The 52,650-nt window shown below is 33.4% G+C and overlaps 1 protein-coding gene across 1 annotated transcript; it reads right to left on the reverse strand.

Moving 5' to 3' along the window:
• Positions 1 to 7,686: 7,686 nt before the first annotated feature.
• On the reverse strand, positions 7,687 to 38,821 carry LOC143252104 (uncharacterized). Its single transcript, XM_076503739.1, has 5 exons — positions 38,336 to 38,821; positions 27,788 to 27,941; positions 27,259 to 27,421; positions 19,932 to 20,133; positions 7,687 to 13,014 (listed from the first exon to the last, which is right to left on the reverse strand). The coding sequence occupies exons 1-5, from the start codon at positions 38,553 to 38,555 to the stop codon at positions 12,602 to 12,604; spliced, it is 1,152 nt and encodes a 383-aa protein (XP_076359854.1). The 5' UTR covers positions 38,556 to 38,821; the 3' UTR covers positions 7,687 to 12,601.
• Between the last annotated feature and the right edge of the window lie 13,829 nt (positions 38,822 to 52,650).

Consider the following 52,650-nt stretch of genomic DNA (forward strand, 5'->3'; position numbering starts at 1 on the left):
CTCGCGAAAAACTACACGAGGGACATCTGCGATACTCGTCCCTCATTTAGCACTGCCAACTATTGAGCTACTCTTTTCCCAACGAATAGTGGGATTGATTGAACCATTATAACGCTCCCACAGCTGAAAGGATGAGCATGTTTGGTGTGACGTGGATTTGACCCTGCGACTCTCAGCTTACGAGTCGAGTGCCTTAACTACTTGGCCATGCCTTCGAATAATATATTTTAGTTGAATTATTTTTGTTTTGGAATTTCGCACAAAGCTACTCGAGGGCTATCTGTGCTAGCCGTCCCTAATTTAGCAGTGCAAGACTAGAGGGAAGGCCGCTAGTCATCACCACCCACCGCCAACTCTTGGGCTACTCTTTTACCAACGAATAGTGGGATTGACCATCAAATTATACGCCCCCACGGATGGGAGGGCGAGCATGTTTAGCGCGACGCGGGCGCGAACCCGCGACCCTCAGATTACGAGTCCCACGCCTTACGCGCTTGGCCATGCCGGGCCCTAGTTGGATTATGACAGTTGTATGACGTTCTATAAACAGAAAACATAACTGGTTAAAAAGCAGAGAAAAATAAAAACAAAAACTAATTTAATTATGGTAGGATAACAACATTTAATGTTAATAAAATTATTAAGTGATACCGAATAACAGTTATAGATAGAGACGGAGACTATGGCAACGCATACTTTAAAAAAGTGAAAATATCAGTTTTATCTTGTGATAACAACATATCAAATGTAATTCATTATAATATGTTACATGAATGCAACTCAACACCAAAAACAATTTTTCTCCAAAGTTTTGTTACATCAATTCTATCACAAAATAGCGATATCATACTAATATAGCCTATAACCGAAAGCAGTAAAGAAAACAGAATAAAAGAATTAAATAATGCAATAGAAGATAAAATTGTAATGGTATATAAGATATAAGGTATATAAGGTATAGGTATATAAGTATATAAGGTATAAGGTATATAAGTATATAAGGTATAAGGTATATAAGTATGTAAGGTATAAGGTATATAAGTATATAAGGTATAAGGTATATAAATATGTAAGGTATAAGGTATATAATATATAAGGTATAAGGTATATAAGTATATAAGGTATAAGGTATATAAGTATATAAGGTATAAGGTATATAAGTATATAAGGTATAAGGTATATAAGTATGTAAGGTATAAGGTATATAAGTATGTAAGGTATAAGGTATATAAGTATATAAGGTATAAGGTATATAAGTATGTAAGGTGTAAGGTATATAAATATGTAAGGTATAAGGTATATAAGTATATGAGGTATAAGGTATATAAGTATGTAAGGTATAAGGTATATAAGTATATGAGGTATAAGGTATATAAGTATGTAAGGTATAAGGTATATAAGTATATAAGATATAAGGTATATAAGTATGTAAGGTATAAAGTATATAAGTATATGAGGTATAAGGTATATAGGTATGTAAGGTATAAGGTATATAAGTATATAAGGTATAAGGTATATAAGTATGTAAGGTGTAAGGTATATAAGTATATAAGGTATAAGGTATATAAGTATATAAGGTATAAGGTATATAAGTATATAAGGTATAAGGTATATAAGTATGTAAGGTATAAGGTATATAAGTATATGAGGTATAAGGTATATAAGTATGTAAGGTATAAGGTATATAAGTATATGAGGTATAAGGTATATAAGTATGTAAGGTATAAGGTATATAAGTATGTAAGGTATAAGGTATATAAGTATGTAAGGTGTAAGGTATATAAGTATGTAAGGTATAAGGTATATAATAAATTTAAGGTATAAGGTATATAAGTATATGAGGTATAAGGTATATAAGTATGTAAGGTATAAGGTATATAAGTATATAAGGTATAAGGTATATAAGTATGTAAGGTATAAGGTATATAAGTATGTAAGGTATAAGGTATATAAGTATGTAAGGTATAAGGTATATAAGTATGTAAGGTATAACGTGTATAAGTATATAAGGTATAAGGTATATAAGTATGTAAGGTATAAGGTGTATAAGTATGTAAGGTATAAGGTATATAAGTATGTAAGGTATAAGGTATATAAGTATGTAAGGTATAAGGTATATAAGTATATGAGGTATAAGGTATATAAGTATGTAAGGTATAAGGTATATAAGTATATAAGGTATAAGGTATATAAGTATGTAAGGTGTAAGGTATATAAGTATATAAGGTATAAGGTATATAAGTATATAAGGTATAAGGTATATAAGTATGTAAGGTATAAGGTATATAAGTATATAAGGTATAAGGTATATAAGTATGTAAGGTATAAGGTATATAAGTATATAAGGTATAAGGTATATAAGTATGTAAGGTATAAGGTATATAAGTATGTAAGGTATAAGGTATATAAGTATGTAAGGTGTAAGGTATATAAGTATATAAGGTATATAAGTATCTAAGGTATAAGGTATATAAGTATGTAAGGTGTAAGGTATATAAGTATGTAAGGTATAAGGTATATAAGTATATAAATCAATATAACTAGTTTTACGTACGATATTTTAAAAAATAATAACATAAGATAAAAAGTAGAAAATGTCGTTTTTAGAACAAAAACGTAAATTATAAGTGTTTCAAATTTATAACTAATGTTTGGAGAGAGGCCTCAAAATTGGCACAAACCTTTTTCATAGTTCTTGTTGAATATAAAAATAATCCAACTCGAGAAGAAATTCCTAATATAACGCTTGATAGATGCGTGGATGTGTTCACAGGGCAGAACTTTTGGCCAAATCTGAGATATTGCTATAAAACCTGAACCCTCCTTTCACATTGCAGCAAGAACTAGTAGCTGGTTTACGTGATGAGATAAACTGTTTTTTTTTATTTATGGCTCCACGTGGTCAGGTGAATAGGGCGCTCGGCTCCCAATATGAGTGTCACGGGTTCGAATTTCCGCCATCACACCATAGGGATGTTAGATGTGACGGTCGTCAATCTCACTGTAAAGAATAGCCCAAGGGTTGCCAGTGGGTGGTGGACACTAGCTACCTTTTCTCTAGTTTTACACTGCTGAATTAGGAATGGCTAGCGCAGAAAACCCTTGTGTAGCTTTGCCCGAAATTCAAAACAAACATTTTTTTTTCTTTCTAGCCGGCAACACTAAGTTAGGGTTAGTTATGAATAAATATTTGGGTCTCATATCGTTCATATATAAAGATACAAACAATTAAGCAAGAAGTCATGTTAGCTAAGAAATCACATAAAAGAGAAACGACAGATAAAGAGGCATTCAAACAATCAGCTATTTAAACTAATAAGGAGAATAAGACACGTCAGTATTAACAAAAAGGAAGACAAAAACAAGTAAGTCAAAAATAAGATTTAAAACTAAGAGACAACCAAATAGTAAGGTATTTTACTTCACTCATGACTTGAAGGGTTAACAGACAGGCAGCTACGTTCCTACATAGTCAGTTTTCTGTATAACCTCCCCAACAAGTTATGTTCAAAACTTATTTAAACTGACTTTCTTTTTTTTAAAAAAAAGAAGATATTTACATATTTTGACAGCAAGTTTAAGAACAACTTTAAATTTTCTTGTAAAAATTGTGTAGGCGTGAAGATGGAGATTTATTTAAGGGCTGGTCAGTTTTGTTTTCGATCCGCTCAACGTGAAATCTTTTCTAAGAGGTCCATTTTTTTTGTTTAACGATTTACAACACATCAAGAAGTGAGTTATAATCAGTTACTAATTTTTCGTTTATTGTATTTTAAAATAGGTTACAATCTCTTTATTAGTTTTTCGTTAATGTAAATTCTCTTTACCATTAATCAGTTTCCTTTTTTCATGAAATAAATAACTTATTCACTATAGTGCAAACATGAAATAAATAACTTATTCATTATAGTGCAAACAGCTCTTTGTTGTTATTATTTAAGATTCATTTTAGTGGTTTATGATATTTTTTTCAAAAGTGAAAGCTTAATAGAAACGTGCTATACATTATCATGCTATTGATAGTGAAATACACTTATCTAATAAAATTTAAGGTTTCATTGTACACCGAATCATACAATTCATATAATTTACATTATCTATGTAAATACATCACACTTTTGGTATTAAAACTTTGTTTCTTGAATTTATAGCAAATATTTAAAGAAGGATATAAGATACTGTATTAGTTTACTATTGTCGCTTTAAATATATCATCACATAAGTTTATCGTTGGCTTAGTGTATTTGTTTGGTTTGAATTTCGCACAAAGCTACACGAGAGCTATCAGCACTAACCGTCCCTCATTTAACAGTGTGAGACAAGAGTGAAGGCAGCTGGTCATAACCACCCACTACCAACTGTTGGACTACTCTTTCACCAACCAACAGTTGGATTGATCGTTACTTTATAACGCCCCCACGGCTGAAAGGGCGAGCATGTTTGTTACGACCGAGATTCGAACCCGCGTATGAAGAGTCGAGTGCCTTAACCGTTTGGCCGTACCCGGCCTGCGTAGTGTATCAAAGCTTAGGCGTATTTACATGTTATATTCATCCAACTACTTCCGTATCCCCTACACCTATATTTCTTGTAACTGTTGACATGCTATCCACCTTGCTAATAAACTATTCTTGGGTACTAGGTCCCATACTATGATAAGCTGATTAACCTTAAGTTCCTGTTTTGTATTATTCTTATCATAGTAAATATTTTTTCCATCTTTACTCTTCTGAGTAGATTTAACTGCTAACTTCTGTCTAACCTTCACTTCAGGTTGGCTACATATGTTAACACATTTCGTGATTTGGTTTTGACTCTCGACCAATTTACTGTTAAATGTTCAATGAACCTTTTACATCTTTACCATATAATAACTCAGATAGTTAAGATCCGTGTTGTAGTGCGGACGCTTTGATGAGAAAGTAACATAGAAGACAACATCAGGATCATTCCTTCTGAATTATTACTTATAACATGACCTTAATTATCCGATTTAATTTCACACGTATTTCATTTCTTTGTGGTCTATAAGGGCTTATATGTTTCTTCTTTAATCTATTGATTTCCAAAATGTTTATAGTAATTTTGATTTAGATGCTGCTACCTAAACCTAATAAGAATTATTAGAAAACCCAATATGGTGAGAGTATCACTATTAGCTGTATTGGCATTTTCTTTCCTTTCCATAATCTAGTCCAACTGCATCCGTCTATCTAGTTGGCGGTAGTTTCATGTCGAATTGATTTGTTCTTTTTTTAACATTGTTAAAATACCATACTGTCTAAACAATATTCATATCAGGTCTGTGTACAGACAAAGATATGGTTATGCGTGTTCCATCAGTCCCCTTGTGCCTTCAGGTAAACGTTTCATCACATTTGCTGCATGTTTGGGATCACTGTCTCATCAGCATAACATGTTTTCTTCCAAAGAATCTGCTCGTGCCTGTCAGCATTCAGGGTGACATAAACTTTGTTTATATCTCTAACACTATTGGCTGAGACTCAGCCTGCTTACAGCTACATTTATATTAAGCTCACTGCAGAAATCTCTACTAAATAGTTATATATCACGTAAATAGTTATTTTGCGTCACTTTGAACTTGTTTGGGCCTTCTATTTTGACCTCTACTGTCATCGAGATAACTAGTTTCAAAAATTTACTGAAAACTCCTACTGCAATATGAAATTTTTCCTCAACCTTTGCATCGAGTAATCCTCATCAACTAAAACTTTGATTTCTGCGTGTCTTGGGAGTCATGAATATGTTACGATTGCGCTATACCTGCACTGTATTTGACCTTCTTATATGCACCAACTTTAATTATGTTGTAACTATATTCCAATTAGGACCAGACGCACACCGGGGTAAGCTTGTTTGTAGGTTTCTGGTTAAGCACAAAGCTACACAAAGGGTTATCTGCGCTCTGTCCACCAAGGGTACCATAACGCGACCTCTAGCGTTGTTAGTCTGTAGATGTACCAACGTGCCACTGGAGGAGGCCAAGATAAGCATAACGAATCATTCTTTAACATTAGTAATCAGTAATATATAGGTTTAAAAATGAGGTTTTAGTTTCTTACTGATAACACTTTTTCCTACGTCTCTCTCAGTTTATCACTTTGTCTATAACATTTGACCGTGTTTTTGTTATCTCTCCTTTCTCGTATCTCTCTTCCCTTGTTTGAATTATTGACATTATATCGTTTTCCCGAACACCCGCTAAACTGTTGCCTTGTTACACCTTATTATCATTTATCTCGTTGTGCTCTTTGGTAACTACGAGAGGCCTTGTAGTAATCTTACTGGCTGAAATTAAAAAAAGCAACTGCTGTACTTGCTCATTCCAGTCTTTCCTAACAACTTAAGATATTGTATGCCAGAGACCAGCCACCATACCCTCTCATTCCCTTGACTTTCTGATGACTTAGCATTTCGTAATCGTCTTTGAATTACTTAATTTCTTAGAGACTGAATCACCTCTTTCATACACTCGCTCAACATCTCATGTTCTGCGTTCAAATTATGTCAGCTCACACCCAGCTCACACCCCGTTTCGTGCCAAACTACAATGATAACGCAACAGCTTGAATTTCTACAGGCACTACATAGTTGGTGTGGCTTGGGTAGAAGATGGCCAACCACAGTGAATATTATCAACATGTGACAGTACTGAACTTTTACACAGTTAATTTTTGTAGAATTCATGTGGATAAATCTCATAACATTTGTATTTTATATTAGTGTTACTCATCTTCTATAATTACATCCAATACTTTATGCCAAGAAACTTTTAAAAACGTACCTTAACGAAATCACCAGATTAGATACTCCGTCGTGTTGTGGAAACAAAGCGCAGTTGAAAAGCAATAAGAGTGGAACTTATGCTTCTGGTTTCATTTAGATTAAAATAATTAAAATACATAGAAAAATGTGTATTTTGACTTTGAGTCTTTAAAAGGAAGGCGATACATTGTTTTGATAGTTTTGGAGATCAATATTGCCAGGAATACAGTTCTAAAACTGCAAACTGTTTTTGAAAACCCATGATCATTGAAATCATAGATTTGGCCATAAAGAAAGTCTTAACTTTGCAAACTTCCTGTAGTTCCTCTTTGAATATTATCTCTGTCTAAGACTCAACCACGCATTCGAGATCTTGTGTTATATAAAGAACTGGACTATGATGTTGCTCATAGCCTTGATCCGAAGTATACAGTGGAAATGGAAAAACACTCGTTGCTAATTATCCATTGTTGTTAAACGTTAATATTTCAGAAAGTTGATTCACTTAATCATTTGCCTTCAACTACTTTAAACTTGAGTATGTTCATGTTCCCTATGTTGTAGTCTCACCTAGGACAGCGATAAGTCTTCGAATTTACAACGCTAAAATCGGGGATCCGATTTGGACACAGCAGATAGCCTGATGTGGCTTTGCTATAAGAATATACACACCTGTGTTGTAACTTGCAACGAAATAACTATGACAGTATTTCATTAACGATACTCTGAGAATAAATATAAAACCTAAAAATTATCATTAATCTTTCGCTTTATTATCATTTCCTTGACGAAAAATTGAACTATAAGACATTGTCCAGTTTGTACATTTCAAGCAGAATGTCGCCAACAGATAAACATTAAGGAAATTTAATAAATAAATCTTATAAATCTGAAAAAGAATTCAAACTTTTATAGTTTAATATCTCTGTGTCTTTAAAATTTACAGATCTCTACAAGGTTCAGTCCAATAAATTTTGGACACTGATTTACAATATGACATTTCCCAAAAACATTTATATGATGCATATTTGCATGGCTTAAAGTTTTGAAATCACAAATACTTTATACGTTTGTTTTGCATATTTAAAGGAATGCGGAAAAACCATAAACCGGAATTTAAAAGAACCCTTTCTTGGCGCCTCTCCCCCAGAAACACAACGGTATGTTTTGGGGCTTATACCGCTAGAAACCGGATTTCGATACCAGTAGTGGATAGAGCACAGATAGCCAGTTGTGTAGCTTTAAGCTAAATAACGAACAAACAATCCTTTCTTGGCAAATTTGTTTAAGTCTGTATCATCGCCGTTAAGAATAAACTTTATATATATGTAAGTTATGTAAAATATTGTGTTACATTATTATTCTACTGTTACTGACATATTTCCCTTCGTAATAATAATATCTTTTACTCTTCTTTTCAGCAAATATCACGAGATTAAAAAACGGCCAATGAATTTTTACGGTGTAACTAAATTTTCGTTTCTTTATTATAGTGATAATTCAAAAAATGTTTGTATTTGAGTTCTCAGCTGAAAAATGTAAAACAAAACCGTTATAGATATCCTTTAACATATCTATATTTTTATAACTTGCTCCTCATTGTTCGATCATATTATATTCAAAAGTATAATGTCATATACGTTTTAGGCATACGTAATTCTAATAACATAAAATATACCGTAATAGAACACAATTTAACGGGCCCGGCACGGCCAAGCGTGTTAAGGCGTGCGACTCGTAATCTGAGGGTCGCGGGTTCGCATCCCTGTCGCGCCAAACATACTCGCCCTCCGAGGTGTGAGGGCGTTATAACGTAATGGTCAATCCCATTATTCGTTGATAAAAGAGTAGCTCAAGAGTTGGCGGTGGGTGGTGATGACTAGCTGCCTTCCCTCTAGTCTTACACTGCTAAATTAGGGACGGCTAGTACAGATAGCCCTCGAGTAGCTTTTTGCGAAATTCAAACAAACAAACACTACTCAATGGTATTATGAATCTACAACTCAGTTCTATATGTTTGGTTATTTCTACCTTACACTTTTCTCATGACATGAGGTTCACAAACTTGCTTTCAATTCAATAAAAGAAGGCAACTACCCCATATAATTAAAATTAACTTACACGTTGTCCTTTGTTTGTTTGTAGTTAAGTGCATAGTTGTACAATTGGGTTATCTGTGCTCTACCTACCACGGGTGGCAAAACCTGGTTTCTAGCGTTGTAAATCACCAGACGAACTCTACAGCTGGGGAATACGTTTTCAGGACATGATTTTCATAAATGTGCTTTTAGTTGAGTAAGAGGCTAAAGACATAGAGCGTTGATAAAAACCAATCCATGCAATTCAACTTCCATTACTTACTTCGAAAAACTAATTTCATTTCTTATTTTAAGGTTATCCGTCCCTGCTTGATACGTGAAAAATATTTTCCACAAAATGTTTAATTGTACAAATATAATGTTTATGAAATGCTGTTTTTTATTTTTAGTTTTTTTTTTATAAAACAGGGACAGACGCTTTATTTTATAAAACGTTTAGATCGTAAAAACAAAATGGCATCCTAGAATGATCAACCAATAAATATATACAGCAGTACTCCTCACCTACAACTAATAAACATTGTACAGATTTCTCGTAAATGGTATTTTCAAGTATATATATATATATATTTGTTCATTTAAACAAAAAAGTGTTTGCATTTCTTTTAAATCATTATACTACGTAACGCGAATCTATCTTCTCCTGCTACTCCAAGTGACCCGACATGGCCAGGCGGTTAAGGCACTCGACCCGTAATCCGAGGTTCACGGGTTCGAATCTTCGTCGCACCAAACATGTTTGCCCTTCCAGCCGTGGGGGCGTTATAATGTTACGGTCAATCCCACTATTAGTTGGTAAAAAAAGTATCCCTAGAGTTGGCGGTGGGTGGTAATGACTAGCTGCCTTCCCTCTTCTCTTATGCTGCTAAATTAGGGACGGCTAGCGCAGATAGCCCTCGTGTAGCTTTGCGCGAATTTCAAAAACAACAAAAACAATCTATTATAAGTACTTCCAGTGCTATACTAAACCTGATAGTGTAGATATAAATACACGGAGAGTTAAGCAAATATTTCATGAACATTATGTAATAAATTTCAATTGTATAATCAGTGTGGCTCAGTGGATTAGTACTGTTAACTTGAAGTCGGATGGTGTCACGTTCAAGACTGGTTTGCATCTTTGAGGAAGACAATTTACTTCACTTGTTTTAGTCCATCTAGCTCTATAATGAGTGTCTAGCTGTTAGTTAGGAGATAGACTGATATGAAGTGGCATCTGATCAGAAAGGAATGGGTTGTCATCTCATACACCTATACCACTGAGCCCGAAATTCGAAATCACAAACCTTCACGATCTGATCAGAAAGGAATGAGTTGTCATCTCACACACCTATACCACAGCCTGAAATTCGAAATCACAAACCTTATGTGCCTTGTAAAAGCACGTCAATAATTTACTTTCTTAGCTGAGAAATTGTAAAATATTTTATAAAATTCTAATGCCATGCTAATACCACCTCACTCATAGTATTTATTTCGCTGAATTATTTAGGATTTCTTCTTGTTCAATTGCATCCCATACAGAATAAACGCACGATGGCTTTAATCTACGTTGTCATTGTGTGGGATACAAAATCTTCAAAATCAGAATTAGTTTTATCAGCAGTTTTAGTTCAAAACACATTTTAAATTATCCAAATTATTTACTGCATCAAAATGAAATATTGAAGGTGATATATTTTAGTGTTAAATGGTAATATTTCTCAACTTAGGCAGAATTTGATACTTGGTATTTTTAGACATTTGAACGACTACTTATAATAAACTTAGGTAAATAGTTGAATTTTTAAGGTTCAGACGTAGTTCTTTTCAATTTAGAACTGCTGACCAGAGGAAAGGAAAACACCTAGTACGCGCTGTCTATACAACTGAATAGCAGCGTTGTCAGTACGCGCTGCCTACACAACTGAATAGTATTGTTGCCAGTACGCGCTGCCTACACAACTGAATAGCAGTGTTGACTCCCATTTTTATTCACTCATAGTCGAAAATGGTGAGTGTTTCCAGTGATATGAACCACGCACTTCCGACCAGTAATTCACCATGCTAACCATTACTTTCCGTACAGCCAAACAACGTTTCACCTAGTTGCGATAACTCGGAAATTTCCCATTTCACTTGGTATACAATCTTAATTCATGTTTCAGATTATAAATATATACAAAGAGAAACCACCTAGTTGGACGAACGTGTATTCAATTAGAAATACGTATATGTTTCACTTATTGGAAAAGTAAAATTGAAAAAATTTACTCATCTCTAAGTGTTTTTCCTTATAGCAAAGCGACATTGGGCTATCTACCGAGCCCACCGAGGGGAAATCGAACCCCTAATTTGAGCGTTGTAAATCCGTAGACTTACCGCTGTACTAGCGGGGCACAACAATTTACTCATTGTATTTTATTATTATTATTTAATATGCTTACAACTGTGAATCAATGTTTGTGATGAACCTGAAAAATCGTTAAGTATATGGAAATCTGGCCATGTTACTGACCTGATGTGACCTGAAGTGACATAATATATGTGTAGCATTTAGAGATTGTGGTATAACCAATGTACTCATAATAAATAACGTGTAGCATAATTTACATATGGCTTATACATTTATAATGTTCAGTATATCACCAATTTTATTATTTCTTCCACTATCATAATAATGACTTTTAAACTTCTAATAAATGGCCTAGTGATGATGGAATAATCCCTAACAAATGCTGGCGTGTGTATGTTATTCACAGAATATCTTCGATAAACACCACAATAAATCTTATATGTGAATTACTTTACTTTAAATTAGAATAAATTATTACATCTCAAACCAACAGACTTGAAATTTGTAACAAAAAAAAGTCCATAATCTACAGATTTTTCATCCAAATTCCTATTAATTTGTGCATTCTTCAGATCATATTCTATTGATATACACTTGTGTAGGATGACTGATCCTCATTTGCAGTCGTTAGGACAACTGACAAATTTTTGGTAACTTTGAGTAAATCATTACGATTTTTAAAAAATCTTTATATTTTTTGCTCTATGACTGAACTATTAATGGTGTTAGTCCTTTTCTCTTTTTGATTGTAGAATGCGTTTGCAAAAACACTAGCATAAATACCGTTTTTAACTACTCAGTTTGTTTGTTTTTTGGATTTCGTGCAAAGCTACACGAGAGCTATCTGCGCTAGCTGTCCCTAATTTAGCAGTGTAGGACTAGAGGGAAGCAGCTAGTCATCATCACCCACCTCAAACTCTTGGGCAACTATTTTACCAACGAATAGTGGAATTGACTGTCCCATTATAACGGCTGTAAGGTCCAGCATGTTTGGTGCTACGGGGATTTGAACCCGCAACCCTCAGATTACGAGTCGAACGCCTTAACCCACCTGGCCATGCTGGGTCTATTGTGTCATGATCATTTGATAGTTTATTCTAAAAGTTATATTTTTTTAATCAAAATGTATAGTCTAGTTGCACGATAATTTATAGATAGACAATTGTTTTAGTTCGCTGTTCGAATAATAAAAGTGCATTAATGTCCGCTACTTTCACCTTTTATATTTCCATTATCACACCCCATAGATAAAAATAGTTTGCGCATATTTGCCAAAAGAAAGAAAATGTGTTTCCTTTGAAGTTTATAAGCAGAATGGTATTGGCTTCTCTGTGTTATAGCACAAACTACACGTTTTAATGATGACATTTTTTTTTTCGTTTTAATCATCTTCATCGTGCATTTGCTGGAAAGTTTCAAGGCCAGAGGTGAGATCAGAATTCAGCAATTCCAGCTGAATCATAGGAATGTCACGGCCTGATGTCATATGCTGATCTTCGTCGCTGATGATTGGAGGTGAATACTCAGAGTCAAGTTCAGAGGCAGCTAAAGCTAACTTTACTACATCCGTTTCTTGGGTTGTCCTATTATAGTCTCCATCTACGCATTGTATACTATTTGATTCTGACGTGAAACTTGTATACCAGTCAGTAGTGGGTACTGAAATATTCGGGAAAGTCAATGACCCCATGTTGGAGAAACAGATATTGGTGGTAATATTAGGATACAAAACTTCCTTGGTGTCTAACTGTTCTGGAACAACTGGTTTACGCTCTGGATTTTCAGTGGAAGTAACTGAAATAAAAAATAACAAGCTAATTAGCCTTATTAGTTTTACTTTTCAATAGAATAAAAAAATCCGTATACTGAATATACAAATTTGTCAAATATAAAATTACGTATAGTTTATTGTAACGACTCAGAAAAAAATTTAGTATAGAATTTTGAGATAAAGAGTTGTGTTTCTCAATCTTAATAGTTAATCTTTTGTTATAATTCGTGTCGAATGGCGGCCCGGCATGGCCTAGCGCGTAGGGCGTGCGACTGGTAATCCGAGGGTCGCGGGTTCGCGCCCCCGTCGCGCTAAACATGCTCGCCCTCCCAGCCGTGGGGGTGTATAATGTGACGGTCAATCCCACTATTCGTTGGTAAAAGAGTAGCCCAAGAGTTGGCGGTGGGTGGTGATGACTAGCTGCCTTCCCTCTAGTCTTACACTGCTAAATTAGGGACGGCTAGCACAGATAGCCCTCGAGTAGCTTTGTGCGAAATTCCAAAACAAACAAACAAACAAACAAACAAACGTGTCGAATGAGCCTCTGATTTATTATGTTTCGTTCACTAATACACTACTTGTCAAGAGTTCAAACAGCCGGAAATTTTAATTTCAATTTAGAAGTTAATTAAATGTTAATATGTATCAACTTCCTGATATCTGCCATTGATAAATACAATGTTCTTTCTTAACACAAATATATTACAGTTTATAATAACGGTTATTAGAAATAGTTATTTATATAGAAAACTTTACAAACTCACAAATAACAGTCGATCTTACATTTGGTCTGGAACTGAATATTTTATCAACGTTCCTGGTTCGCAAGGTGCAAGTTACTTTTATGTTGATACACAGATATACTTCAATTAAAGGGAATGTTAACTAGCTCTATTCTTGTTTATAAACCTACTTTTTTACTGAGGAAGATAGATAATGCTCTCATAGAAATGCTGAAGTCCGAAGTTAATTCACTGAAGTTTGTAATGTTCGAAATCTTTAAGTGTACCTGGTTAAATATTTGTAGTTTTCTGATTAATAAGAGCTGGTCACAATTATAGCTTTCGACGCTTGTAACATACTGACTGTAGCGACCAAAAGATATCCTATTACTGAGTTTCGGCTAGCTTTTATACTAATTAGGCGAGATTCGCTAACATTAAACAATGTTCGAAGACAATCTAGTGTTTTCGTAAACCATATATTGTTGATTCTTGCTCTCGAGAATCTTCTACAAATTTAGAGAACAGGCGGAACATGCGCTATACACATCGAACAAAGAAGGTCACATAAATCAAACTGGAACAAACACAGATATTAAAATAAATGTATAACTCTAAATCCGTTACACCTCCTTCATTAGAAGGTCCAGCATGGCCAGGTGGTTAAGGCACACGACTCGTAATCTGAGGGCCGCAGGTTCGAATCCATGTCATACCAAACATGTTCGCCCTTTCAGCCGTGGGGGCGTTATAATGTTACGATCAATCCCACTGTTCGTTGGTAAAAGAGTAGACCAAGAGTTGCCGGTGGGTGGTGATGATTAGCTGCCTTCCCTCTAGCCTCACACTGCTAAACTAGGGACGACTAGCACAGGTAGCCCTCGTGTAGCTTTGCGCAAAATTCAAAACAAACTAAAACCCTTATTAGATAATTAAAAATTGGCGTTATACAATTGATAACTAAGATATTATATTTACCTACATTGATAACACTATATTAAACACAATACACTGTCAAAGAATTATACACTTTCAAAAATAATGCATTTTAGATAATTATGTTCATTACAATCAACGGAATTCAAATAAGTTACTCAAATTCAATAAGGTTGTGGAAAACATACACTCACGTATATACACATTCCTTGAGATTTTGTTATTAACTGGATATGTATTATTGCCAGATAAAAATACGTAATGTGAAACTGAGTCTCATGTGAACAGTGCTTCATTTTGTCACACTAGAGAATCGTCCAATATCTATGTTTCAATGACAATTCCACCTTTCATCCCAATGGTAACAAACACCAATCATTATGTCAGTCCATGTCAACACTTGAAGCTTTAATTAGACCATGCAACATAATTTGATCGCCAGTCTTTTAAGTCGTTTATCTGAAGAAATTCAGTGATGTTTAGATTCAAATGTTGATGCACACGCAATTTAAGAGGTTATGAAGGAGAGAATAAAAAGCAGAAGGAGTCGCATTTGGAGATTCAGTAGCCTAGCAATGATTGTTTATTTTGAACCATTAACCAAAATGTTGGTCATTTTCTTCATATCACTATTCTTTCTTCAATAACTTCACTTTTAATATATATAAATAATTGAAGTCATAAAAGCTAATCACTTGAAAAAAGTTTAAAATGGTAGTGGCCAATTTGCTCTCTTTGCATTAAAATATTACAATATCATGGTAAGTGTAATTCTATTATAATTTACTAGGTGAATTTTTCTGTTACTTTTGGCTAATTATCCAATTCCATAAGTCAATCTTTTTTGTCACAGAAGATAATCAGACCAAGCATCATTCTGCCACGTGTGAATAACATGTAAACGTGCCCAAAGTACCTGCTTTGTTTACATGTTAACTGCTTTTTAGATCGTTACATTAAAATACTTTTGCCAGTGCTGAGAATCACTTTTGTGGTTTTCAAAAACCCATAAATGTCACTTGTGTGATAGTGTATAAATCACTCGTTTCTTTGTGTAGGGTTTTAAATTAGCATTTGAATAAAAAAGTGAGTTAGATTCTACTGAAGTATAAGAAAAATCGGATAATTTGGTTTCTTATTCATGCAGTTAGTAATATATTTGTGGATAAAATGTAAAACTAGCCAAATTCCTGTTATTGCTTGTAAGTAAGTTGGTTTAACTCTTTGTTTGTTTGCCTAATACTAATAATAAAAGTACTTGAAAGTGTCTCTATAAGAATAATCATTTAAAATAAGAAATATATTTCTTTTCATTTTCTTATTGTAAGAAACTCCCAGACATATTAATCATAGTTATTTAAGAAGAATCTCAGAAGGTATCCAGGGGTAAAATAAACCACATCTTTGACTTCACAGAGATATCATATGGAATAACATGTTTAAAGAATTAGATTATTGTTATCCAAAAGCTGTTATTCTGCACTATCGGATCTATTGTATGCCTAAATAGGGAACTGAAACTCCAGAATGATTTGATATTAAATAGGTGGTGGTTGAGTACAAACCATTTTGTCTATGATCTTGCTGCATAAACAGATATAAGTGTTATTTAGAAAACAATAAGACAGATATTTGCATGAACTTGTCTCGGTAGATGTGTAGCTAAAAAGCTACTGCTGAGAAGATGTAAACAAAGACATAAGAAACTGACATTTAGTGATAAGCAAAGATGTCTCATGTGCCCTTCAATCAATAACAGTTTGTTTTATTAAAGTGAAAAGAAAAATATCAAGATAAATATATAAAGCATGTTGAGGGATCAGCACATCTTTGTTACTGCATCTTGGCCAATAGTGTTTGTAACCTACACAAATCTGATGTAATCCTTACAACTAAGGCACATTTTGATTCATTATGCTATTCGTTCAGAAGCAAAGCTAATCAGATGGAAAGTAACCTTCCATTGAAACAATATCTTGATAGTAAAGAGACCAATGAAACATTCAAAGCTATATTTAGGTCTGTACAACGTCTAATTACGAATATGTTTGTTGTTATATGGGCTAATACAGAATTTGAGAGGGTTAAAAGGTAAACCTGACTGAATTATAAAGCATAATGCAGGACATTTGAAATATTGCATTAATAAACTATATGACAGTATGAAAACAAGGTAACCTGTGTTTGTGTTTTTCTTATAACAAAGCCACAAAGGGCTATCTGCTCAGCCCACCGAGGGGAATCGAACCCCTGATTTTAGCGTTGTAAATCCGGAGACATACCGCTGTACAAGGTAACCTGTACAAGCGATTGTGGTGAGTGTCGTATTTCTTTGTCTTTCATTTATGCAGTCATTTGATTGAACATTTAGTTATTTCACAAGTATTACTATACAGAATATACAAAATGTATTTTAAATAAGGATTCATCTTGAAGATAATGAAAATGATGGGTATTCTACATCTGAAAAAAATATTTTGTTTAAACTATTGTACTTTAAAGGTACTTTTTAAGACCATCATATCCTGAAAAAGAGAAAGCTATGGTTGTAAATAACACCTTTACTGATGAAAGAGTTTCTCATTTTTAGTATTTACAATAAACATAGACATTAATTTATCGTCTGATCTTTAAAGATTTATACATATGTTTTAGCCAGTCCAACTCTCTAACTGTTTTTTTTATGTAAATGAATTTTCACACATGTTTACATAAGTATAAGACTGTGTCTTATCAACGTTTTAGTAGCTTTCTTAAATGTTTCGTTGCTTTGTCTCCCAAATGTATCATAAAAGATTAAACCAGGCAAATATTAATCTAACCTGAGATTTTTAGTCATGATTCAAGTGTATTTGTTCAAAGTCCGCAACATTTGAAATTGAATACTGACTGTAACTGACAAAGTGGATAATAAAATTTAATGTTATTTGTAAAATATAATAAGTCACGTTACTGAATCATTGTTTAAAATCTATGATGCTTGTTAAGTCTCAGATTTCACTTAGTCCTTAACTAAATGTTTCGGTGTGTGTTGTCGACAACTGTCTTATTCAGAGTTTCACACAAAGCACTAATTTGTAACTGATGATTTGTATAATTCTTAAGTAAAAAATAATTATTGTTACTGTAACAGTTTCAAAACCCAAGTGATGAAATGTTTCTTTTAAAAATAATAGAAGAACAATTATTTGATTTATAACTATAATTCCTTTACAATTATAACTGTAAACATTTTTTAGATATAAGTTATGTTCATTTGTGAAAAAGGTATTTAATTCTTTAGTAAACTAAGTTTGAATGTTATGGCATATGTAGAGTGAAGTTTTGAAAGATATTAAAAGAGCATTTCTGGTTTGTCCGTCAGTTTTGTAGAACTGAAAACATTAGTTGTTTTAGCCTTAGGCAAACATAACTCTGTACGAAACGAAGGGTCAAATATCTCAACTTGCCATCAGCTTGGATGTGGTGGCAATATACTGAAATAGTTCACAACATATGACACTGTTCATTAAGTATCTAAATGGAAAACATATACCAGGAAAAATGGTAAGAATTATATTTACATACAGTGACATATAATCATTTTTTGGATAAACAGAATTTATCGAACACTAAGCCTATTTACAAATAGATTCAATCAGCAAGAAACAAACTTCAGGCAAAGATTTCTGAAAATATCTATAGAATGGTATGGATATGGTTTATAGTAACATGGTTATTTATGTAGATTCTTTAAACTTGACTGAAAAGGTTAGCTCACAAAACTAAACACGAGGTTTAAGTAATCATTGTAAAAGTATCTCAGGTTAATTATTGGCCATGATAAATGCTTCATTGAAATAAAGGATAATAGATATGATAGAAGAGACATGCGTAACAGCATTGTAATAGTTACCTCGTGGGTCTTACTTTTAGATGCAAAACAGCAGATGTATTGGAGCCTTACTGAGCAAAAGAAACACTATACTTAATAAAACATTGTAAAAATAACGTAGCATATTTATAGAATAACTGGCAGTCTTTGTAAACCATATTCATGTAGAAATAAAAAAGTAGCATGTGTGAAATGAAATATTTTGCCATAATCTGTTATACACAACAGTGTCACCTGTTATACAGAACAGTGTCACAGATTTATGGGTAGAGGAATAGTTTATTTAATTTAAAAGGCTAAACAATTGAAACCATAAGTTTGTATACTAAATTATTGCATAATATTTAATTAATTAAATAAATGTCCTTTCAAGGATGATAATTATAAAAAATTATGGCACTCAATTAGAGAAGCAAAAGCTATACTAACTAAAATATCATAAAAACACAATTGGTTCTCTCATTCAATATTTATAAAAGCGAAATATTAGATGTAATAAAAACTTTTAAGCAGCAAATTAAATATGTTAGTGACATATCTGCCTGTAGAAACCTATGTAATATAGACAAGTATATAAATGAAATATATAAACATAAGATGGGGCCTATAGAAACCCCATCCTCATTTGTAAAATTTTATGCCTAATAAACTCATTTGCCAATAGAACCTTGACAACACGAAACTCCTATAGAAACACTGTAGTCTAGTTAAATATATACGTAAGTTGAACACCCTAAAAATCTGTATGCCGTTTAGTAAAAGTTTTACAAATAGTTTATTTTTCAGGAAAAATATAAAAATATAATAAAATATGTCTTATGAAAAGAAACTACAAAAATTTGAATAAAAGTGAAAAAAACATATATGATTAACGTTTCGAAGTATTTAGTAACACCAGTTATCATGACGAAACAATTATGAAAACAAGTAAACAAAAATTAAACAGTTAATTTGCTTAAATTCTTTTTTTAGTTTTTTTAAAGAAAGCTTTGGTATTTATTTTCTCTTATCATTTATTTTGTTCAATTTTGTATAAAGCTATTCATGGGCTATCGGTGTTAACTGTCCCTAACTTGAAATTATAAACTAGATGAATGGAAGTTATCCAAAAACAACTATTGTCAACTCTTGAGCTACTCTTGTAACAATAAAAAGTGGAATTAATCATCACATTATAACTCCCCATGGTTGGGAAAGCAACCACGCTGTGTGAAGGGATTCAAGATCTGGACCCTCAAATTGCGTGTCTGGCGCCCTACTCACCAATTTATGGGCTGTGTCTGGTAATGTTGTACAAATGATTTTACTCTTCCTGTATTGTGCTGTCACATGCCCAGTTATAATTTTTTTGATGTGTTAAACACTATGGTTGCAGTGAATAAAATAAACACCAAAAATTAATTCTCACCATTTGTGTCTTCTGTTAAATCAGACTGTGGTTCTGGAACTTCAGAACAACCACGATTGAAGATTAGCACATTATGATCAGATCGAGATCCAATAACAAGTCCTTCACTTCTTGCTTGAAAGTGGCTTGAACTTCCGAGCAAAGTTTGACATCCAGACCTTTCATATTTCCTCCACTTGGCCCTTCTGTTCTGGAACCACACCTAAATTGAAATGAGCCAACAAGAGTTAAAATTAGATAATTCTATAAAAATTATCTTTTCCTATCAAGAAATACGCAGTTTTACAGTGAGATCTCAATAAAAGATATTAAAGTTAAGAAATATAACTTGCTATTAAAAATATGCTGTACATAATTAAAAACACAAGTATATAACAAAAACTAGTTTTAGTTATAAGTCGTTAGTCAGGATTTGTTGGATCGCTCAAAATGTAATCAACAAAACAAATTTTTGTTTTATACCCATTTTCTAAATTTATTCAGTATTTTTTGGATATTTTTTACGTCTCGAAGTCTTTTTCTCTACAATTTTCTATAGCATTTCTCGAGTTTTACTACCAATGTCGTACATGATATGAACATTGGAAATAGAAATGCGTTTAATAAAAATAAAGTGTTGCGATAATTAAGTTTTGTTTCTGACTATCACAGTTAGAATTTCGAAATAACTTGTTCTTTTCTAATGTGTAAAATAACATCTAAATACCATTTGATAAAAAATTAAAACTGTTTTTATGATAGAGTAGCTACGATGAAGCAAGAATATGCAAACCCACGTTACATGATTGGATATGACTGAAGATGACGTAAGAATGTTTCGTATTTTTAGAGTGCTTTCAAAGCTGTTATGAAAGTATTTTCTATCATTAGTGACTGATAGCCTATTAGTCATCTCTTCAGTTGCATTTTTTTCTTGCTTAAATTATTCAAGCATGCTCCAATGACATTTCGCTTAAGCAATAAATTTGTTTTGTGCACAAGAGCACTCTGAACAAAATATAAACATCCTCCATTTTGTTTCTCTTAACTCCGTTAACCTGAAATTTGTATAAGCTTACAGTAACCCCACTCTATTTATGCATTTATTGAGATACTATTTGAATTTTGACTGTGATTGACTCGTGGCCACTTATCTTGCCAATACTTCTTTCAATCTAATTATCAAAGTGTTTCATAGTAACATATTCTATAGTTTGTTTTCGAAATACAGTTATTCTATGATTTGTATTTGTTCACATATCAACACTATGAGACGTCTGGTCTGTGTCAGCGATGGAGATCACGCTCCGTAATGTAGTGTTATAAGTCACCAAACTTACCACAAAGCTGATGCAGTAAGACAATATTTATATCGTGAATATTTTTATATTATTAATTACATTTATCTTCATTTTATTTCATTATTATTACTGCATCTATTTATTTGTTTTATTTTTTTAAATATTATCCTAACTGCTAAATTTTCTTAAATCCCAACGTATTTCTGTTTTTACCCATAACACATACATTTGATTCTTAACTGTTTACCTGACTGAAATGCTTATGAATCGTTAGCAAACATCGATAAATACTTCCGTATATTTCTACATTCAAAGATACTGCCTTCACTAACGTTTACAATGTAGACTTTACTTTATACATGATTGTTTGTTTGTTTTGTTTTTGAATTTCACGCAAAGCTACACGAGGGCTATCTGAGTTAGCCTTCCCTAATTTAGCAGTGTAAGGCTAAAGACCAGGGGAAAAGTAGCTAGTCATCACTTCTCACTGCCAGCTCTTGGGCTACTCTTTTACCAAAGAATAGTGGGATTGACCGTAACATTATAATGCCCCACGGCTGAAAGGACGGGTATGTTTAGTGTGACGGGAATTCGAACCTAGTACCCTCGGATTACGAATCGAGTGCCTTAACCACCTGGCCATGCCGCACCTAGAACTCATAGAACCACTTGCGAAGAATCGGCAGAACAGAAACAGATAATTCACAAAACCAAACCATTCTCCGTCTTACTAACTTAATGACCTTGTTAAACACTTGTAGCTGTGGAATAAACAGATTTACTGTAGTTATCAGTACTCCAAATAGAATAGTAACACAGATACCACGTGTAGTGTAGTGCTAGCGTAAAGTAGCTAATTAAATTAATTAAGTAATTTATCAACCCAAGTATATGCACAAAACTAACACTACGTTACCCAAATGATCATTGCACAGTCTGGTGTGCCATCACATGTACACTCACAATGTGTGAACAGACCATAAGTGAAGGCGATGTATATCACCCACACACCATTACCTGTAAATAGCATATTACTATGTTTCACATACACACGCACACTGATAACGTACATACTGGATATCAACACAAATTCCTGAATGGTGCGTAAAATCATACTACGTTGTTTGAAAAAAAAAGTGAAAAAACATTGTTTTAAAAAATGACAGTGTAAAAACGGATACATCAAAAGGTGAGAAAACAATGTAGCAATGAGCATAGTGTAATAATTTTTTTTTTCTGTACAACTTCACATGGGATCATATCCAACATTTGCTGCCAATTTCTTGACCTTTTACGCTAAAACAATGGCTAGAGCTTTCTCTACTTGAAAAATTCAGATATGAATTAGATTGTAATACCTAAAATGGAAAAAAGAATTATGTGCAATTATTTAGATTATATTTGTCATATATTGTTATGTTATTGACAGCAAACACTTAATTTGGTCCTGAAATTTCGATGTTGGTGATTGAGTCCAAGAATATTCGGTTCCTAGAAGGCGCCTTGATATCTTTTGTGACAAGTAGTAACCCAAACATTAGAAAACTAATTGTTGCCTTGCAAAAGAAAGAAACTCTTGAGCAGAGGCGTAAAAAGAGAAAATATTAGGCAATGGGCGCGCGCATATATAACATTGTGCAACAGTATGATCATAGTGATAAAATAAAAGTTTTGAAGGAAATCAGCATAATATGATTACGTTTATTTAACCTTATTCTTAATCTTCTTGGCATTTATTTTTAAATTTAGACTTATTATTTTTCATAGTGGTTTACAATAAAAATTAATGTATATGGTTAATTATTTTAAGATCATGAATTCTTGTTCTTAAGTGCAAATTTTCGTCGTACCTAATTTTCCTGGGACGGAAATTTTCTGGGATCAAATTTTCCTGGAACCACTTCATTGATATTTAATGATTTTACCACGTATCTACTGCACATTTGTTCCCTAGGTCTTGTTTAACTTATGTATAGGCTCATACATAAGAATTTTTGCCTGAATCAAGATTAACAACTAATGAATTTGCTTGCCATTAATATAGGGTCAAAGCTCAACTTCTCCAATCATTTGTAGCTCAGCTGTATTAGTAAAAATGAAGTGGTGTTGAAGGAAAATCAATTGAGACAAATATGTTTGATTAGTATAGACTTTCACTACAAGGTTGGTCAAATTGACCGACCCTGTGACTATTTTGCAATATTAAACATGAATATCGAAAATCATTTAGGAATTATCTATGTATATCTGTATCATCCCTATATTCTTCCTTACATCCTTTTTAGCGCTACCCTTCAACATCATTTGACATTTACAAAATATTTTTTTGCTTATAACAATATATCTCTTGGCTTTAAAAAGGGTCCTTTAGAATGTTTACAAAAACTTGCTATTTATGAAAATGTATAATTCAGATTATCCCAAAGTGAATATATCAAAACAAAAGTTGAAAACGTTTTAATTATTTGGGATTACAACAACATTAAAAACACACATCCATGGCCAGGTGGGTTAAGGCATTCGACTCGTAGTCTAAAGGTCGCGGGTTCGAATCCCGGTCGCACCAAACATGCTCGCCCTTTCAGCCGTGGAGGCGTTATAATGTGATGGCCAATCCCACTATTCGTTGGTAAAAGAGTAGCCCAAGAGTTGGCGGTGGGTGGTGATGACTAGCTACCTTCCCTCTAGTCTTACACTGCTAAATTAGGGACGGCTAGCACAGAGAGCCCTCGAGTAGCTTTGTGCGAAATTTAAAAACAAAACAAACAAACAAAATACATATCTTCCGAAGACTTGCAAATTTTTAGGCCAATTACTTATTTTATTACTTACATTATTTATCATTACTATGTATGACTCCCCAGTAGCACAGCATTATGTCTATAGACTCACACTGCCAGAATACAGGTTTCAATACCCGTGGTGGGCAGAGCACAGATTGGCCATTGTGTAGCTTTGTGCTTAATTACAAACAAACAAATAGAACTATTTATGAATGTGTTTTAATTCAGATTTCAGAACTGACCTTGTATTTGATTAAAATGACAACTATTTAAGTGCTTCTCCAATTTAACCCTTTTGAAGACAGAAGTCTATCACAATAAATCAAAGGATATTGAGGAATTGAATCTTTATATACGTGATGCTGTCGTATTCGTCCGTATAACTGTGTTTAAAACGTGTTTTCAGAATGCTATTCAACTCTATTTTTGGGATACCTTATATATTTATGTATCATTGGATTTTGATGTGGACATTTTAGAATAATAGTGTGTATTTATTTCATCCAGGGTACAAAACTGTCCCAAGATGCCTAGAACACAGCACTTGTTTTGAGCCCGTATGTGGTTCATATGTTTATAGCGACTCCTAAGAGTTTAATTTAAAAATATATACTTTTTATTAGTATAAAGTTACACAATAGGCTATTTATGCTCTGTCTACCAAGAGGAATCGAACTCTGGATTAGAGCACTGAAAAATCGCAAGCTTACAGCTGGCCCATTTATATGTTGCAAAAATATGCAAAATAAATAATAAATGTTGTATTTCATCTTCAGAATGATGAAAATTTGCTTCGAATTGATTGAAATGCTAAACAATGAAATAGAGAGGCAGAAAAACAAAACGTAACTAGTAAGAACCTTGAGTGAGCAGGTACACTGAAATGAAAATATTTTGATCTCAAAGTATCAGCAAGCATTTGAAAAAGAATTCAAGTGATCTAAAATATCTTTACATTAATTTCATTTATGAAAACGCTTTGAAAAACAAAAATAACTTGTCAATTTCTATTGATATATTTTAGTTAAAAACCGAATTGAAAATGAAATGGGCATGTAGAATTTTCTTCTGTAGCTATCATTGGTATTGAAACCCGGTTTTCAGCTTTATAAGCCTTCAGACGTTAAAAGGTAATCGTAATCAAATTGAAGTTTTTTATCCAAAGGATTTACGAAAGAAACATAACATTTTAGATTTGAAACACTTTGCTTATTCTCTCAGAAAATAAGCATGAATATATTTTCCTATTAATAACAGTCTCAATAGCACAGATTTCTTGGCAGTGGGTATTGTTTGAGAACTTTTTTTCAGTGGTGTGTCAAAAATGGTTTTGCTATTTGTTTCCATTGTACTACACCTAAAATTAATATACAGTGGCTTTGCAATAACCTTGTAAAAATCCAACTCTTTTCTGTGATATGACTTATGAATCGTTGTGATTTTTCTGTTTCCCTTGTTTTAAAATTAAGAAACGTAATCCTCACATTTAACTACTTCTACATACTGTGAATATGAATCTGTTATTGCTTAAAAATATATTGAAGATATGTTTACCAAGTATGAAGTTTAGTCGTTTTCGTTATCGCTGCGGTTATGTCTTTTATTGAAATTTCTCCCTCCAAGTTAGAGTTTGTAAATGAAAATAAAATATAAATGATGTGAATAGTAATAGATGTTGGAAAGCTAAGCTTGAAAACGAACAGCCATATTTCTATTGACCTAAAGGGCATGAACTACCAATATCTTTATTAAAATTTAAATTAAATCAATTTTAAATAATCATGAACAGTTTCCATTGCCAAATAAATCCTAAAACTATATAAGACCTACGCAACGTATAAAAACAATACATTATAACTAGAATTATCTCTCGATTGTCATTGCTTAGGTATAAGTATCATACACATTTGAAACTAAAAGGTCAACTTTTTAACACACTGGCATTCTTGAGGAACAGAGTATTTGCTATCTCTTGCCTCTTTAACTATAAACCACCTTCCATTTAACAGAATATCTACTAGTATTGCTATTTTAAATTTGTTGGCTTATCCACAGAAAACTCTGATACGAACTTTATCATTGAGTAGCTTTTCAGACATTTTGCACACAACACATTTAACTAAAATGTTCTCTTAGTCTAATTTCTATTCGTTCAAATTCTATTTTATTTTGTTAATATCAGTAGTTAGTGTAATAGATATGAAATTCTTCTGACATATCAAAGGAGCGTTTACGCTTTAAAATCGTCTGTTAATTTGCTTTGTTGAATTAAAAGCTAAAAATGTTGGCCCTCCAGTGGCTCAGTGGTATGTCTGCGGACTACAACACTAAAAACTGAGTTTCGATACCCGTAGTACGCAGAGCACAGATTGTACATTGTATAGCTTTTTGCTTAATACAAAACAACAACTAAAAATTTTGATTCTTACAAACATATAATAAATCAGTGAGAGTTGCTTTCTTTTATGTTTTTCATCTTTAAGTATAGGTTATTCAGAAAAAAAAATGATATTTATAAAATTTAAAAAAATCTCTTTTCTAAGTAAAATTGCTGAATAGATATTGTGGTTAAGTTTTGCTGGCATTATTATTGTTTTTTTCAACATTTATTTTGTTTTATGAGGCCCTGCAGGGCCGAGCGCGTTAAGGCATGCGCTCGTAATCTGAGGGTCGCGGGTTCGCATCCGAGTCGCGCTAAACATGCTCGCCCTCCCAGCTGTGGGGGCGTTATAATGTGACGGTCAAGTTTTCGTTGGTAAAAGAGTAGCCCAAGAGTTGGCGGTGGGTGGTGATGACTAGCTGCCTTCCCTCTAGTCTTACACTGCAAAATTAGGGTCGGCTAGCACAGATAGCCCTCGAGTAGCTTTGTGCGAAAATTAAAAAAACAAACAAATTGTTTTATGATAACACGAGTATATTGTTTAACTAACTGTAACACTACTACTTACCAAATTTTCTGTTTTAAAAAAGCGTTCATCATAATAGCATATTTATCTATTGAAGTATATACCTTGCAAATAATATTTAATTTCTTTAAATAACTTTTAGAGTCAGCTATGGAATAATATTTCTAGATTACGGAAACATTTTTTTTTTTGAAGATCAGCGGACGAGAAGCTCATTAGTCTTACAAATTTCCAAAATAAGTTAACCAAAACATACATCAAAGTTGGGAACATGTAATTTTTCATATAATTCCAAATTAGATATTATTAATGGTCGAAAGGCAAAAACAAGGGGAAGGTAATTGTTTTGATTACTAACTTGTACTCGTGCTTCGGTAAGATCTATTTTCATGGCCAACTCCTCACGACAAAATACATCCGGGTAGTGTGTCTTGTTAAACGCTTTTTCTAACTCTTGCAGTTGGTAACTGGTGAAAGTAGTTCGGTAACGACGTTGTTTCCTCCTCCGAGAAGGCGAAAAACTTCAGCAGAAAAGTAAAAATTAAACGCGTCAACATTGTTATTAAATATTCATACCACTATCATATTATTCATTACTACAAAAGAGTGACATTTAACAGCACAAAATATAAAATATCTAACAAACATTTTAAACGTATCTTTCTAACTCTATGATTTTATATCTTAGCTATTAGGTTTTTTTGCTTTTTAAATATCGAAACTAAATTTTTAATTTTCAAAGCGTGCTTTTTTAAATATATTTTCACACTTTGTTTACAGTTACGAATTAAATGTAAGAGCTGTATCTGCTTATCGTGAGTACAATTGTCTGATTTTTATTATTAAAAGTTATAGATTTCTTTTAAGATGCTGTTAAATCAACTAACACATGACGCCCTTGATGAAGATGTCCTCTTGAAGAAGTAGCAGTATTAGTAATACATACAGGTGACGTCACAGGGGTTACGATTTCACACACAGACGAGAAAACCTTGGATGAAAGCGTAGTTTCTGTGACTGTAGACAAGTATTCAGTTGTACCTGAAATTAGTTTACGAAAGCTGTTAGAAGGTATTTTTCTTAATACAGTTATACTAATATACTTACACAGAAAATTAAGCGATTAGGCCTATTAGGTTATATTAAAGTACATATAATTTTTTGCGCAAGACGAACTATTACTGAAAGGTCTGAGCTACGCTGAAAGAGTTTATGATTTATTCTTGTATTTCTTTCCATGTCTTCTTGTACGACAGTTATGAATATCTCATAAACATGTTGTTGTAGGAAAACATGAACAAAATATTAAACCTGTGGAGTAAAAACGTTGAAACAATGACATAATATAATATTATATTATGTTATATAGGTATGCCTGTATTAATATAATAAAATAAATAAAATTATATATTCAAACATCTAACACCGCCCTCTACATTCCGACACTCAGTTACACAACCCCTTCCAAACATGTGGTCAGCTTCCAGTCAGTTACCTCTTTCTTTGTGAACCTGATGATGACCGAAGAAGATCGAAACGTTGTTCGCTCTTCTATGTAAAATATTTTCTCAACCCAAACTAGCCGTTTTTTCATATATAATGACATAATATATTCGAATGTTTGTATTTACGTTTTTTAACACTGTTGTTTTTCTCGTATATGAATAGAAATTATAATGCTTTCTCAAATTATCTAAGAAGTATTTGTTAATTCAGGTAATATTAACTATCGTCTATCCATTTTAAAATAAATTTAAAATGTTAGTCGTTGTTGTTTTGAATTAAGCACAAAGCTACACAATGGGCTATCTGTGCTCTTCCCAACACGGGTATCGAAACCCGGATTTTAACATTGTAAGTCCAAGTCCGCAGACATACCTCTGAGCCACTGGAGGGGCAAAGATTTGTCGTAAAGTCGAAATATTTTGCTGAACATTGGTTTTGGTTTCATTTTTGAATTTCACGCAAACTTACACGAAAGCTACCTGCGCTAACCACTCATAATTTTGTAGTGATAAACTAGAGGGAAGGCTGCTAGTCAATATCATCCACCATTAACACTTTGGCAACCCTTTTGCCATCGTCATATTATAATGCCACCACGGTGAAGGAGATTCGAACCTGCGACCCTCAGATTACAAGTCGAACTCCTTAATCACCAGATAATGCCCGTGAATATTGTCTTTATATGTTATATACAACAGGGTCGACTTTTCACATGTTTCATCTCTGTATTTAAGTGTTTAATTAAGTCAGTTTAACAACTACTATACGAGTCAGCTTACAGTCTAGTTCATACACGTTCACTGGGAAAGAGGGGGGAAGATTCGGCCAAACTCTATTTTCGTGATATAAAAAATATGATTACACAGTTACAGCGCATCTGCTTACGGCATTTAAAGTTTTCTAAATAGTCTACACATTTCTGTTGAAGTATTGTCATTTTTTATTGATTGTTCCGTGGACAGTAGGTGTTGGTTTTCTATCTCACAAATTAGAATCCTCTTTTAAAACATTCTGCGAACGGGCCTTCATTGTTCTAGATATCCATTTCGGGTAGAAGATATGTCCACTCGTGTGACATAATATAGACATCCGTCCAAATTTCATCAATATGGTCTTAGTCTAGTCGTAAAATATGTGTCTTAAACAATATATTTTAGGTAGTAGCGACACTGTTTTTTCATTGTTAAAGAAATATATGGTAATTTTAATTATGTACTTATTTTAATTTATAATTAAGATCGTTCAGCAACAATTACAAACGAGCACAATGAGGGTCACAGATATTTGTCACAGGGTTTTAACTACGAATTTGGCATGAAAAAATTAAAATACAAATTGTATGTTTTAAACAATTCTTATTAGGCCTTAAACGAACTTTTGTCCATTAAAGCATTCATTGAGTTTAGGTGAGAGTAGACCAATAATGAGGAAAAATGGAATCAGATCTGACGTCACTACTTACTGTACTATGTAGCATAGGCCGAATTTCTGTAAGCATTACTAGTAGTAATACCAATATTAACACTGTATAAAGTGTTACATGTTGTATGAAGCAACTTCCTCTAACATGACATAACCTAATATCTGCGCTAGCCGTCCCTGATTTTGCAGTGAAGGCAGCTAGTCATCACCACCCACTGCTAACTCTTGGACTACTCTTTTACTAACGAATAATGGGATTGACCGCACATGATAACGTCCTTACGGCTGGAAGGGCGAGTATGTTGGGTGTGACGGGGATTCGAACTCACGACCCTCTGATTACGAGTCGAGCACCTTACAATTCTAAAATCAGGGGTTCGATTCCACTCGGTGGACTCAGCAGATAGCCCGATGTAGCTTTGCTATAAGTTTGTTTGTTTGTTTGTTTGTTTTGCAATTTCGCACAAAGCTACTCGAGGGCTATCTGTGCTAGCCGTCCCTAATTTAGCAGTGTAAGACTAGAGGGAAGGCAGCTAGTCATCACCACCCACCGCCAATTCTTGGGCTACTCTTTTACCAACGAATAGTGGGATTGACCGTCACATTATAACGCCCTCACGGCTGGGAGGGCGAGCATGTTTGGCGCGACTCGGGCGCGAACCTGCGACCCTCAGATTACGAAGCGCACGCCTTAACGCGCTAGGCCATGCCAGGCCCGTTTGCTATAAGAAAAACACACACACACACACACACACCTTTATAATACTTGAACTGTGTCTTGAGAAGTGCAACTGACACGATAAATAAATGAATACAACTGTCGAAGGTCAGTCTTAGTTTAAAATAGTAATATTGATAAGGAGGTAGAATTTGGACAGTGGCGAGAACACAGTCTACCTGCGAAATTCGACCTTTGTATTCAAGTCCCCATATTTGAATACTTTAAATACAAATACCTTTAGTATTAGCGAACTACTTTTATTAGTGTGCAGTTGGTTGGATATATTATAACGTAATATTAAATTATTTTCTGAACATTGTTGTAGTGCCGTGTACGTTAGATTAGTTTAAATTCAATATATTTTTGAAATATTTAATATTGTGAGCAATGGACTGTTCCAAATTCATCTAGTTTTAAAAAAAGGCTCAAATATAATACTATCTTTCTAAACATATGTACCCTTCACAATTGTCAACGGCTAATGGATAAGTTACTGGATAAGTAACTTTCTGGGTTTCAAATACATTTTGAATTTATTATAACATGGTCTTGGGATCTTTAGTGAATTACCAGTAGGATGGCTCCTATTTTGTTCATGTAACAGATTTACTGTTGTATACTTATTTTAATATTGATGTTTGTTTTAGTTAAATATATATGTAGAAATGAATGTAACTGATATTGTTAAATGTGTATTGTAAAAGTCCTACCTGTTCTTTAAATTTATAGAACATTCTGGAGTGTAAGAATCAACAATATATGATGTGTTTATTTAACATACTAGATATTACCAGTATTATTACCAACTGAACTTTCGAGAACTTCGCCTTAAAGTTTATAAATCGCAATACGTGCAGAGATAGTTTCATATATTATCGGCTTGCTACAGTAAGTCTACTATAACCATTGGAAGTTATAACTGTGATAAACGCTTATTAATTGGAAAACTGCAGATATTTGACCAAGAACGTTTAAAGATTTCGAACATTACAAACAGTTTAACTTCAGTAAATTAACTGATGATATGTTATTTAAGGAAGCATTACGGGAATATTCTAGCGTCTTTACTAGCCAATCATAGTAGAGTGATAAAGATAAATTTAAAACCCTGTTAAAACTCAAACAAATATAGCTTGAGCAAGCCTGCATCGATGATGAAAAGGAAAATACACGCCTCGATGCTGAACAAGAACAAGCTCGTATCGAAACCAAAAGAGAGAAAGAGAAAGCTCGTATCGAAGCTGAAAGAGAAAGTAACTGTCTCGAGGCCAAACAAGTCCATATCAAAGCCCAGAAATAAACTAAGCTGAAAGAGACTCAATTTAGACTCAATGACAACTTTGAACTCAATCGATATATTAAAGTATCACCACTAAAGTAAAATGAAGTCGATAAATATTGCTAACATTTTAAAAAGTTGCCCAAACCGTGGAATGACCCATCGAAAAATGGTCATTATTATCACAGAGTGTTTTAACTAATTAAGCACAAGAAGCTTATGTCGCTCTTTCTCTGGAAGATAACACCAATTATTATAAAGTTAAAGCAGCTATTCTGAAATCATACGAGATAGTACAGGAGGCTTATCACCAAAACGTTTAGCGGTTATCCAAACAAGATAATCAAAACTATATGGAATTCGCTACGAAAAAGGGTTAATTTTGATGATAGTGTAATTCTATAAATATTGTCGACATTTTCGACAAACTAAGACAATTATGTCTAACTAAGGAATTCATATATAGTCTGTACAAATGACGACCTCAAAACTTACTTAGAAGAAAACGAAAGTTGAAACACTACAGGAAGCAGCTGCTGTTTCTGATGATAACACTTTAACACATAAAATCACTTTTTATAAAAATATATTCGTACTCTTTCGACAAAAATCTGAATCTTGTTCATTTCACAAAAATTGATGATTATTCTAAAACCTCCACCTTCTCTAGTTTGAAATCTTCTTATAGAAAGAAGAACTTGCCATCAAAACCATCAAGTCCTGCCTAACATTTTAATGAAAAACTCTAGTCCTGTTTTGTCGGATTGTTAGCGTTTGAAAACGACAAAAGATGAGAAGGCAACTCCCAGTGCATTTGTGTCTACATATGGACGTAGTTTCACCAGATCGCCCGATGTTGTTCATTTGGCCACTGATAAAAAGGCTGATGTAGATAGGGAGGAATTTAGACCTCTTGCATCTGTTGGCTCTGTGTCTTTGTCAAACAACACTGCTAATCCATACCTATACGTATTTTACGTGATGCGTATATTGTTGTTGGAAGGTGTATTGCCTTTAGATTCCAGTTCTGCCACCGGTGAATCTGTTATTGTTCAGGATATTGAGAGTGGTTTTGTTTATGTTCCTCTTCATAAGGGCCTGGCATGGCCTAGCGCGTTAAGGCGTGCGCTTCGTAATCTGAGGGTCGCGGGTTCGCGCCCGAGTTGCGACAAACATGCTCGCCCTCCCAGCCGTGTTGGCGTTATAATGTGACGGTCAATCCCACTATTTGTTGGTAAAAGAGTAGCCCAAGAGTTGGCGGTGAGTGGTGATGACTAGCTGCCTTCCCTCTAGTCTTACACTGCTAAATCAGGGACGGCTAGCACAGATAGCCCTCGAGTAGCTTTGTGCGAAATTCCAAAAACCAAACCAATCCTCTTCATAACATTTAGTTGACAGTAGGCTTAGTATTAGGACCCGTTGTGGTTGGAGTAGGTCCTACTCTGCCAAATAAAGGTATATTATAATTGTTGAAAAACGAACTGGCTGGAGGAAAGTTGTTGCAAAACACAAAATGGGCGGCGAACTAATCGCTGTTTCATATAAGGATGCTTTTGTTTTTTACAAGAATCCAGACGTGTTTCCCTCGTGTGCTGTGACTAGAACTCATACTAGGAAATTAAGCCAAAAATAAATGATAGGTACGTATTCAGAAGAAAACAATATAAATTTGTCTTTGACATCTTTTGAATCTGACAGAAATTTTGTGAATAATTATCCTACTGGCAATTCCCTCGTGAGTTACAATCGTGGACGTGAGGAATAGGATTAAACTGATGAAGTTCCATTTCCTACAAGTACACTGATCGTCTAGCAAGAGAAAGATCCGCAGACCTCATTACTATTTAAATAAGAAATCCCAAAAGATGTTTTGTTTCTTTGTTTTGAATTTCGCTGGAAAGATACACGAGGACTATCTGTGTTAACCATCCCTAATTTAGCAGTGTAAAGCTAGAGAGAAGCCAGCTAGTAATCACCACCCACCGCAGCTTGAGCTACGGGGTTTGATCGTCACATTATAACGTCCTCACTGCTGAAATGGCGAGCATGTTTGGTGTGACGGGGAATCAAACCCGTGACCCTTAGATTACGAGTGGAGCACCCTAACCACTTGGCCATGCCGAGCTATATTATCTGTGTAGTAGATATGATGAAGAAAAGACCTATGCTACAAAAAGAATGCCCCTCGCTAGTACAGCGGTATGTCTCCGGATTTACAACGCTAAAATCAGGGGTTCGATTCCCCTCGGTGGGCTGAGCAGATAGCCTTTGTGGCTTTGCTAAAAGAAAAACACACACACAAAAAGAATATAACCTGTAATTAACATTTACTATAGCTCTATATTACTTCTTGAATAGAATTTTAAGCATTCACATGTCTTTTATTATGATGCTTATGTCTTTATAAAAGTTCGCTTTAAACAGTTTTTGTTTTTTTACTTTAAAAGGTGTGGAACTAATCAACACTATCCACCAGTTCGTTATGGACCATTAATTAATTCTGCTACCCAGAATATCTGAAAAGTCCTCATAACCAGTATTTTAAGTTACTCCCTTGTATTTTACTTGTATGGCATACAGTAGCCTAGCCTATAATCCTGAACCATAACGGCCCAAAATCTTATCCAACAATAATGTGACTTGTAATGATACAAGTCTAACACATCCATTCGATTAAATGCATCTGTAGTTTAAACTGGATTTGAATATGCTTCATGTGTACAATTTATAGAATAAAAAAGTTTTAAATTTATTAAAAGTGCTTGTAATTAAACAATAACAGAAAAAATGAATCAAGATAGACACATCCGAAGATATCGAAACAACGGGCAATCACCAATTAACTGTTTACTGTACTTAAAATACATTTTAACTCATACGAATTTTATGTTTTGGTGATAGTTACAGTTTAAATGAAACAAATTTATAAAGACACAAGATTCTAACGTGAACACAAGAATGATAACGTATGAAAACTAAATATAATTTTACCAGTCTTGGGTTTGAGAAATTTTCAATTCTGATTGTTGATCATAACACTTGTTATTACTAGAATTGTCCGTGAACGGATAAAAGTAACAACATACGTAGAAAAGCGAAATTAATGTATATCTAAACTATAAATTATTTTTAAAATAGTAATACTAACAGTAACAATAAAAATTACTAGGCCTAATACTACTGAACCACAACCGTATAACAACTAAATATCTTACGGAAGTTGGTCTTAGTGCGATATTTTTATAAGAATTTCCTTCTAAACGTTCGGTAATATACAATTAAATACGCAATTAATACTTTTATTTTTGTGAATAAATTACATAATTTTAAAAAGGTTTTCAAGTAATTAAAATATTCCTTGTTCGCTATTGGTGTTACTGTGTTAGTGCCACAGCCTACACCATTATTAGTAATCATTTATTCAGGTAAGCTTACAAATAACAAATGTAATAAATAATACAAAGAAGTAGACCGTTTATATTACATGAAACAATATGAAATATGTTTGCTTACAATAAAATGTGAAATTAATAAGTTAGCAAAAACAGACGTTTATTAAAAGATGCGATACGGCGGAATGAAATTTTGTGGCGTTTAGCAATTAAATCTCATCCGGGGACGATAAGAAATAACATGGAGAAGTTAACTTGGAAATAATCTCAAGTAAAACAGTATAGTAATGAAACATGCTTAAAACGTACTAGATATGTTTCTGAATATAGTAGTTTAAGTATAACGATTGAGCTAAGTCATGGGTCAGCGCGTATAATGAAAGAACTTATTAGAAGATATCGCAGTCGTTTTAACCTAAAAGTTAGAAAAAGACTTGTCAGTTAATTAAAGTAGATAAATTGGTTTGGCTTTGAATTTCATGCAAAGCTACACGAGGACTATATGCACAAGCCGTCGGTAATTTAGCAGTGTAAAACTAGAGGAAAGGCAGTTAGTCATCCCCACCCACCGCCAACTCTTGTGCTACTCTTTTACCATCGAATAGTGGGATTGCCCATAACAGAAAGGGCGAGTACGTTTGATGTGACAAGGTTTCGAATCCGCGACCCTCGGATTACGAGTCGAGCGCCTTAACCAACTGGCCATGTCATGCCTGGCCTAGTTACAATAAAGACAGAAGGGGACATGAAAAAGTGGCACATGATCTTTGTTATTTTCAAAATAGGGAATAGGGGTGATATATATATTTTGTGAAACTAACGCCATAGTAAAACCCAAAGTTATACCATTTAAATTAAAGCAAATGCATAATGCATTTGAAATGTATTTGAAATTAAAAATGCCATTTCTGCAATGAAGAATAAATATATGAAGATGATATAATGCCCAGTATGGTACCACTGTAGTGTAATCCGTACGTATTACATCTGGCTGTATTTTCAGTAGCATTTAGTTATTTTATAAATATATGAAGATGATATAATGCCCAGTATGGTACCAATGTAGTGTAATCCATACGTATTACATCTGACCATATTTTCAATAGTATTTAGTTATTTTATTTATTTTTTTTCATTTTAAAAGTTGTGCCGATCTTCATTCATTAAGTTCTCTCGAAATAACCCTAAATAACCAGTTTCCAGAATGACCCCACTGTTCACCATTTTAGGTTCAGTACTAAAAAATGCTAGACAGTTCGTCTGGCAGGTATTAATTTCGTCTTAATGATACATATAGCTTACTTAACCTGAGCAAAACGTTTTCTGTCGTTGAAAACTGTTGTAATTTAGCAACTTGATAAAACAATAAAAATAAGCATTAGAAAATCGGATTGTATATAGTCTAGCCAATTTAGATTCATAAACTATACCGTAGTCTAAGTTTTATCGGAATACGTTTATAGCATGTAACCTGCATGAGAATGGTTGACCATGAGCATTGAAATTTGTCTGATACACTTGATATTATTTTGTTAATGAGTTAATAATGATAAGTGAGTATATTTTAAACTGGAATACATTGACTAAGTTAAAATATTTAACATTTATAATACCACTTCACAATTATCAGTATGAATAACCTTATTTCATATTATACTGAGAAGTAACTATTTGGCCTAGCATGACCAGGTGGTTAAGGCATTCGACTCACATCTTAGAGTCACGGGTTCGAATCCCCCTCAGACCAAACATGATTGACCTTTCAGTGGTGAGGGCATTAAAATGTGAATCCCGCTATTCGTTGGCAAAAAAGTAGCCCAAGAGTTGGCAGTGGGTAGTGATGACTACTGCCTTTCTTTTAGTCTTACACTACTAAATTACGGACGGCTAACACAGATAGCCATCGTGTAGCTTTGCGCGAAATTTAAAAAACAACAACAAAAGAAGGTAAATATTTTGCTAGGTTATAAATTGTACTTAGTATCGACGGTTTACAGAATCTACTGTAAAAAAATAAAAAAACGACGAAGATATGGTCTTGTATAAAAGCCAGTTTAACTAACACAAAAACGACAAAAGAATAATCCTTTAAATTAATTATCTCGAGTGGTGCATCATAAAATTGTAATTGGCTTGCCAAACTAAATTCAGTTTTCACTACCTTAATCAAGTAAAGATAATTGAATTTTTCTGAACATGATCGAAACGCGTGAGATGAAATTAAGTTAATTTAATTAGATTACTTCTAGATATATTTAGCAGTATCTATTTAAATTCAAAATCATCTAGATATTACAATGTTGACAAAACTTCATGAAGGAACAAAAGGTATAGGAACCAACTTTGTTCCATATAAGGTTTGTTTTAAAATGTAGAATTGTGGCATATTCAGTGATGGCATTTATCTGTTCTGTATATGTTGTATAAATTATTTTGATAATGAGTTATAGAACTTTAATGATGATAAGTGAGTATATTTTAAACTAGAATTCATTGAATAAGTTAAAATATTTAACATGTATAGTATTTCAAAATTAATTATTGCCTCACCTTCAAGATATATTTTAGTCTTCCGTTTAACATCTTTTTATTACAAACATGTTCTTGAAATTATTTTTTTTAAATGACTATAAATATTCGTAGCAATTATCTTGTCAAAGCAGACGAAGCTGCTAATTTTTCAAAAATGGTGGAAATTACCATTTTAGCTAACCTAGCCTGTATTAGCTATAGGAACAATAGGGGGAAAAGCAAGAAGGATCTTAATACACTATTGTTGTTTGCTTTTAGACCAAAGCCATTTTTGGTTATCTTTTGTGTCCGCTACGAGGAATCTAACACCTGATTTTATTGTAAACTTATCGCTAACTCACCGGGATACTTTTGTAGATTTTAAAATCAAGTGCGAGTTTACTTTTTTGAATTGTTTATATTAGATATATGTATATTCAGTAAAATAAATCCAGTTTTACATATTTTTGAAACTGTTTCATTGATCCTGCGTTTCGTATTGTACATTTATGATATAAACAAATTTTAACAACAAAATAGATACATTTTTATGCTTTTGAAATATACGTTTATTATCTTTGATTAAAATATCACGAATTCTTACTTGCATAATCGTTGGCTAACATTTGTTGGTCAGCTGACTGAATGTGTGTACCACCGGTCAGAATTTCAAGAGTGTTAGGAGAACAACACAAGCTACTAATATTCAATGCATTTTGGAAATCAGGAAAGCTGTCAGGAGTCAAAGTCAGTAATTCCGGATACTGGATGGCGTCCGAAGTCGTGACTTGTATCGATATATCTTCTGGCATTTGCTCAACCATGATGTGACCTTTCCAGTGTCCTCCAGCAACGAAATCAAAACACGTTTTCGTCTCATTCACGTAAAGTGTTGATTTGTATTACGTTGCGTTTCTGCTTGTTTTAGCTAAAAGCACCATGTTTCTAAATGTGATTACTAGTTGTTCGAAATTTACAAAGAGCTCCTTAGCAGTTCTTCACCACTTAATTTCTCAAGCTCTAATATTAAGTAACACAATACTGTCTCCCATGCACGTAAACGAATGAGGGCGCTTAAAAATTTATTGGGCAAAAGCTTTACATCATGAAATCGTATATTTTGAAGAAGACTAGTTTATTTAAATGGAAAGATCGCGTGTGATTGTGACTTGATGGCAGTATTCAACTATCTGTTATATGTTTACACATAAAGCTAACTGTGCAATCCTCCTTTTCTTACCGAGTAGCCATAAAATCACTCAACAATACGAATTTTTGGTTTAAAATTTCAGAGTATTTGAAATACAAACTGTGAGCAAAGACTTATTTTGATTCACGAGAGAAAAAACTAAATTTAAAGGACAACACAGAGTCCACCAAACAAAGCTTACTGCTTGTGCTGCACTCTACACAGAGAAGCCAGTAAGAAATCCTACAAGATAGTGGCGATAGGTACAGTTTAGGGCTTACTGTAGTGAGCTGATTTATTGTATGGCTTCTGTCGTGTTGGAGATTATTGTGTCGTCACAAAATAATCCTAATTTTTGCTGTCTTTTAGCCATACATATTGATTTTATTTAGTTTAAGCCCATATTTTTAGAGTTTGCACTGAAATTTTCAGGTTATGGAGTAACTACTGCAAACAAAGGTGATTTTTCTTCATTGTTTGTTACATACTTACCTGATACGACTCAGAGATGAAAACGATGTATTCATCCGTTTCGACAATAATTAGAAAGCGTGCAGTGGAGAATCACTGATTATATTTGTAGGATAATGTGGTGAAATTAGAGCTTTACCCCTTTTTCTAAAGAAAACACGTGGTTTTGTTTTGTTGGTTACAGTATGCTAGATTTGTTTTTACTACATGAAACATCCAGTGCTTTGATTTATCTTCTTATATGACATACATTTAGTAGCTTAGTCCCTCTAAATCTGTTTATCAACTTAGTGCAGCGTTCAAGTATTAAATACGACCTGAAAATATAACTATCACTGAGCTTCGAGCCTTTATTTTAAATTATAACCGTAATGAGTACAGCACAGATAGCCCATCTTGTAGTTTCCTGCTTAACAGCAACAACTAAACTGAAAATTCAAAAGAAAAGATAAAGGTTACAAATAATATTCCCAAGTATGTAATAGCAGTTAATGAGACCAAAGTGCTGATGCTATAGTGTGTCAGAACAGATACAAATTGTATCGCCACTGGTATCACTTTCATCACTCATAGATTAGGTTTACGACGAATACCTGACCACAGAATGATGCAATGCTGACGTACGATGCTTTTTTTTTTTTTTTGACAATATCATAAGCCCTTCAAAGAAAAATAATATTCATATAATGAAACATCAAAGAGGTACAAAGTATTAACTGTATCATTTTAAGAGACGACTCTCTACAAAAGAGTGTGTGTGTGTGTGTTTTCTTATAGCAAAGCCACGTCGGGCTATCTGCTGAGCTCACCGAGAGGAATCGAACCCCTGATTTTGCGTTGAAAATCCGAAGACATACTGCTGTACTAGCGGGTGGCCTCTACAAAAGAGAAAAATGCTTTAGCACATTGACATGATAATGTAAAACCACCTAAGTAGCATCTAGCTGCAAGCAAGGCTTTCGGTGTTATTATCAACTTCAAAAGATATTCGTCCGGGAACTTCCACCCACCCAGAAAAGTTTGTTGTTATGAAGAAACATAATTCATGAGCTCAGCAGGTTGGTGAGAAAAAAAATATTCAAATAAACCGTACGAATTCTGCCTTTTATGTAAGAGATGCAGGTTTGTTGTGATAATAGACGAGATATAGATTAATGACAATTAAAAATGAGAAGCTATAACGAAGAAAAAAACGACTTTATGGTTTTCCCAGATATTTCGTATGTAACGGATTTACCGTTGTTCATTTATTTTAGTATCTACACTTGTAATAAATAATATTCTTTTTTGTTTTTGACATATATTATGTAGAAGAGCTTTATAAACTTACAGAAAAGTCACGCATGTTCTCGGAATTTGTAAAAAATTTTTGAATGTGAGAATAAACAATATTTGTTTACGAAAACGCGATGGTATTTTGTTGAAGGTTCTACAAACTCGCGTGATTTGTATAAAAAGCAGCCAGCCGAGAGAGAAATAAGAGAATATCATTGGACAGCTACAATCAGTTCGGTATTAGCCTCGGAAGCTATAATTGTCATTAATGTCTATTAAACGAGAAACTATAAAATTGGACCAGGAGTGTTTGTAGATTTGAAACATTACAAACTGTTCAACTTCAGTGAATTACTTCGGATGTTAGTATTTCTGGAAAGACACTAGATATCTTCATCAGTAAGAAGTGAACTTGTAAGTGGTTTGAGGACAATCAAGAAACTATATCTAGCTGGCTTAAGCAAGTTGTGACAATATCAACTAAAATTAATTTGCTTGTCGTGAACTCAGATTGTCGATAAAATATTCTGTTCTAGACCGGATAGAAAACTCATTCTTGTCTGTAAGTTTGTAAAACTCTTCTACATAAACCATCATTTTTAATAAATATTAGTAACAACGGTTATTCCAAACTGTATTGTTTTTATATTTGTATATTAAAATATATTTGTGTTAAAAAGTAAATTGTATATATATCAATCTTGTTGGCAAATAATATAAATTTAATATATATTAATATTTAATTAACTAATAAGCTCAAATTTAAATTTCTGGTCATTTGAGATAGTAATACGTAAAATACACAATGTAATAAATAGGAGACTCGTCTGAACAAAATTACGATACACAACACATATAATAAAAAAATTAAATTTAATATAGAGCACAGTAGAGCAAAAGCGATATCAAGTTACAATCATTGTGACAGTCATACAGCATGACCAGAAAGTGAAGAAGGCATGGATTCATTGAGATAAATAGTCACATCAAACGTGTATGTTCACAACAGATTTGTACGATCCAAGAACAATGAAATGATACTTTTGTTCTAATCTGTTAAGTCACTTGTCTACACACTTATATACTTCTATGTATTTGATTTGTTTAAATCTGGTCTTGCAAGGTAATGTCCACATACAGTGGTGGATCTGTGATGAAACTTTTGTCGCAATATATTATCAGAGTCTGATTTCGTCATCTTTCTCAGGAGCTTGTTACAACTGGAATAGTAGCACTCCCACTATTCGTTGGTGAACATGAGTAGCCTAAGAGATACGGTGGGTGGTGATGATTAAGCTGCCTTCCCTCTAAGTATCTTACACTGCTAAATTAGGGAAGAAGCTTAGCACAGATAAACTGTCGTGTAGCATTTTAAATAAAGTTGGAAATTCCCAAACAAACAAAACCAAGAACAATGAAATGATTTTACATAAATTATTTGTTTGATAAATCGAAAATGTTAATATAAATATAGCTTTACACACTTATATACTTAAATATGTTTCAATTTGATCGTTAGTTTAAATCTGGTCTTGGAAGGTAATGTTAATGTACACGTTTTGTATGAAAATCTACAAGACCAGTTTACTTAAAACCAGATGTTAAATGTAGTTAAGTACGTGTACGTGTAGTAGTATCTAGTTTTTAACGTCGATTTAAAGCTTACAGTACATATAAACAAAACATAGGATAGTATGGCAGAGGTGCCTACGAAACAGTTGAGGAACGTTTATGAATCGATACACAATCAAATATAAACATATTTTATTGTGTGTATTTTGCCTTACAGTTGGTGTTGGGTACTGTTAATGAGCTGACTCATTTGTAGTCTATCAAAATCAGATACAGCTAGCACAGATAGTCCTTATATTACTTTTTAAGTATATAGAAACACAAAATCTGATGCATTATGTTTTTGCGTTAATTATTAAGATGTGCTTAAAAACTGACTTATGTGTTGAAATTCTCTAAAAATTACAAAATTGTCATCAACAAACATTGAGTAATATGTATACGCTCGAAGCTCAGTCAGACATTTTCTAGCCCCTGTTTTATGATGGCAAAGGAACTTTTTTGAATTTTCAAATCAGCAAGTTCCATGATAACCGCAGCTGGCATAAAGTCCAAGTGGAACAACATATATCAGAATAATGTATCGAAGTTGCTTTGCATTTTACAAGTAATATGGTGTTACCAAAACTTATTAGTATCTTGAAGTATATGTAACCACCTTTCTGAAGCGAAATATGAACACATTTAGATATCAAAGTTAATATTAGGAATTCAGAATTCGATGAAGAGGATGTTCATTGCAATTAATTGCACTGGAAATGACAGGAATAAATATCAAGTTGGGGAAAAGTACAATTTGGAAAGGAGCGCTAAACATATCATACTTCTGCCATCATGAACATAGTGACGTACGATTGTGATAGCTGAGAATCCACAGACACAAAAAGCTGCGTCCTAGCTCTCTGTCTAGAAAAAAAAACAAGTCACGTGCACAAAAGCTGTTTCCACGATATATCTGCGCAACTGATGCACACTTCAAGCAGTTGGAGAATGAAATGCAAATTTATGGTACTCATAGTCATCCCAAAGCAATGCTTATGGATTTATATTTGAATTGATTGTAAATAAAACGGTTTGTCGAAACGCTGGAGCAAGAGCTGATTTGCTATTTACCTGGCAGCCTTACACCAGCAATTTGTATTGGAATCTACACTGTATAGGTATTGTCGAGATGCATGTTCATCAGGTAAAGCATAATCAACATTCATTCACGCCATGGGCTGAAATAGCGTGATGTTGCTCCAATTTTTTTTTTTTTTTTAAGTACTAAACTTATGTCCTAGTAATTTCTGAAAATTATACTTTGAAATTTCACAAAATGTTATTTTTGTATAATAAGTCTATTTTAATTTAAATCTCTTCCAAAAGATTTTAGCGTAAAAATATTCTACATGAAAACTTGCACAGAACACATTCTTGTTGAAACGTAAGTGCTTCATTCAATAAAAAAAAATTCAAAGCTATCACTATTAGTATATTCATTACAATCAAAAGTTCCCGTCCACTGTGAAGGGAAAGTTTAAGTTAATTTATTAGTTAAAAGTAGTTCACGCAGTTTTAAAGAGCAATTGTGTTGCATTCTTGCTTCTACTCAGGCCTAAAGCTCTTAGCTATGTATACCATATAATAGGAAAATTAATTGTTGAAAATTTCAGTCATTGAAATCGAGAAAATAACACGAAATATTGTATAGATATTTCGATGAGAAATTTCACCAATAGCTTTAAATGTGAGGGTCACATATATTTTTCAGGTTAAGAGTGTTTTCAAGTTTCTAGCAATCACTACTGGATGGAAGTAGCTTTTATATTATTCTATTATACTAGAGCAAATCCCAGTCTCGTTATTCAAACTTATCCTTTTTTACTGTCTTGTTATACACTATCTATTATCTCTTGCCCAGTTTAAGCGGTCTGGTAATTTCACATCAGTGAGATATTTAACTACTCTGACAATTCTGTAACTGCGTGGACCATACCTGAGAGCTACTGCGTGCTTAGTTTGACATCCAAACATATTAACGTTTGAAGAACAGTTGGTGCATTCGTACTTTGTTGTGTTGTACACGTGGCAGGAGTTGACCATCCCTCAGCTTAATTTGATATCGTAAACGTTCAAAGCATATGCTTTAATGTTTGGATGAGTCAATTCAAACTAAGAATGATAAATTAAGTTTTCACCACACCTAATACTGTACGAAAGTTGGTAATCAGATGACTGTTAAAAGTTACTTTTTAAAATCTGTCGCTATCTTCTGGTACTCTGAAGTGATGTATCCTCTATTCAGCTAATGTGTCAGCAAGTGTTTTGCTAGTGAATATGCATCAGTTCCCTTACTAAAAAAATAAATTACAACCACGATAACATTGGTCAGGTTTGGGAATGGCTATCTCTGTAATGAAGAACCCACAACTCTCTTATGGGATTGTGCTGATATAGAAGAGGTACTTCTGAAAGCAACAGGAAATACAATTTTTACACCATCATTCTACGTTTATGTTGGAATGTTCTCAGTATAATTGAATCTTCAAGTTCTGTAGGGTAAAATATTTCCCGATATCCTCAAATTTGTGTTTCATAAAGCATACAAATAATATAATTTCTTAGAGCATAATGCTTGTGATGAATAGTGCTGTGCATGCCAATAATTCTGCACTTACTGTTTTATCATTACAAACAAGTTTTGTTTTCCCAAACATCCTAAAAGATATATGTTTTATTTAGATGAAAATTATAGATACTAAATATCATGTTATCATATACAAACTGCGTAATTTCATTATATTCCCAAAAAAAATGTGAATGTTACAGGTTATTTACTCAATGCAAATACTGGCCAAAACATGACCAATGTGATATAGAACCCAACAAATTACGAAATCCTTGTTATTTTGTGGGTTGGAGTTACCTTTTTACCATTGTAATATTCATAGGATAGACAGGTACTTTATTCGAGACCTGTATGCAGAATTTTTGAAAAAGAGGTTCCTATTTGAGTTATCAAAAGCCAAAAATATATTGTATGAAACAAAATTAGCTTGCTAATCATATGGAGTCTGAGGGTGTGTGCATATTTCAAGTCTAAAATGTTTATTATGTAGAAAATGTTAGATCCCATAAGCAATTGTGCTTTAACTACATAGGCATGATGTGTGTAGATACAAAATAAGGGGTTCAACCAAACCCACTAGAACCCCCTTTGTACGTGCGTGCATTCATATGTATATTGCAACCAAGGTATTTAATTTTTGTATGTACAAATGAGTATTTCCATGGCTTCAGTTTTAAGTTCTTTCTTTCTTACCTACAAAGAATCATTTTTATGTTTTCACCAGTGGAATAAAACCAGCAGTCAACTATAAGACATCAGCTGCATATATTAGACATGTCTTTATTGAATGTCTCTTAGTGTAAAGTCCATCTGTTGTTTAACAGCTAGGTTCGTTACAAAGACAAAATAATATGACACACATCTGTTGTTTAACAATGCTAGGTTCGTTACAAAGACTGAATAATATGACATGTAATTTGCATTCACTACCTCGAGTATTGAAATTTGTTCTGTTCTTCTGGTTGTTTGTAGCCAGGTTTAGCAGAAGGACATATTTCTTGATTCTTGGTGTATGGCTATTGTTCTTTTTTTTTCAATACCTAGAGAGGATCCCAAAATTCTTTCTAATTATTATCCAATTGATTTAACTAGGTGTCTCTGTATGCTTTAGGAGAGGATTATTAATTTAAGTCCTGTTATCCAACATACGTTTTGTCAACAGCTCTCCATCATGGACCACCAGATTCATCACAAAACCTCGATCAGGGAAGTTCCTCAAGAGAAAGCATTTTTAACCTTGAGAAAGCTTATAACATTACATGGAGGTTTCGAATTTTGCAAAACTTCTATATTATGGGTTTTATGGCTGTTTGCCCCTTTTTATTTCTAACTTTATATTTGACAAGAGATTCCAAGTCTGTGAGATCAATCCTGTTCCATTCTTTCACATACGAACCTGGAATCCCTCAGGGTTGTGTTCTGAATGTCACCCTTTTCAGTATAACTATCAATGCTATCACTAAACAAGTTCCCCTTACTGTTGAAAACAGCCTCTATAGCAACAACTTCCAAATTTTTGTCCATTGTCAAACACGAGATTTATTGAGCAGCAGCTTCAAATTGCTCTCACTCGCTAGTTGGGGTAAACCACATCAAACAGTTTCACGTTATCTTCCTCTAAAACCATTTGCATTCATTTTTTCCACATGGAGCTTAGAACATGATTCTGAGCTTCTTCTTGGTGGTTTCTATGTTTATATAGTTCCTGAGATAAAGTTCTTGATCAATATTTTCAACCATAAGCTTACTTTCACGTCTTACATTAAGAAGCCTCAAGTCAAGTGTACAAGAATATTGAACATCCTCTGTATCCTGTCTTCCACTTTTTGAGGAGCATATAGATGGTCCATGCTCAAGATCTTTCATGTCCTTATATGATCCAAGCTGTACTATGGTTCCCTGATCTATGGTTTTTCTATGGCATCTACCTCAAAAATATTGGACTCTGTGCAGTATCTGGGGTTTTAGTTCTTCACAGGAACATTCTGCACTTCACTGAGCCCCATAAACCTCCTCTTCACCTTCAACCTTTGTAACTTCATTTGCAATACACTACCAAACTTCAGTTCCTTCCATGGCATCTCATCTGTGGTTGTATCTTCCTTCTTCGGTGGACTGTGCTCCTTTGGAATAGATAGTCTACTATTGGCCTTTCTGTCCATAAACAACTGGCTAAATTGAGTCTATCACTGCATAATGTTGTTGAGTCTTATTAACACTCCATCCTGTCATGGCTCATTACCATCCCCAATTGTGGCCTTCCAGTCAGTCATCTGAGAAGAACAGTTAGTCACAACTGAAAGTACCATATTTCTTTACTGAGCATTTTATGAAGCATTCCTCTGTTCCAGTTTTTACACATGGTTCCAATTCAGGTGATTATGTGGGCTCTACAATGGTATGTTGTGGCTCTACAGTGGTATGCTGTGGCTCAATAGTTGTTCAGAAGATTCACACTACAGTTTCTGTTTTCAATGCTTTCACATTTGATCGTATAGAAGCTAAGCAGTACTTTATTATTTACACAGACTCTCTTAGCACTCTTCTGGCCTTGAAATCGATTCATGAGTTCTCACCGTATTCTCATCAATATTCAGAAATTAATGGCCCATTTTTCAGTCTTTAGTTTGTTTCCAGTCTTCCTTGATAGTAGGCCGTGTTCGTATTCACAGGAATGAGCATTTTGAAACCACAGCTACAACTACATGTTTTGATGTTGTCACATCCATGTTTGTCTCATCGAGGTACAGCTTTCGGTTGTACAACTTTATAACAACCTTTTCGATATAAAACCCAAATATCTTGTTTGGACATTTAATTTCAGTAAGGATCGATATGAGAAAGTTGTTTGGACTAAGTTGATCATTGGTTTAAAATTTTAACTCGTCATTTTATTTATGTGGGTTAGATCTGTCAATGCTCTACCTTTATGAAACCTTGGTCGTAATTGTCCACATTTTACTTTCATGCCATCGTTACAAATGTGAACAGTAGCACTATTGTGATTTGTTTCTTTACCAGGGTTTATCTCTGGCATTGGAGATTATCATTGGCAATACTGACACTGTTCAGATTGCTTGTGCTTTTAGACTTTTGTGGTCATTGGCCATTTTAATTCATTTTAGTTTTTACTTGATTTTTGGGCATTGTTTAACTGTAACTTGTTTTCCTTTTAAACTTTGTAGTATTTTACTTCTGATCTATTCACTAGACGTTTGACGCAAACATCCTGGCTGCTTTTTACCAAGAAACAGCAAACAAACCAAAACAACCTTCACTGTAGAAAATGGATTGTGATAGTTTGTTATGTTATCATTGATGGAATGTACTCTTTCTGAGCCGCCATGAATTAAACTCGTATGACATAATTGCACATATGGATATCTTTGATAATATTTATAAAATAATAAAGAGTGTTGTGGATTGGTTGAAGAAGGAAGAACCTTAAGCTAAATTCTAATAAATGTGAACCGTGCTGTCAACTAAGAAGTTTCCTTGGATGCAATCAGCAGTGAGGCAGAGTTGACAGAATCGGCCAACATCAAAAAACTTGCATGACATAAAACGATTACTTGCGCTGTAATTTTAGCTCGTCTTCTACACAGTTTACATGAAAAATCATGTTTTCTATAACGTTTTGAGATAATTTTGCTTCACCACTTTGTAAACTAAAATTAATTTAGTTATGTCAATATTGTTATAACACTTTGTTAAATTCATTATTTGATTTTAAACCAAAATATTTAACATATTTACACACAAATACACACAAATAGACCACCAAACTTTAACAAGCATTTATAAACTTAAGGAAGAATTAATCACTATTCTTTACTTAGCATACCAAACTTTTGAAAATGCATTTAATTAAATATACAAATGCCAGAGATTTTGCAGTAGAAGAGCAACTTTAACAATAATTTCCTTGAACAGAATCATGGAAAGAATAAAGGAGACTATGTGTTAGAGAAAAATATGAACACTGTGAAAAGAAAGATTTATGAGATAGTAAATGTGATAACTTTAAATTTCAATTGCAATTGAAAAAGATCAATCCATACGTAAAAATGAAGAGTTAACGTGGTCTAGCACTCAGTTGAATGATTATCAGGAAAAAATAGACAAAGTGCGGAAAATCGCTCATAAAAAACAGTTACTTCACATAGGTCATAAACAAAAATATAATGTGCATAATTAGATTAATTATACAAGTGGGCTTGTTATTTTGTAAATAGAAAGACACCAATGGACAGAAACCAAGATCATAACTAGTATTTCCTCATTCTTTAATCTCCAAAGCACTCCTTCACCTTCATAGTTCTCCAAAGGTTGGGCATTTAAGAGTATTCAAGGTACTAAAGTGAAGAAGAAAATGCTTCTGTTGAGATGCTTGCTTGCTATCTGTAGAGAATTAGTTATTGTAAATCACATGAACTTGAGAAAAGTGATTACAAAGGAAACAGCATGGAAAGCTGCATTTGTATTAAGGACCACTACGAGAGAAAGTTGCTGTCAATGTGCTTGGTTCTGTGCCATAAAGAAACAGCAGTAATAAAATTAACATAGTTGTTTTGTACTTTTTCACCAACTGGTAAGAACTATGTAGTGTATATAACATATTCTATCAAGAAAATTCATCCAGGAATTTGTTTCAAGATTTGGAGAACCTATGGAGCTTTATTCAGATCAAAAAAATTCGCCTCGTTGGTGGGAATATTTAGAGCCAAAATGACCAGAAAAACAACCCTTCATTTATCTTCCAATGGAATGAATTTCCCTATCATATACCTATTAATTAGTTGATTTTGTGAATGAAAATCAGAAAAATAGGGGATCAAGATATTATGAGTTATTAAGCAGCAGTATATGAAGTTACAAGTAACAAACTTTCATCACACAACATTCTTAAATAGAAATAGAATGCAAAGAGAATAAATAAAAGTATTGATATAATATGTCTTTACTGGTAAAGGTGTAAGTCAGCTGGTTATAAAAAAGATTCTGTCAAGGCGACATAGTATGTTTGTACAATTTCAGTTACAAGAAAAGACAAACTTCAAAGTTAAGCAAGTGGTGGGAAGAACTATACGTGTTACTAAATATAATCAATAATGCAGTTTACAGAATTCCGGAAGACAGGCAGTCCAAGTTAAAGGTCGTTGATAATAATTGTCTTTAAAAAAGACAGGTTGGGTTACAAGAAGAAGTTGCCAGCAGAAAGTCAACCTACTTTAGACCATTCCTTTAAACACTAATGCCAAAGGAAGAAGCTGCCAGTGGATTCACAAGTCCTTGAAAGAATTCTCCCATTGACAGGACATCATACAACGATAATAGTTTTTGGTTTGTTTTGAATTTCGTGCAAAGATACACAAGAGCTATCTGTGATACCCATCCCTAACTTAGAATTGAAAGTCTAAAGGAAAGACTAGTTATTACCCACCGTCACCATCTCCTGGGCTACTTTTTTACTAACAAATAATTGGATTTACAAGAACATTATAACATCCACCTGGCTGAAAGAGGGCGCATGTTTGTTGTGATGGGAATTGGAGCTAGAAAAACCTTCAGGTTGTAAATCAATTACCCTTATTACCAGGTCATGCCAGGCTAATGATAATATACAAGTAATTACCACATCCACGTACGATAACCCTGCTCACCAAAAATACTTGGTGAACAGACAGTTTAGTTTACTATTTTGTTTATGTATCAGTAGTGTGGGATTTGAAATTCCACAATTTCACTCCACCGAAATCATAAGTTACTTTTTGAATAACTTTAAAACGTCTGGTGAATTGGTTATCTTTACAGGAAATTATTAATATTGATCTACACAAAGTGGATTTTGTTTTCGTTTTTCTTCTTGTTTTTGTTTCTCATAATATTCTGTTTCTTTCTCAGTAATTACAGATAATTTATGATTTCAAATCGTACAATTTATTAACAGTCAGGTGAAGTCTTAGTCATTCTGGAGCCACTGGCAGAATTTTGTAAATGGAGCTTTATAATAAAAAGAAAACTCAGAAATAAATTAAAAGGCACAGCATCAAAGGCCCTTCCATGTATGAGGCCCCCAGGTAATTGTTCAGTTTAAGACCACATATGTCAAACGTTCATGTAATTCGTAAAAAATACAGAAACATGGCTAGGTGGGTATATTGGCTTCGTTTATTTTGACGAATAAATAAGCCAGCACGTGATTGTTGACAATGTATCGTAAAGGTACATACATACCCAACTATATGCCTTCAAATCACTTTGTAATGTTAAATAAATCCAAATACTATAATTTTGAAATTTTGGGAATCGTTATGAAAATCGTGCATTGAAATCAATAATTACTAGTTACACTACATTACCCATGATTATAGGCCTATAAGTCTTACATCAGCTGTGGGAAACATTTTGGAACGTCTGATAAAAGATGTTTTGCAAAGTCACTTAACAAAGTTTAGAATTTTATTGAATAGTCAACATGGTTTCACTAAGTGAAATGTATGCCCTCCAAACATTTTCACATTCTTTGAAAAGGTTACTACTTATGTAAATGAGACTAAGGATGTAGATTTCGTGTATCTGGCTTTCCAGAAAGTATTTAGGCCATTTCCTTCCAAATTATACTTATAATTATAATAAACCAAATGCTTTATCTTGCACGTACAATAACTAAAGCCCATATATCATTGATTCACCAAACTACTAAATATCTCAATCCTTTTGTAAAGCAGCAGCATCCTCCACACAGCTAGCAACACCAGATACATAAGTATCAATAGCAAATTTAAGTAATATATTGCACCTTCATTCATATATGTCACTGATTTAAATAAAAAAGAACAAATATTCTAAGACTGAGCCGTAAGGTACCCCACTTGTGAGATTAATCCAATCTGACTAAATTCAATTTATAAGAACGCTTTTTTTCTCTCCATACAACTACTCTTTTACTGAATTAGCTAATTTGTTTCCCACACCTATAAAGACAATTTTTACAAGACCTTTATGTGACACCTTGTCAAATGCTTTCTGAAAATCCACATACACCAAATTTACACCCCTATCCTCATCTACATAAGCAATGACCTTTACCTACATTTCTGTTTTATCCCGTTATAAAGCCCAAGTGTGGCATATGCAAACTTTTTGATTGTTCACACGAGCAATAAAATATATGCTTATATGGTAACAAAAAAATCTCTGATAACGTGGATCTTTATATTTTGGTTTATATTTCGTTTACTTCCAGAAACATTGCAGCTGTTGTCTCTCTCCTCCTTCCACTCAATTTTTTTAATTCATTAATAAACTTCTGTTATAAAAAGAACGTGTTTCTATATTTATACACACTTCTATGCATCAATGTTCGCAGGGATGGCAAGGGTTAGCATTTTTCACCCTAGAAAATGAGAAATATTTTGTTTTTCTGTATTTACTTCATAATTTCACATTACTTAACACATTTCATTTACAATCCTATAAAACTCACCAAGTTTATCAGCAGCTTTACTTAAAATCTCTAGATGTCTGCTCTTTAGCTAAATAATAATTAATGTCACTACCATTACAGCTTCATATTAATCAAAAGTTATTGTGTTCTCTTGGTTGTACTTGCATAGCTTTGAAGGCGGGTCCATTGTCACTTAATTTGAGCTTTACTTGCTGGGACCTACAAAGTAATTTTTACTCTTGGGCCACAAAGCCATTAATTAAGCACGGCAATGCTTTTGAATCATAAGAATCGGAATGTTATGAGAAGGAACAGATCGGAGTTATATGTAATACATTTGTTCATATATTG

This window comes from Tachypleus tridentatus, chromosome 6 (assembly GCF_004210375.1).
Source record: "Tachypleus tridentatus isolate NWPU-2018 chromosome 6, ASM421037v1, whole genome shotgun sequence".
Classification (NCBI taxonomy): Eukaryota; Metazoa; Arthropoda; class Merostomata; order Xiphosura; family Limulidae; genus Tachypleus; species Tachypleus tridentatus.

Excerpts from the sequence above, each read along its gene's own strand:
- LOC143252104 (XM_076503739.1), bottom strand. The coding sequence starts at position 38,555 with ATGGTTGAGCAAATGCCAGAAGATATATCGATACAAGTCACGACTTCG. Across the intron at positions 27,422-27,787 it reads CTTCATCAAGGGCGTCATGT|TTTTTCGCCTTCTCGGAGGA; the intron begins GTTAGTTGATTT and ends TTTCTGCTGAAG. Across the intron at positions 20,134-27,258 it reads TTACCGAAGCACGAGTACAA|GTGTGGTTCCAGAACAGAAG; the intron begins GTTAGTAATCAA and ends ATTTCAATTTAG.